Here is a 72,089-nt window from a genome sequence, read left to right as displayed (position 1 = left end):
TCCTCCTCCTCCTGGGCCACCTCCTCTTCCATCATCGCCCTTAGTGTTTTCTCAAGGAGACATAGAAGTGGTATTGTAACGCTGATAACGGCGTCATCGCCACTGGCCATGTTGGTGGAGTACTCGAAACAGCGCAATAGGGCACACAGGTCTCGCATGGAGGCCCAGTCATTGGTGGTGAAGTGGTGCTGTTCCGCAATGCGACTGACCCGTGCGTGCTGCAGCTGAAACTCCACTATGGCCTGCTGCTGCTCGCACAGTCTGTCCAGCATGTGCAAGGTGGAGTTCCACCTGGTGGGTACGTCGCATATGAGGCGGTGAGCGGGAAGGCCGAAGTTACGCTGTAGCGCAGACAGGCGAGCAGCAGCAGGATGTGAACGCCGGAAGCGCGAACAGACGGCCCGCACTTTATGCAGCAGCTCTGACATGTCGGGGAAGTTGTGAATGAACTTCTGCACCACCAAATTCAGCACATGCGCCAGGCAAGGGATGTGCGTCAAACCGGCTAGTGCCAGAGCTGCAACGAGATTTCGCCTATTATCACACACCACCAGGCCGGGCTTGAGGCTCACTGGCAGCAACCACTCGTCGGTCTGTTGTTCTATACCCCGCCACAACTCCTGTGCGGTGTGGGGCCTGTCCCCCAAACATATGAGTTTCAGAATGGCCTGCTGACGTTTACCCCGGGCTGTGCTGAAGTTGGTGGTGAAGGTGTGTGGCTGACTGGATGAGCAGGTGGAAGAAGAGGAGGAGGAAGCCGAGAAGGAGGAGGTGGCAACAGGAGGCAAAGAATGTTGCCCTGCGATCCTTGGCAGCGGAAGGACATGCGCCAAACAGCTCTCCGCCTGGGGCCCAGCTGTCACTACATTTACCCAGTGTGCAGTTAGGGAGATATAGCGTCCCTGGCCGTGCTTACTGGTCCACGTATCTGTGGTTAAGTGGACCTTGTCACAGATGGCGTTGCGCAGTGCACACTTGATTTTATCGGATACTTGGTTGTGCAGGGAAGGCACGGCTCTCTTGGAGAAGTAGTGCCGGCTGGGAACAACATACTGTGGGACAGCAAGCGACATGAGCTGTTTGAAGCTGTCTGTGTCCACCAGCCTAAATGACAGCATTTCATAGGCCAGTAGTTTAGAAATGCTGGCATTCAGGGCCAGGGATCGAGGGTGGCTAGGTGGGAATTTACGCTTTCTCTCAAATGTTTGTGAGATGGAGAGCTGAACGCTGCCGTGTGACATGGTTGAGATGCTTGGTGACGGAGGTGGTGGTGGTGTTGGTGGTACATCCCCTGTTTGCTGGGCGGCAGGTGCCAACGTTCCTCCAGAGGCAGAGGAAGAGGCCGAGGCGGCAGCAGCAGAAGAGGCCGAGGCGGCGGAAGCAGCAGAAGAGGCCGAGGCGGCAGCAGCAGAAGAGGTAGCAGGGGGAGCCTGAGCGACTTCCTTGTTTTTAAGGTGTTTACTCCACTGCAGTTCATGCTTTGCATGCAGGTGCCTGGTCATGCAGGTTGTGCTAAAGTTCAGAACGTTAATGCCTCGCTTCAGGCTCTGATGGCACAGCGTGCAAACCACTCGGGTCTTGTCGTCAGCACATTGTTTGAAGAAGTGCCATGCCAGGGAACTCCTTGAAGCTGCCTTTGGGGTGCTCGGTCCCAGATGGCGGCGGTCAGTAGCAGGCGGAGTCTCTTGGCGGCGGGTGTTCTGCTTTTGCCCACTGCTCCCTCTTTTGCTACGCTGTTGGCTCGGTCTCACCACTGCCTCTTCCTCCGAACTGTGAAAGTCAGTGGCACGACCTTCATTCCATGTGGGGTCTAGGACCTCATCGTCCCCTGCATCGTCTTCCACCCAATCTTGATCCCTGACCTCCTGTTCAGTCTGCACACTGCAGAAAGACGCAGCAGTTGGCACCTGTGTTTCGTCATCATCAGAGACGTGCTGAGGTGGTATTCCCATGTCCTCATCATCAGGAAACATAAGTGGTTGTGCGTCAGTGCATTCTATGTCTTTCACCGCTGGGGAAGGACTGGGTGGATGCCCTTGGGAAACCCTGCCAGCGGAGTCTTCAAACAGCATAAGAGACTGCTGCATAACTTGAGGCTCAGACAGTTTCCCTGGTATGCATGGGGGTGATGTGACAGACTGATGGGCTTGGTTTTCAGGCGCCATCTGTGCGCTTTCTGCAGAAGACTGGGTGGGAGATAATGTGAACGTGCTGGATCCACTGTCGGCCACCCAATTGACTAATGCCTGTACCTGCTCAGGCCTTACCATCCTTAGAACGGCATTGGGCCCCACCAAATTTCGCTGTAAATTATGGCGGCTACTGGGACCTGAGGTAGTTGGTACACTAGGACGTGTGGCTGTGGCAGAACGGCCACGTCCTCTCCCAGCACCAGAGGGTCCACTAACACCACCACGACCATGTCCGCGTCCTTTACTAGATGTTTTCCTCATTGTTATCGTTCACCACAACAACAAAAATATTATTTGACCCAATGTATTGAATTCTAATTCAGGCCTTTTTTTAAAGACACCTAACACTATCTGGCTATCTATTTAGGTACCGTATTACACTAATACAGGCACAGCAGTAACCACAGATTTAGCTGACTATAAATTTGAGGCCTATTATTTAGGCGCTGGGTGACAGGTATAGGTTTACTGACAGAATTAGACTTGGAAATGCACAGTAGCGTGTGTGTGAAGTTATTCAGAATGACCCTATGTGCACCTTGAATCTGATATACCCTTTTAGGGATGTATTTAAAGTAGGCCTGATACAGCAGAAACCACTAAATTATGAAATTGCTAAATTGGGAAATGTATTTCAACCCAGAACAAAAACTGTGCTTTGACGGACACTAAATAACTTGACCAGCCACAACAGTACAGCAGTAACGACAGATTTAGCGGGATATAAATTTGAGGCCTAGTATTTAGGCGCTGGGTGACAGGTATACGTTTACTGACAAAATTAGACTGGGATATGGGCAAAAAATGACCACACTATTGCTGGTTAAATGCATTTGGTGTGACAGCTTGACCAACCACACTACTGAGGGTTAAATGCACTTGGTGACAGGCGCAGCTTGCCCCTGATGTAGTATATGGCCAAAAAATAACCACACTATTGATGGTTAAATGCACTTGGTGTGGCAGCTTCACCCTGATGTAGGATTTAGCCAAAAACAACCACACCATTGAGGGTTAAATGCACTTGGTGACAGGCGCAGCTTGCCCCTGATGTAGTATATGGCCAAAAAATAACCACACTATTGATGGTTAAATGCACTTGGTGTGACAGCTTCACCCTGATGAAAGATTTAGCCAAAAACAACCACACCATTGAGGGTTAAATGCACTTGGTCGCAGCTTGTGCTGGCGCAACACAAGACACAAAATGGCCGCCGATCACCCCAGAAAAAAGTGACTGAAAAACGCTCTGGGCAGCCTAAAAACAGTGAGCAATTGAATAGCAGCAGTTCAATCATCCACAGCTGCAGATCGATCAATGGATGGAGTCTTTTGGAGGAGTTAATCCGCCTAATCTCACCCTACTGTCGCAGCTGCATCCTCTCCCTACACTGATCAGAGCAGAGTGACGGGCGGCGCTATGTGACTCCAGCTTAAATAGAGGCTGGTTCACATGGTGCTCTGGCCAATCACAGCCATGCCAATAGTAGGCATGGCTGTGACGGCCTCTTGGGGCAAGTAGTATGACGCTTGTTGATTGGCTGCTTTGCAGCCTTTCAAAAAGCGCCAAGAAAGCGACGAACACCGAACCCTAACCCGGACTTTTACGAAAATGTCCGGGTTCAGGTCCGTGTCACGGACACCCCAAAATTCGGTACGAACCCGAACTATACAGTTCGGGTTCGCTCATCCCTACTCACGAATTGACATTTTTTCACACAAGCTTTAACCCTCCGAGATATTACTTCATGCACAATAGGCAATACAACATGGTTGGATCACGCTCCAGTGACATTAACAATAAAAAAAAAACTCTATCCAACCAATTCCTACATTTGGAGAAACAACACCTTCGTGATGTCCCACTCTGAGATCAATAAAAAAATTAAAGGCTTAATCCAAGAATTTTTTAGCATAAACTCCACTTCGGTAGACAACCCATTAACAACCTGGACAGCAGCAAAAGCTTACATCAGAGGCATATTAATTTAGCAGACAGCGAAATACAACAAACAAAACAACCTATGCCTAAAACAAAGTCTAGATAACATAAAGAAATTGGAAAAACAGCATAAGAGTAACACCTCTCTCACAATACAAATGACTCTGAGAGAAGAAAAAATGAAACTTCACAAGCTTTTAGTAGACCAATTTATCAAACTAACTAACAAAACAAAAATAAACTACTATTCAGACTTTAACAAACCCACCAGATTAATGTCCATAAAAGCGAAGGGTACAAGAATAAAAAATAGAATTCACAACCTAAAAACGAATCCACTTGGCACTATCACCTCTAACCCAATAGAAATCGTCAAGGAAATTGCTGAGTACTACAAGTCCTTATACAATCTACAATCGGACAAATCAGTCAAACACCCACCTCTGGAAGAGATAAATATCTAGACAACTGTCACTTCAGCTTTCAACAAAGCATTCATGACAGGAATCTTCCCAAAAGAAATGTCAGTTGCAAGCATTATAACCCTCCCTAAACCTGGGAAGAACCCAGACTGTCCAGGTAATCTTCGCCCCATATCCTTACTTAACGAGGATATAAAAATTTACGCTAAAATATTAGCAGAAAGACTGAAAAGCTCTATGCCAAAATTGATAAATCAAGACCAAATTGGGTTTACACCCGGGAGGCAAGCACAAGACGGGACTAGGAAAGTTTTGAACTTAATGATTAAAGCCAAACAAAACAAAAAACTAGAAATGGGATGACAAATCCACAAATCCCTCAAATCTTGCTGGATTCGAAGGATTCGTGGACTCGAATCCCGACCTCATTTTCAAAATTCGAATCCGACGAATCCCGGGCATAGTCATCTGTATTGCCGTCCTCTGGACAGCAATACAGATGCCTTGCCTGTGCTGCTGCAGGAGAGAGAGATGGGCATCTGCTGGGACTCAAACCCACGACCTTCTGTATCAGAGGCAACACACTTACCCACACAGCCATTAGAGCTGTATGGCTAGTGACTGAAAAAATATGAGACTTAGACTCTGTTAGCTGTTCTAGCCAGTGTATATCTATACACATATCAGCTGCCCCAACACACCCAGCTCTGCTATATCTCTATATGACAGCTGCCCCAACACACCCAGCTCTGCTATATCTCTATATGACAGCTGCCCCAACACACCCAGCACTGCTATATCTCTATATGACAGCTGCCCCAGCACACTCAGCTCTGCTATATCTCTATATATGTGACAGCTGCAGCACACTCAGCTCTGCTACATCTATATACATGACAGCTGCCCCGACACACTCAGCTCGGCTATCTCTCTCTCTCTATATAGATATATATATATATATATATATATATATATGACAGGTGCCCCAGCACACTCAGCTCTGCTACATCTATACACATGACAGCTTCCCCTGACAGCTCTGCTATATCTCTATATATATGACAGCAGCAGCACACTCAGCTCTACTACATCTATACACATGACAGCTGCCCCAACACACTCAGCTCTGCTATATCTCTCTCTCTATATATATATATATATATATAACAGCTGCCCCAGCACACTCAGCTCTGCTACATCTATACACATGACAGCTGCCCCGACACACTCAGCTCTGCTATATCTATATATCTGTAAGTATTACTATACAGTAGATAGATATATAGAGATATAGCAGAGCTGAGTGTGCTGGGGCAGCTGTCATGTGTATAGATGTAGCAGAGCTGGGTGTGCTGGGGTAGCAGTGTATAGATGTAACAGAGTTGGGTGTGCTGTGGCAGCTGTTATGTGTATAGATGTAGCAGAGCTGGGTGTGCTGGGGTAGCTGTTATGTGTATAGATGTAGCAGAGCTGGGTGTGCTGGGGCAGCTATCATATATATAGCGATATAGAAGTGCTGAGTGTGCTGGGGCAGCTGTCATGTGTATAGATGTAGCAGTACTGGGTGTGCTGGGGTATCTGTTATGTGTATAGATGTAGCAGTGCTGAGTGTGCTGGGGCAGGTGTCATGTGTATGTATGGATGTACACTGGCTATTAAAGCTATAACAGAGTCTACAGTAGAAGTCTCATATTTTTTCAGGCAGAGTCTATGCAGCTCTGGTAGGTGTGTGGGTAAGTGTCTTGCCTCTAATGTGGAAGGTCGAGGGTTCGTGAGTCCCAGCAGAAACTTTTCTGAAATAAATAAATACACAAGCACTCACTCCATATATGGACATACTGCGCGGGATACAGGCTGGAAGAGGCTGCATCGCATCGCTGACATGGAGGTAGGTAAGTATAAGTGTTTATTTATTTTTTTAATACCAGACTGTTACTGCCACATGGGGGAAGCGGGAGGCACTTGATACTGGCACATGGGGGGGGGAATTGGCACCTGATACTGGCACATGTGGGTGATTTGCACCTGATACTGGCTGCACATGGGGGGGGGGTGGCACTTAAAACTGGCACATGGGGGGGTGGGAAGGAGAGAGGCACTTGATACTGGCACATAGGGGGGGAGATGGCACTATGATACTGGCACATAGGGGGGGGAGAGAGGCACTTGATACTGGCACATGGGGGGAGATGGCACTATGATACTGGCACATGGGGGGGGATGGAACTATGATACTGGCACATGGTGCGGAAGGAGAGTGGCACTTAATACTGGCACATTGGGGGGAGATGGCATTATGATACTGGCACATGGGGAGGTGGGTGGGAAGGAGAGAGGCACTTGATACTGGCACATTGGGGGGATGGCACTATGATACTAGCACATGGGGGGGAAGGAGAGAGGCACTTAATACTGGCACATTGGGGGGGAGTTGGCACTATGATACTATAGTAGTAAGAAGATTGCAGCACACAGTTTTTCTTGTTGCTATTAAGTTTTGATTTTACATTTTTTCATCACATAATTAGAGTTCCAGTGCAATTTTCACAGCTATATGCATAGAAGAGATACTGGCACATAGGGGGGAGGAGAGAGGCACTTAATACTGGCACATGGGGGGGAGATGGCATTATGATACTGGCATATGGGGAGGTGGGTGAAAAGGAGAGAGGCACTTGATACTGGCACATTGGGGGGGGAGATGGCACTATGATACTGGCACATGGGGGGAGGAGAGAGGCAATCGATACTGGCACATTGGGGGGGGATGAAACTATGATACTGGCACATGGGGGGGAAGGAGAGTGGCACTTAATACTGGCACATTGGGGGGGAGATGGCATTATGATACTGGCACATGGGGAGGTGGGTGGGAAGGAGAGAGGCACTTAATACTGGCACATTGGGGGGGAGATGGCATTATGATACTGGCACATGGGGGGGAAGGAGAGAGGCACTTGATACTGGCACATTGGGGGGAGTTGGCACTAGGATACTGGCACATAGGGGGGAGGACAGAGGCACTTAATACTGGCACATGGGGAGGTGGGTGATAAGGAGAGAGGCATTTGATACTGGCACATTGGGGGGGAGATGGCACTATGATACTGGCACCAGGGGGGGGAAGGAAAGAGGCACTTAATACTGGCACATTGGGGGGGAGATGGCACTATGATACTGGGACATGGGGGGAGGAGAGAGGCAGTTGGTACTGGCACATGGGGGGTTGGCACTTGATACTGGCACATGATAGGGGGGCATCTATGGGGACACCTACTGGCACATTATTGGGGGCATTATGGGGGTCCATTTTTACTGGCACATTATTGGGGGGAACTATGGGGGCATCTACTGAGGCAACAAAGAAGGGGTATTATATATGGGGGGGCTCTGTGTGGTACTACTATTATCAGGGTGTTTATCTGTTTCTGCAGTATAATATTGGGGAGCACAGCGGCACAGTATTGGGGGTGGTAGTATGATTTGTCCAAAAGATGCGAGAATGATGGAAAAGTAGTAAACTAAGATTACTATTTTTTTTGTCAAACTGCAGAGACGGAAAATGGCTGAAACTGGTGGTCTGTTCTGAAGGTCTGAAAGGAGAAGATGAGGAAAGAGAACGTCTACATCAAAGGAGACATCACTGGATGTAAGAGGTACAGTATGTGCGCTATATTACCCTGTATTTACAATTATCAAATCCAAATCCGAATACTTTGTTAAAAAAGTAAGGACTTTTTACTTTTTCATATTAAAAGACTATTGAGTTTGGATAGCTTTGTTTCTTACACCGTTCACACAATTCTTATGTACAGGATTCGTAGGATTCGAGATATTCGAGAACCTTTTCGGATTCGAAAAAAATTGGATTCGTCCCACCTCTACAAAAAACCCTCTTTGCTGTTATCTTTAGACGCAGAGAAGGCTTTTGACCGGGTAAACTGGGTATATATGAAAGAGGTACTAAAGAAATTTGATCTGCCTGACCCATACATCAAAGCAGTTATGTCTATGTACTCAGCTCCCTCAGCCAGGGTTTTACGCAACGATGTACTTTCAGACTATTTTGACATTACAAATGGCACCAGACAAGGGTGCCCATTGTCACCCCTTCTCTTTGTGCTCACCATAGAACCACTAGCAGAACAAATAAGGAAAATTTAAGACATCGCTGGCATAACCTCTGCAGGATTTGAAAATAAAATAAACCTATTCGCAGATGACGTATTAATGACACTAACCAAACCTGAGACTTCCCTAGCCAACCTTCAGATAGAACTATAAAAATACAGTAAAATATCATACCACAAAATAAATCCATCAAAATCACACATTTACGGAATAAACATCCCCTCGCAAGATAGAGAAAGATTAACACAAAAAATTTCCATATACCTGGAATGACAAATCAATAACTTACTTAGGGGTAAAATTAGCACAGGACACCAAAACCATCATATCATAAAACATCCCAAAAATCTTAGAAAACACAAAGAACTTGATAACTATCTGAAATCGAATTGGAGCTGGTTCGGCAGACTAACATTATACAAAATGTTTATTCTCCCAAAACTGTCCTACCTACTTAGAGTACTACCAATCTCCATACCCAAACAGTACTTATTAAAGTTCCAATCACAAATGACCAGTTTTATATGGAATAAAAAAAGGCCTAGAATCGCCACATATACACTTAAAAAAAAATGGTTAATGGAGGTATCTCACTCCCAAACATCTTAGCGTACTATAAGGCAAACCTGCTAAAACAGTCAGCAGAATGGTTTAAGCCTACAGATGACCAAAAGCAATGGGTTAAAATTGAAGCAGAAATAAACAATGTGGAAAACTGGTACCATATAGTCATAAACAATGACAGGACAAGAAGTAAATCCCAACCCTTAACTCCAACTGTTAAAGCAACACTTGAGACATGGAAATCTAAAGAATTTTCTCACATCGATCAAAGACAAATGATAGCCCACAAAATCCCCCTTACATCACTACAATCATACCCTGGATTAAACTTCCTTTCAGACTGGTCAAAAAAGGGTATATCATTCATACACAATTTTATGGATAACGGGAAAATAAAAAGTTTTGAATCCCTAAAAGACCAATATAACTTAGATTCGAAAGAAATTAAAACCTACCAAAGACTTACAAACCATCTTACCAAATTCCCACTCAAGAGACCTGGTTCCCTAGTAGCTGTCATGGAACCATGAACCAGACGTACAACAAGAGATAAGTGGAAATAAGAAGGCTTTATTGAAAATCAAGCTGTAGCAAAAGTCCAAACGGATGGCTAAACCGAAGCAGGGTCTTGCGTAGACAGAGGTCAGGAACCAGGAGGGTAGTCAGACGAAGCCTGGATCAGGAACCAGCAGGGTAGTCAGACGAAGCCAGGATCAGGAACCAACGGGGTAGTCAGACGAGGCCAGGATCAGGAACCAGAAGCAGCAGCAGTCTTAGAAGCATGTGAACACAGGAGGACCAAGCAAGGAACTGAAGCCACAGACCTTCTATATATGTGAGCTAGGCATCCAGCTCCTCCCAGTGGGAAGGAGAAGCCGCAGGGTGGGAGGCTACAAGAAACCCAGAAACCAAGATGGCCGCCAGCACATGTCAAACGAAGGAGAACAGTAAGAAGGTAAGACCATGACAGTACCTCCCCCTCAAGGGCCCCTCCTCCGCGGAGTAAGGAACGGTTTCTGAGGGAAGCGTGCGTGGAAGGCTCGGAGCAAAGCAGGAGCATGGACATCTGCGGAGGGAACCCAGGAACGCTCCTCTGGACCATAACCACGCCAATGGACCAAAAACTGCAACCGACCGCGAACCAGGCGTGAGTCCAGGATATTGCTCACCTCATATTCCTCACGATTGCCCACTTGGACCGGACGGGGCCGAGGAACCGAGGAAGTGAAACGATTACACACCAATGGCTTCAACAGGGAGACATGAAACACGTTGGAGATCCGCATGCCAGGAGGAAGCGCAAGGGCATAGGCTACCGGGTTTACCCTGCGAAGCACTCGGAAGGGACCAACAAAGCGAGGCGCCAGCTTGGGAGTGGGCACTCGAAGGTTGAGGTTGCGGGTGGACAACCATACACGGTCTCCGACCTGGTAGGAAGGAGCGGGCGCTCGTCTGCGATCAGCCTGGAGTCTCTGGCGCTGCGCAGAGACCTCAAGGGACCTCTGGATCTGTACCCAAGAAGCACGTAGGACGGAAAGGTGATCCTCCACAGCCGGAGTATCCTGGGGAGAGAATACCTCCGGTAACACGGCAGGTTGGAACCCATAATTGGCCATGAAGGGAGACGTCCCAGAGGAAGAGTTCACCGCCGTGTTCTTGGCAAACTCAGCCCAAGGCAGGAGGTCAACCCAATTGTCTTGGTGATCGGAGACATAGCAACGAAGGAATTGCTCCAAGGCCTGATTGGATCGTTCTGCGGCCCCATTGGACTGAGGGTGGTAGGCCGAGGAGAAAGAGAGATGAATCCCCAACTGGGAGCAAAAGGCGCGCCAGAACCTGGACACAAACTGACTCCCCGATCCGACACAATCTCCTTGGGCAAACCGTGCAACCGGAAGACCTCCCTGGCGAAAATCGTGGCCAACTCTTGTGCAGAGGGTAACTTCTTGAGAGGAACACAGTGGCACATTTTGGAAAACCGATCCACAATCATGAGAATGACCGTATGGCCTCGGGATGCAGGGAGGTCCACAATGAAATCCATCCCCAGGTGTGACCATGGGCGCTCCCCGGTGGCTATGGGTTGCAAAAGGCCCAACGGAAGGTGCCGAGGGGACTTACTCTGGGCACAAACGGAGCATGCCGCTACATATGCGGCGATGTCGGAACGTAGAGAAGGCCACCAGAACAGACGTGAAACAGCCCAGGACAGCTGATTCTTTCCAGGATGCCCCGCGGCCTTGGAGTTATGGTAGGTTCGCAACAACCGAGTGCGCAACTCCTCAGGCACAAAACACCTGCCGTTGGGTCTCCCAGAGGGAGCACCAGATTGAGCCGCCAAAATCTGCTCACCTAGGGGAGAGGTCAGGCTGGTGCGAATGGCGGCCAGGATCTGATTCGGAGGTATGACCGAAGTCGGAATCGACTCCTCCCCGGACAGCTCGGAGTACTGCCGTGATAAGGCATCCGCTCTGATGTTCTTGGAACCGGGTAGGTAGGAGACCACGTAATTAAAACATGACAAGAACAGAGCCCATCTGGCCTGACGTGGTGTCAATCTCTTGGCCTCAGAAAGGTAGGTCAGATTCTTGTGGTCCGTCAGGATGAGAACCGGAACCACCGATCCCTCGAGCAAGTGCCTCCATTCTTTAAGGGCCTGCACGATGGCCAATAACTCCCTGTCACCAATCTGATAGTTGCACTCCGCGGAAGACAGTTTCCGGGAGTAAAACCCACAAGGAAGCAGAGGACCCTCTGGTGTTCTACGCTGAGACAGAAGGGCGCCTACTCCCGTCTCAGACGCGTCCACCTCGAGGACAAAGGGCAACCCAGGGTTGGGATGCGACAGAATCGGAGCCGACACAAAGGCGGACTTTAGAGCCTCAAAAGCTCGGATGGCCTCGAGCGGCCAGACCTGGAAATTAATGCCCTTCCTGGTCAGATCCGTCAGAGGCTTGGCTAGCATAGAAAAGTCCCTGATGAACTTCCGATAATAATTGGCGAAGCCCAAAAAGCGCTGCAGGGCACGGAGACCACTGGGCTGGGGCCACTGTAAGACAGCCGAAACCTTCTCAGGATCCATGGAGAACCCCTCAGCGGAAATGATGTAGCCTAAGAAGGTTACCTGGGATCGGTGAAATTCGCATTTCTCAAGCTTACCGAACAGCCTGTTCTCTCGTAACCGTTGCAACACTCGTCTGACATCCATAATGTGGGCCTCCATGGATTCAGAATATACCAAGATGTCATCCAAATAGACCACCACACACTGCTGCAACAGGTCACGGAAAACATCGTTGATGAATTCCTGGAAGACTGCGGGCGCATTGCACAACCCAAAGGGCATAACCAAGGATTCATAATGACCGGTCCTGGTGTTAAACGCGGTCTTCCACTCATCGCCCGCCTTGATCCTTACCAGGTTATATGCCGCCCTCAGGTCGAGTTTGGTAAAGACCGTGGCCCCTTTGAGGCGATCGAACAGCTCGGAAATCAAGGGTATCGGGTAAGCGTTCTTGATCGTGATGCGATTGAGACCCCTGTAATCGATGCAAGGCCTCAACTCACCGCCCTTCTTTTTCACAAAGAAAAATCCAGCCCCTGCCGGGGATGAGGATTTGCGAATGTGTCCGCGTGAAAGCGCCTCCCTCACGTACTCCTCCATGGCCTCATTCTTCGCTACCGACAGTGGATAGACTTTGCCACGAGGAGGAACGGCACCAGATTGTAACTCTATGGCACAATCGTATGGGCGATGCGGAGGTAGGGCAACCGCGCGCACTTTATCGAATACATCCCGGTACTCTTCGTATTCAGGAGGCAACAGAGAGTCCGAGGAAGTACACAGCAACTTGACAGGCCCATGGATGCAACTAGCCCCACACTGCGGTGACCACGAGAGGATCTCGGCCGATCTCCAATCGAAAGTCGGATTATGCTTCTGGAGCCAGGGGTACCCCAAGACCACCGAGTAGTGTGGAGACGAAATCACCTGGAGACAGACCGACTCTCTGTGAACGGCACCAATGGCTATCCCCACTGGAAGGGTCTCATGAGTCACGTGTGGCGGCAGAAGGGGTCTGCCGTCTATCGCCTCAAGAGCCAGTGGGGAACCTCGAGGCTGCAGAGGAATGGAATTGGCGGCAGCGAACACACTATCAATGAACAAACCACCAGCACCAGAGTCCACCAACGCCTGGGTCGTCACCGAGCCCCCGACCCAGGAGAGGACAACAGTGATCAGTGGTTTGTCAACACGGGAAACCGGGGACGAGGAGACTCCACCCAAGATCTGCCCCCGACAGGATCTCAGGTGCGAGCGTTTCCCGGACGGTTCGGACATGCCAACCGAAAATGACCACCCAGACCACAGTACATGCATCGGCCCTCGCGTCTCCGGAGTACCCTCTCCCCCTCGGACAGGCGAGCAAACCCCAGCTGCATGGGTTCACCCCCAGACAAGTCATCCCCAGGAGGCGTGGGAGGAGAGGGAGGCACGGGTGGGACAGCAAACGTAGGCGCCAATCTGTTAGAAGACCTCCGCAGGCTCTCCTTAAAGGAAGGTCTCTCCCTGAGTCTGGTGTCAATCAAAATCAGGAAAGAAATAAGAGACTCGAGCTCCACTGGTAGGTCCTTAGCTGCAACCTCATCCTTCAAGGCATCCGAGAGACCATGAGAGAAAGCAGCGACCAGAGCCTCATTATTCCAGCCCACCTCTGCTGCCAGGGTACGAAACTCAATGGCGTATTCAGCTACGGATCATGAACCCTGTCTGATGGACATAAGGAGCTTCGCAGCAGAGGCAGCACGAGCCGGCACATCGAATACCTTCCGAAGAGAAGCAACAAAACCGGAAAACTCGGCAACCACCGGATTGTTGTTCTCCCATAAAGGGCTGGCCCAGGCCAAGGCCTTGTCCGAGAGCTGCGAGATCAAGAAGCCCACCTTTGATCTCTCAGTGGGAAAGGCATGTGGCAGCAACTCGAAATAAATGCCCACCTGGTTAAGGAAACCTCGGCACTGAGTTGGCTCTCCCCCAAAGCGCTGTGGAAGGGGGGCAGAACCGGTCATACCCCGAGACACCGCAGGCGCAGCAACAGGTGTCGGGGTAGACTCTGGCGCAACAACCGGAGCGGCAGTAGGAGCGGGCCCAGGAGCGACAACCGACCCATCGGCAACGGAAGCGAAATGAGCCGTGCGTTCAAGCAGGGTTTGCAACGCCACAGCGAACCGACCCAACAGGTGATCCTGCTGATCAAGTCTGGCAACCAGCGTAGGTAGCGAGGATGGCCCTGTACCGTCAGAATTCATGGCTTGGTCCTAATGTCATGGAACCATGAACCAGACGTACAACAAGAGATAAGTGGAAATAAGAAGGCTTTATTGAAAATCAAGCTGTAGCAAAAGTCCAAACGGATAGCTAAACCAAAGCAGGGTCTTGCGTAGACAGAGGTCAGGAACCAGGAGGGTAGTCAGACGAAGCCTGGATCAGGAACCAGCAGGGTAGTCAGACGAAGCCAGGATCAGGAACCAACGGGGTAGTCAGACGAGGCCAGGATCAGGAACCAGAAGCAGCAGCAGTCTTAGAAGCATGTGAACACAGGAGGACCAAGCAAGGAACTGAAGCCACAGACCTTCTATATATGTGAGCTAGGCATCCAGCTCCTCCCAGTGGGAAGGAGAAGCCGCAGGGTGGGAGGCTACAAGAAACCCAGAAACCAAGATGGCCGCCAGCACATGTCAAACGAAGGAGAACAGTAAGAAGGTAAGACCATGACAGTAGCATCTCGGATCTAATTACAAATACTAGACAAAACAAAAAAGAAACTACTAAAGAACTATACAACATATTCAATAAAGACTCACAATTTATCATGTTACACCCCCATAACAAATTGGAAACTGAACTTGGAAAAAACTTTCACCCTAAAGAGTGGGAAGCAGCTTGCAACAATATTCGCAAAGCAACTACCTGTATCTCACATAGAGAGCAGTTCTACAAACTGCACTCCAGATGGTACTTTACACAAAAAAAAACTCCATGACATCTACCCAGACCATTCTGATCAGTGCTGGAGAGACTGCGGTGGAGTAGGTACAATTAAACATATATTTTGGTCTTGCCCCAAACTAAAAAAACTGGGAAAAGATCTGGAAAGTCTCCTGTTTTTAATTACAGGGAAAAAGAACAGCCTCACTCCAGAGATGTTTCTACTGAACATTGGTCTGGAAAACCTTCCAGCAGACTGGAGACTTCCGATATGCCACATAGCAATAGCTACAAGACTCCTCATAGCCAAATTCTTGGAAACAACATACACTCCAGAGATAAATGACGTTATTTCTACAGTGTTAAACAACTATACTGCAGAAGAAGAAGCAACGGAGCGGGGCGCAGCCGTAGTGAAGTGCGGCTTGACTTGGGGGGAAGACAAAAGGGCATGAAAGGGTTAAGTATTCGGTGTGTTTGGGGAGGTCAGGTTCAGGGCAGGGGGCGTGTGTCTGGGGCATTTTCCCGGGCAGTATAAGATGCAGGGTTTTAGGGGGAGGTCCATCTGACCAGTCAGTAGCCTGAGGGAAGTTGGCAGTTGTGGTTTGTGGACGCTGGATTGTGCGGTTATGGCCTCCCTGGAGGATATGCTGGCCGCGGTTCGTGCTGCTGCTGAACATCGGGGCATGGAGTGGCTGCAGCAGAATCTTATGGGATCGTTGGGGGTCCCTGCCGGCAGCCCGGAGGATCCCCCTGCGCGGCTTCGGGCTCGCAGGTCTGCCCCACCTGAACGTTGGAGCCCTGATGTTACCCCCAGGGCTCGTCGGCGCCTAAGGAGCCCCTCCGGGGACCCTCCGCTGCGGTCGGCGGTGCAGGCGCTGCCTGCCTCACCCCGCCGCAGCGGGAGGAATCTTGCACGGCGCGGCGGGCCTGCGGGAGAAGGCGGGTCCCAAGCCCGGCCTGTTTCCCGGCATCGGCGAGGGGGTGCTTCTGTTGGTGCGGCGTCCTCCCCCCGAGATGTCCCGCGGGGTGAGCGAGCCCGGCGCGTCCTACCTGTCCGCGATGTGGAGCCAGAGGAGTCGGTGGGGCGTCCGGCTGCAGGTGCGTGCGGTGCGGGCCTTCTTCCTGTGGCTGTTGGAGCGGCGGCGGTGCGGCCGCGGCCTGGTGGTACAGGCCGGCGGCTCCAGGATCGCGATGTCCGGCGTGTGGAGGAGCGGCGCAGGGTTGCTGGTGCAGCTGATGGACGATCCGGGCGGCGGGCGGCTGTGGCTGTGCAGAGCAGTGTCTGCGCTGGCTCCGGGCCTGGTGTGTCCTCCTGCGCCCCTGCTGGTGAGATTCGGTACTGCACTCCGGCTGGAGCTGGGAGTTCTTCTCTTTCCTCTGGCCTGGTGGTACAGGAGCAGTGCCACCAGGTGGCGCACTCGTCCTGTGTGTTGCCCAGGACTGCTGATGAGGTGCCTTTGGAGCTGGCCCTGGAGGAGGGTGAAGTGGATCCGGGTTCTGGTCTGGAGGATGACGGGTGCCCGCGGCCGGCGGTGGAGCCGGCTTCATCTTCGGCTGGATCGTCGAGGGCGGCTTCCGGTGGATCCGCGGCTGCTGGGCGGACCGCCCAGGGACGGCCAGGTATGGAGACGACTGGGGCTTTATGTGTTCCGGGGGTGGGGGGTGGGGTTTGTTTGCCGGGTGTGGGGTCTGAGAATTTTGCTAGGGAAATGCTGGCGAGTATGTTGTCCTTATTGGCGGGGGCGGGTTCTGGGACTGGGGCGTCCCCGGCGGCGGTCTGGTCGCCCTCGGTTTCTGCGCCTTGTTCGCCGCAGGCGGCGGGGGGATTGGGTTTGCCGGGTGTGGCGGTAGCAGTGCCCACAGGGGCGGTTGGTGGTGGCGCAGCGGGCGTTGATAAGGGGGCGGTTGGTGAGGATGTGAGGCTGGCGGATTCGGCGAGAGGGGAGATTTATGTCTGTTTTGAGGGGCCTTTGGGGGCCCATTTGAAAATGGAGGTGAGGGAGAAAATCTGGCGGGGCGAGTATGTGGAGATTTTTTCCTTGCTGCCTTTGGAGAAGTTTAATCTGGATAGGGGAAGAGTGGATGAGAGCAAGAAGGAGGACGAGGAGAAGCGGCGATACAGGTTGATTCCTCGTACTTTTATGAACTGGTTGCAGGCGTTTGCAATTTTGGCGGGTGTTGTTGGGGAGAAGGCGCCGGAGCATTGTTCGGCCCTGTTTTGCTACATGGACGCGATTGGGGAGGCGTACAGGGTTTATGGCGGGTCTGCGTGGCTCCGCTATGATGAGCAATTTAGGCAGAGGAAGGCGGTCCGGCCTAACATTCGGTGGGATCACAAGGACATTAGTCTGTGGATGCGGCTGATGTCGGCGCCAAAGGTGGGGCAGCAGCCCTTTCGGGGAGCGGCCGGGGGCTCCTCGGCCTCGGACTCCCAGGGTGGCAGTAGGAGGGGTTGTTGCTGGCAATATAATGAGGGACACTGCAAGTTCTTTACGGACTGCCGGTATAAGCACGAGTGCTCGGGCTGCGGCGGCGCCCACAGTTTGTCGCGGTGTTTTAAACGTGGTAGAGGAAAGAGTTCTGAGACTGGGCAGAAGAGGGGTGACGCCGGTGAAGGTGGGCGAGATGGCCCCCTTTCTAAGTGAGTACCCGGATAGGGAGGCGGCGGCCTTGCTGTTCTCCGGTTTTACTGATGGGTTCAGGATCCCATGCACTGCGGTGGGGCCTGTGGTGGCATCCCGTAATTTGAGGTCGGCCTTGCGATGTCCGGCTGTGGTTAGTGAGAAGATCGCTAAGGAGGTGGCGGCGGGCCGTGTTGTTGGGCCTTTTGTTGAGTGTCCTTTGCCGGGTTTATGGGTGTCTCCTTTGGGGCTTGTTCCTAAAAAGGAGCCCAATAAATTCAGGCTTATTCATCACCTTTCTTATCCGCATGGGGGGTCGGTGAATGACGGCATTGATGAGGGCTTATGTTCGGTTTCTTATACTTCTTTTGATGCGGCAGTTCGGTGGGTGCGTTTGATGGGGCATGGGGCTTTGATGGCCAAGACGGATATCGAAGCGGCTTTCCGTTTGCTTCCCATTCACCCGGACAGTTTTCATTTGCTTGGTTTTAAGTGGGAAGATCGTTTTTATGTTGATTGTTGTTTGCCAATGGGTTGCTCCATTTCTTGTTCGTTGTTTGAGACGTTTAGCACCTTTTTGGAATGGGTGGTGAAGCAGGAGGCGGGGTGGAATTCGGTGTTGCACTACCTGGACGATTTTTTGTTTTTGGGTCCAGGGGGGTCGCGGGTTTGTTCGGTTTTGTTACGGACTATGGAGCGGGTTGCGGCTCGGTTTGGGGTTCCCTTGGCCCCTGAGAAGACGGAGGGCCCTTCCACGTTGATTCGTTTTTTGGGCATTGAAATTGATAGCATGGCGATGGAGTGTCGGCTTCCTGCTGACAAGGTGGAGGATTTGCGTACTGAGGTGGCTTTGTTGGGGCAGTTGAAGAAGGTGCAGCTTCAGCGTGTGCAATCTGTTTTGGGCAAGTTGAATTTTGCCTGCCGCATATTGCCCATGGGGCGGGTTTTTTGTCGGCGTCTGGCTATGGCGACGGCGGGTGTCACGGTTCCGACTCACTATGTTCGTTTGACGGCTGAAGTCCGTGCGGACTTGGCTGTTTGGAGGGGTTTTCTTACTGGTTTTAACGGTAAATCGGTGTGGATGGAGGAACCGGTTACCAGTGTGGATTTGGAGCTTTGGTCGGATGCGTCGGGTTCCTGCGGTTATGGGGTCTTTTGTCAGGGGCAGTGGAGTGCTGGGTCTTGGCCGGAGGAGTGGGGGTCGGCCGGCTGGTTGGGTAACTTGGTATTGTTGGAATTGTTCCCTATTGTTTTGGCGACTGAGTTGTGGGGTGATGTGTTGCGTAATAAGCGGGTGAGGTTTTATTGCGATAACTTGGGTGTGGTTCAGGTGATCAACAAACAGACGGCCAGTTCTCCCCCAGTTTTGCGCTTGCTGCGGCATTTTGTGCTTAGGGGTTTGGAGTTGAATGCTTGTTTTGTGGCGGTTCATGTGCCGGGGGTGGATAATTCAATTGCGGACTCCCTTTCTCGTTTCCAGTGGGATCGTTTTCGGCAGCTGGTTCCGGGAGCGGAGGTTCGTGGGTTGCCTTGTCCCCAGTGGCTCTGGCGCGTGGCCTTGGGTTGTCCTCGGGATTGATCCAGCGGTCTGTGAGTGCCAGCACGTGGTCTGCTTATTCAGCTGTATGGGTCTTGTGGGAGCGGTTGCTGGATCAGGTTGGTGGGAGTGATTTGTGTGGTGATTTTCAGACATTGTTGGTTTATTGGTTGGGTGAGTCTTTTTCTTCCCAGGTGTCTTTCTCGGTAGTGTCCAAACGTGTGGCGGCTGTGGGGTTTTGGTTGCGACTCCGGGGGTTGCCGGATGTGTCCAGGAGTTTCTTGGTGCGGCAGGCGTTGAAGGGTTATCGCCGCGGGGCTGTGCGGCGTGATACGCGGCGCCCGGTTTCATTTCAGGTACTGCGGAAGTTGTGGGATGGGGCTGCGTTGGTGTGTTGTTCTGTTTTTGAGGTCTGCTTGTTCCGTGCTGCCTTTTCGCTGGCGTTTTTTGGGGCCTTTCGGATCTCCGAATTGGTGGCTCGCAGCAAGGCTTCGGGCGGAGGTTTGCTGCGGGAGGATGTGTGCGTGAGTGAGGATGGTTTGTGTTGTTTGATACGCCGGTCTAAGACTGATCAACTGGGTAAGGGTGTTCGTGTGTGGTTGCGCCCGTTGGTGGGGTCGGTGCTTTGCCCTGTGCGTTGTTTGGAGGAGTTTTTGCAGTTGCGGCCGGAGGTCGGGGGATCTCTGTTGGTTCACCAGGATGGGTCGGTGCTGTCGAGGTTTCAGTTTGTGGCGGTTTTTAGGAGGTGCTTGACGGCGGTGGGTTTGCCGGCTCTGGATTATGCGGCCCATTCGTTTCGCATTGGCGCTGCGACAGAGGCTGCCAGGTGGGGTTTGGGTGAGGATGCTATTAAGCGGATTGGTCGCTGGGAGTCGTCTTGCTTCCGGTCCTATATCCGTCCTCATCTTGTGTAAGTTGTTATTGTGGCATGGGGTCTTAGTGGGTCTGTTAATGTGTTTTTTCTTTTGTTCTGTTTTCTTATAGGGTCTGACGGTTGTCTGGCTTGGATATTCGGTCATTCATACGTATATTGGGGGGCTTGTCGGGCGGATGTGCGGCGGAATGGAAGACAGTTGGGTTTTGATCCGGCCGTGTTGCAGGTTAGGTGGATTGGTTTGCGGGGTCTGATGTGGGGGCGGGTTTTGCCCGAGTTGCGGGCTAATGTGGCGTTGGATAGACCTCCTGACATTTTGGTGCTGCATGTTGGTGGCAACGACTTAGGGGTTCGGTGTTCGCGAGATGTAATTCGCGATATTAAATTGGACCTGTTGCGGTTATTGTCTGATTTCCCGGGTTTGTGGCTGGTGTGGTCCGATGTGGTGGCCAGACGGAGTTGGCGGCTTGCGAGGTCTGTGGATAGGGTGAATAAGGCCCGCGCTAAGCTAAATAAGGAGGTGGGGCGTTTTGTGAAGCGCTTGGGTGGTTTTGTGGTGCGTCATCGAGATCTGGAGGCGGCTTCGCCTCAGTTCCTGCGGTCTGATGGTGTTCACCTCAATGATGTGGGGGCTGATTTGTGGGCATTGGGTGTTCAGGAGGGTTTGGAGACAGCCCTGAGAGTGTGGCGAGACGCCCATAGGTGAGGTGTCACCTCTGGTCATCTGTGGCAGGCAGGGGGAAGGATCCTGGAAGGTAATTCAAGGGTGAAAATGGTGCACTGCATGTGAAAATGTGCAACGCATGTGTTTTTAAGCTGTACGCTGGGGCCCCTGTTTGGCAAACTGGGCCTACAGGGTTATTTACTGGAACTAAGAAATGGTGCCCTTGGGTCGGTGAGCGCGGCCAGGGGTAATGTGGTGATACCAGTAAAAGTGATGAGTAAGAGTACAGCTTGATTGGTTGCCTTCCGGGGTCCTTCTACAATGCAAGGGGTTGCAGTGTCGGGTTGGTTGGCCGTGGTCATGTTATGTTGGGTAGATATATATATGTTATATATATGTTATTATGGAAATGCATAATTGTTTGATTAAAAGAAACATGTGAACATGTTGGGTTAATAAAGTCAGGCCACGGCCCGTTTTACCACAGAAGGTCTCCGTGTCATTTGTGGGTCTGGGGGTTTAGGGACAGGTTTTAGTGACGGTTAGCCCGTAATAGTTCTTACATCCCTTTAAGTCACAAGCTTTTGCCTGGCAACTTGGAAATGGCCACAAATGAAAAATGGGTTGGAAAATCTGGTTATTACATTTCCCAAATAAAACTTAAAGGGGTTCTGCACTTTCATTTAACTGATGATCTATCCTCTGGATAGATCATCAGCTTCTGATCCGCGGGGGTCCGACACCCGGGACCCCCGCCGATCAGCTGTTTGAGAAGGCAGCGGCGCTCCAGCAGCGCCGCTGCCTTCTCACTGTTTACCGCCGGGCCGCCCGCCCACTGACGTCACGACTAGTATCAACTAGAGTGGGCGCGGCTAAGCTCTGTTCACTTGAATGGAGCTTAGCCGCGCCCTCTCTAGTTGATACAAGTCGTGACGTCAGTGGGTGGCGGCCCGGCGGTAAACAGTGAGATGGCAGCGGCGCTGCTGGAGCGCCGCTGCTTTCTCAAACAGCTGATCGGCGGGGGTTCCAGGTGTCGGACCCCGGCCGATCAGAAGCTGATGATCTATCCAGAGGATAGATCATCAGTTAAATGAAAGTGAAGAACCCCTTTAAACACCTAACTGAGACCCGTTCTTCCACTTTTACTAAACAAAAACCGTCTATCCATCCAAGACTCTCCCTGAAGCCGAGGAGAAAAACTCTAAAACTCCAAAGTTTAATATTAAGATTGAGTTTGTATTAATACCTTTAAACGAGCCACTGACTTAAAGAGGACCTTTCACCAGAATTAAACTTCTAAAGTAACTATACAGGCATGTAGAGCGGCACCCAGGGATCCCCCTGCACTTACTGTTATACCTGGGCGCCACTCCGTTCTCCCGTAATTGCCTCCGGTATCTTTACAGTTAGGCTCCACCCAGGGGAACCTGCCGGCGCCTCCTTCTCCCATGCTGCAACGCTGGCCAATCGCAGCACTCAGCTCATAGCCTGAGAGGCTTTTTTCTCTCTCAGGCTATGAGCTGAGCGCTGTGATTGGCCAGCGCTACAGCCTGGGAGAAGGAGACGCCGGCAGGTTCCCCTGGGTGGAGCCTAACTGTAAAGATACCGGAGGCAATAACGGGAGAACGGAGCGGCGCCCAGGTATAACAGCGAGTGCAGGGAGATCCCTGGGTGCCGCTCTACATGCCTGTATAGTTACTTTAGAAGTTTAATTCTGGTGAAAGGTCCTCTTTAATGCTAATAAACAACAACCTAAGGCTCAATGTAGAATTCTACCTTGTTATACGGTAATTGATTATTGTTTGTTCATCCCTTTCTTATTTTGTTAACAAACTGTAACAAAACTGTAACAAATTATATGAAACCATAATTACGACCAACTATATTACCAATATTGTATTGTAACAACACAACAAGTAAATATTTATTTATGTCTGTAATAACATAAATCTTCCTTTATGTTTTAAGTGTACTATAAACTAAGAAAATCTTATTAAAAATGATATTTGAAAGAAAGGACCGTGAGGAAGAAGCTCAACATAACACACAACACAACCCCCTGCTTTCGTGCAACCCCCACTCCTGTGGCTTGTCAAGATATAGCTTTCAGATGAGGACGGCAACAATTCGGTCCATTTTCTACAGTGTCACTGTATTTAATGTCTTTGTATAATACTATTGAGGGGACCCTAACATTAAAATCTTCTAGTCCTCATCCTGGGTGGGCCCCTTCTGAGTTTGGGCCCCAAGGCAGCCGCTTCCCCTGCTTCCCCTATAGCTACGCCCCCTTTTAGAATCCATAGCCATATAACCATGCAATGCTGGTCTAGATAAAAATGGCTCTGAAATGCATGCTCTACATATTGGAGAAGAATATTCTAACTATGGCCATGGGAGACCAAACTAATGGTCACATTTTTATCCAGATCGACTGGCATTGGAGCGATTCACATTGCGATGGGAAGAACGCTGCAACCACTGGATATACTGCCATAAGGTATGTAAACCCTCAGGCTGGATGGATAGAGTGAAGAAGAAAAAAGTCCGGATGCGCTTTCCATAAATCAGATACAATTTAAAAACAGTGCGTCTTTATGGACAAACACATGCATACATCGTTATAACAGTTCAAAGACAATGTGAACCTGAAGCACACAGTCTTTGAGACACTGTGTAAAGGATGTATGCAATTATTAGTCAATAAAGAGGCATCTCCCAGAGAAATAAAACCATCTTGCTGTCATCACCTTCTGGAAGTGGCTCCTTATGAGTCAACGTCTGACTTTTAAACCAAATATCCATCTGCAGACAACTGTTTTGGGGTGTTTGTCTTAGGGATCGACCGATATAGATTTTTTAGGTCCGATACCGATACCGATAATTTGTGAACTTTTAGGCCGATAGCCGATAATTTATACCGATATTATGTGAATTTTCATTTTTAAAAAAAAATAAAAATCCTGCTAAAAATGAATGTTTATTGTTAATGTGTATTAAATTTTTTTTTGTAATCTTTCTTTTTCATTTATACTTAATATTTTGGTGTTTTTTTTTTTTTACTAACGTTTAGCCCCCTTAGGGACTAGAACCCTTGTCCTATTCACCCTGATAGAGCTCTATCAGGGTGAATAGGACTTCACACTGTCCCTGCTGCTCTGTGCTTTGTGCACACAGCAGCATGGAGCTTACTATGGCAGCCAGGGCTTCAGTAGCGTCCTGGCTGCCATGGTAACTGATCGGAGCCGCAGCATTACACTGCTGGGACTCCGATCGGAGGAGGAGGGGATCCTGTGGCCACTGCCACCAATGATTAATACTGCGGGGGGGAGGGGCTTGGGGGGGGCGTACTGCGCCACCAATGTTGTTAGTTAATACTGGGGTGGGGGGGCCGCGGGCGCACTGCGCCACCAATGTTGTTAATACTGGGGTGGGGGTGGGGGGCCGCGGGCGCACTGCGCCACCAATGTTGTTAATACTGGGGTGGGGGTGGGGGGCCGTGGGCGCACTGCGCCACCAATGTTGTTAATACTGGGGTGGGGGTGGGGGTGGGGGGCCGCGGGCACACTGCGCTACCAATGAAAATAAATCTCATTCATTCATATACAGGAGGCGGAGGAGCTGCAGAATCACATAGCCGGCTCCCGACCTCTATGAGCGGTAGCTGCGATCCGCGGCACCTGAGGGGTTAACTACCGTAGATCGCATTTACCGCTCATAGAGGTCGGGAGCCGGCTATGTGATTCTGCAGCTCCCGCCTCCTGTATATGAATGAATGAGAGACTTATCTTCATTGGTGCGCAGTGGCCATAGCTCCTCCCCTCCTCTTGTTCCCTGTCCTCCCATTGGCTACAGCGGCAGCAGCAGCACAGGGGGAGGGAGACACTACTTCCTTCTCCCCTGTGCTGCAGAGGGAACACGGAGAGCGCTGTCAGCAGCGCGATCTGTGTTCCCGATTTGTTATCGGAATATCGGCAAAATAAATGCCGATACCGATAACTGTTAAAATCCTCAATATCGGCCGATAATATCGGTAAAACCGATAATCGGTCGATCCCTAGTTTGTCTCTTATTAAAAGAGGGAGAGGTGACGTCCCTCCGAGTACTGGGTAATGAGCACATAATGGCCCATTAAGAGGTGGTGATCTCAGAAGGAAATTACTAAATTGGGAGACCTTCTAGATATTCTCTCTGGCTCGTTGCATTGTGAAGGGTCTTAATTGCAAGTATGACCTTATTTTGCATTATTGAGATTAGAGGTATCCATATAAGTAGGCAGCTACGATGGTGAAACAGACTCTCCTTTCTGTACATATATGTGGATGTATTTTCATATATGTTCTGAAATATACACACGTTTTTATTTTTTATATGGCAGGGTTCCAGTTTTTTCTTGTTTCTTAAAGTTTGATAGGGTTTAAACCTGCATCTAAACAGCCAGAAACACGTTCATTGTGTGTCCATGCATTAGTATCTGATAGGTGGGGTCCGACACCAGCTGGTTGAGAAGGCATCGGTGCTTGCAGTAGTGTCGTAGTCTTCTCTCAGCTCACCAAGCACCATGCCGTACATTGTATAGCGGCTTTGCTTTGTATCTCAGGTAAGCTGCATTCACTTCAATGGGGCTAAGCTGTGCCTAGGCCAGGGGTGCACAACCCATTGCCTGTGGGCTGCGGACAGCTTGCAGAGCCACGGTTTGCGGCTCTCAAACTGTGAACAGAAAAACAGCTGTGTTTCTTCCCGGAGCGTGGCGCGGTGCTGGATTACAGCTCCTGCTCTTGCAGTCTAGCAGGGGCAGGTCGAGTCAGACAATGTTCCAACAATGAAGATCAGAGGAACCTTAAAGGTCATTTTAATCTATTGGATGCTACCTTAAAAAAACACACATTATTTGTACATTTAATACATTTTAATATGTAACAGTCACTAATCAAAAAACAGTAGACACATAAGTAAGACCTCACACTGGTACATTACGATAAAAACAAAAATGTTTTGACCACCAAAATGCTTAGATGCAAAAGCCCAAAAATATTTTGGACCTTTAAATAAACGTCTACCCTTGAAAAATATTTTGTGTACTTTTTTCTGTGCTAGTTAATTTAGTTAATATATCATTATCGTGATCAGAGTTTCAAATCCCCTGCATGGACATAGAGTTAAAGGCGTTTTCCAGGAGTAAAATACTGATTACCCATCTATAGGATATGTCAATCAAATCAGCGATGGTCTGACTCCTGGCACCCCCACACAGTCTTCCTAGGCCAATTACATCACGTTCATTAGTCACAGGGCTATGTGCAGCTCAGTCCCATTCAAGTGAAGCAAGGATACGATGAATGTCCGGTGCTGTGCTTGGTTTGATACGAGGATGCCGCATCGCTCACCAGAGAAGCTGGAGTTGGACCCCCACTAATCTGATGTTTATGACCTATCTTGAGAATATGTACTCCTGGTAACCCCCTTTAAAATATAACATGGTTTTGGACTGTGACCACCACTAGAGGGAGCTCACAGCATACTGTGTATACATAGAACTTGTTACCAAGACAACTTACAATGTGCTTCCATGATCCTTCTAGTGATGGATGCCGGTAGACAGCATGCTCCAGAAAAATACAGCTCTGACTGCTATGAAGATATACTACTAAATTATTTAGCACAGAATTTTGGCCCTAAATAAAACCATCACGTGTCACGGGCAATGGGGAAGGGGAAAACACCAGATACACACAAAAGAAAGACAACAGTCTGGGCCTCAAAAGCTAAGGAAGGGGGATGTTGACCTCCTAGTAATCCCTAGGCCTTTCCCTAACTCCTGCCAGTATGAGCAGATCCTGATGGTGGAAATGCTCATACACCGTATACCTAGCCCCTGCTGAAACTGACGAGCCCTAGGATAGGTAGCAGGAGACAAGACAGCTGGTTCTTTCCCAGAAGAAGAAACCCACGTCTCCCTAAAGCCTAGAACAAAACACATCAGAGAACAACAAACAGAAAAGGCAACAAACACTTAGCTTTGGGATGTCTGAAGAAGCAGAAGATCCAAAACAAACAAGCTCTAGCAACTCCAACAGGAAATATTAACCGCATGGTTAGCAGTGTGAGGCGGACCTAAATAGAGCCTCGTCACTGATAACGAGCATAACCTGAGGAGAGGTGAGATCCTGCCAAACAACAACATGCTAAAAGGAAAACAGAGAGACCTGTCAGATAGCCTCACGTGCAGCAAGTCTATCTGAACTCACCTCTGTCACGGGAGGGACCGTGACATCATGATGATTGAAGACAGAAATTCACTTTAAAGGAAATCTGTCACTACAAACCTTAAAATAAATCCAGCAGGCTTTGAAGATGTGCCCTGGTGAGCTGAATCTAATCCCATTTGTTCCATGTTGATTGGTGGTCTCAGTCCAGATATATAAGTGATTTTATGTTATACAAATTATCCCCTTAGTGCAACAAGGAAATTGCCATTGCACCTTGTTGTACCTGGAGCTCCAGGAAGTTTCTCTGCTGGACATAACTCCCCTCTCTTAGTGACAGGTCCAGGCACTATAGAGGTAAGTGTGCCTGGCCATTTAATCTCATGGCTGCCTCTCTTATTTGCGCATGCGCTGTACAGTTCTGGAGCTTGCCGGGCAGATGGATGCATGCACAGTACAGGTTCCATCCATACAGCACGCAGCAGTGAGATTTCAGGCCAGACGCAATTACCTCTACACTGCTTGGACTTGTCAATCAGAGTGGGGGACGCGGCTAGCACAAAAACTGACTGGAGCTCCAAGTGCAATGAGGTGCAATGGCAAGGCCCTCATTGCACCAAGTGCCTACTTTGCATAATATAGAATCGCTCATATCTCTGGATTGAGACCACCATTCAACTTGGGACAAATTGCAGCTGGATTTATTTCAAGGTATGGGGTGACATAGGCATAATACATTACAATAATTAACTAAAATAATGAGGCTTGGAGTCAAAAAAATTGGTCTTTAGGAGTTAAAAATAGCTTCATGGAGACTGGAAGAGAAGTGAAGGGCTGATTGTTGACTCCCAACCCGCTAGAAGACATTGTCTTGAGTTGATATTATGGTCACAGTCAGTGTGGGAATGGAGAGGTCCAGCAATGATCCTTGTATATCATCCAACCTTCAGGCCAAATAATTAAATTTTCTTCCTTTCTTGGCCTACATCCCAACACGAGTCATGATTCCTCAGCAACTTCATTACTGTTGTCAGCTTATGTGTCCGAAGCTATAATAAAAATGTGCAAAAAGTTATTGTTTATGCAGTATATTCTGTATACACTACTCACAAAAAGTTAGGGGTATTTGGCTTTTTGGTGAAATGCATGGAAAATTTAAAAATTCACGCTACAGTGATATTATATCATGAAAGTAGGACATTTAAGTAGAAGCAGCAATGGTGATTTCCTCATCCCAAAGAATTTATTGAAACAAAAGCCAACAACTATTTATGATCCTCTACACATTGACTCAGCTGATCCCATAGGTTTTCAATGAGATTAAGGTCTGGAGAAAGTGCAGGCCACTGCATTTGAGGTCCCCCAGTCTCCAGCAGCTGTTCTCTAATGATGTGACCTCGATGAGCTGGCAATTGCCCTCCATGAAGATGAAATTAGTCCTGTGTTGTTCATCAAAAAAGTGTGAAACAACTGAAAATATGTCATATATGTGTGTAACTGAGCGCCTGTGTATATATGCATGTAAACTGTGAAATTATATGTGACAATGTATGCATATATGTGTTGTGTGTGTGTGTGTGTGTGTATATATACTGTATATATACACACTCACCTAAAGAATTATTAGGAGCACCATACTAATACGGTGTTGGACCCCCTTTTGCCTTCAGAACTGCCTTAATTCTACGTGGCATTGATTCCACAAGGTGCTGATAGCATTCTTTAGAAATGTTGGCCCATATTGATAGGATAGCATCTTGCAGTTGATGGAGATTTGAGGGATGCACATACAGGGCACGAAGCTCCCGTTCCACCACATCCCAAAGATGCTCTATTGGGTTGAGATCTGGTGACTGTGGGGCCATTTTAGTACAGTGAACTCATTGTCATGTTCAAGAAACCAATTTGAAATGATTCGAGCTTTGTGACATGGTGCATTATCCTGCTGGAAGTAGCCATCAGAGGATGGGTACATGGTGGTCATGAAGGGATGGACATGGTCAGAAACAATGCTCAGGTAGCCCGTGGCATGTAAACGATGGCCAATTGGCACTAAGGGGCCTAAAGTGTGCCCAGAAAACATCCCCCACACCATTACACCACCACCACCAGCCTGCACAGTGGTAACAAGGCATGATGGATACATGTTCTCATTCTGTTTACGCCAAATTCGGACTCTACCATTTGAATGTCTCAACAGAAATCGAGACTCATCAGACCAGGCAACATTTTTCCAGTCTTCAACAGTCCAATTTTGGTGAGCTCGTGCAAATTGTAGCCTCTTTTTCCTATTTGTAGTGGAGATGAGTGGTACCCGGTGGGGTCTTCTGCTGTTGTAGCCCATCCACCTCAAGGTTGTGCGTGTTGTGGCTTCACAAATGCTTTGCTGCAGACCTCGGTTGTAACGAGTGGTTATTTCAGTCAACGTTGCTCTTCTATCAGCTTGAATCAGTCGCCCATTCTCCTCAGACCTCTAGCATCAACAAGGCATTTTCGCCCACAGGACTGCCGCATACTGGATGTTTTTCCCTTTTCACACCATTCTTTGTAAACCCTAGAAATGGTTGTGCGTGAAAATCCCAGTAACTGAGCAGATTGTGAAATACTCAGACCGGCCCGTCTGGCACCAACAACCATGCCACGCTCAAAATTGCTTAAATCACCTTTCTTTCCCATTCTGACATTCAGTTTGGAGTTCAGGAGATTGTCTTGACCAGGACCACAACCCTACATGCACTGAAGCAACTGCCATGTGATTGGTTGACTAGATAATCGCATTAATGAGAAATAGAACAGGTGTTCCTAATAATTCTTTAGGTGAGTGTATATATATATATATATATATATATATATATATAAGCCCCCTCACACACTGTACTCACACAGAGCAGAGCTAGAGAGCAAATACTTACTGCTGGCCGCTCTGTAATTGTTCCGATCTGAAATATCAAAAGGAGATAGAATTATGTACAGAAAACTGAAGAGTAAATATATGCTAGACATTTCCTATAGATTCTGGCAGTTGTCAGGGGATGGAATATAATATGGCAACAAGAGAACAGTAAGTTCTTAAAGTTGATGTGTTGGAAACAAGAAAAATGGGCAGTCGGCAAGTGTAAGAATATGAGCGACTGTGTCCAGGGCCAAATGATGTTGTCTAGATGATTGGTTCAGATTATCTCCAAAATGTCAGGTCTTTTGGCGTGTCCCCACTATACAGTGGTTAGCACCTACAAAAATTGGTCCAAGGAAGGACAAGTAGTGAACCAACAAAAGGGTCATAAGTGTCCAAGGCCCATTGATGCATGTGGGAAGTGAAGGTTAGCTGGTCTGGTCTGATCTCACAGAAGAACTACTATAGAGTAAATTACTGACAATGTCCCTACTGGCTATGACACAAAGATGTCAGGACACACAGGGCCTCACAGAATGCTGTCCATGGTGTGGTGTATCCGCAGACCATTTATAGTGCTCCTGGTGACTCCTGTCCACTACCAAGGATACCAACAATGGGCTCATGAGGATCAGATATCAAAAGCATCTGCTGCCAGATACCACGGGACACCGCAGTTTTGTGAAGTCCATACTTGACCAGCTTTTTTAAAGTATCTAACCATGGAGTGCAGCCCAATATAGAATGAGCATTTGTGGTAGTATCTGCAATTACTGAGCTACTTGCATCGCAATGCTGAAACTTACTTCTGTATATAAGGATTCCAGTAATAACGATGATCACAATAATGACCGCACTGATGACCGCACAGATGACTATAGTCCAAAAGGTGTTCTGTTTTGGTTCTTAAAGGTAAAAGGAGGAAATTAGATGATAATAACACAGTGGTGTAACTACTAGGGTAACAGACAGATTGCTATGCGGCCCAGCAATTAAAGGGGTTGTCTCACTTCAGTAAGTTGCATTTATCATGTAGAGAAAGTTAATACAAGAAACTTACTAATGTATTGTTATTATCCATATTGCTTCCTTTGCTGGCTGGATTCATTTTTCCATCACATTATACACTGCTCGTTTCCATGGTTATGACCAACCTGCAATACATCAGTGGTGGTCGTGCTTGCACATTACAGGAAAAAGCATCAGCCTTTCTGGTGGCCAGGACCATGGGAGCTCACATAGGCCGGTGATTTTTCCTATATTTACTATATTAACTTTCTCTACCTGATAAATGCAACTTACTAAAGTGAAAAAACCTCTTTAAGGGAAGTCAAGCCAACTTCTCATTTTTCCAGGGGCAATATTTTTTCTGGTTAAAAATAAAAAAAATTAAACACCAATCGACTGTTGCTGCCATTTTGATGCTGCTTTAGTCCTCACTGCTCTCCACTTACTGGCCCTAACTAAACACACAGGAAATAATTAGAAATACCCACTCACTGGCTGAAGTCGGTCATCACTGTGATTAGCGACTGGCTGAGAAGTCATCTCCTGGCATTTCAATTGTGACAAGACGGGACCGGGAAGTGGGGAGCAGCAGGGACCAGAGCACCAGTGGAATGGTAGCAACGGGGATTCATGGGTAGAGTAATAGTTATAGCTTATTTTTGACCCATTCTGGCAACTTTCAAAAATACAAAAAAAATCTCCCTTGAAAACCTCTTAAAAGGAGCCCGAAAGGTGAGCGAGGGACCGAGAGTCCACAAGGCAAATGAGGGTATGCAAAAGAAAAAAAAAAAGTGAGACTACCCCTTTACGCAGTCCATGGATATTAAACTTTGATAGGGGACAGAGAAAACACAGTCTGTAATTTGTCTCACACTTTTGCTTCTCCAGAGTTAACTGGGGACAGTGTTTTTTGTCAGCGACTCATCTTCTGGTCGTTAGACATGTTATGGTCAAGCCTAGGTAGCTGGTATAACAGCAAAGGACATAAATGAGACATGTGCTCAACATCAATTTAGAAATAATGACCATTTCCCTTCCGCTAGTTATACCTCCCCCCGCCTAGTGTGGATCACACTCACCCCATTTTACAAGGAGTGGTTCCTCCAGGCTGCTGTGATCCACATAACAGGAGTAACTCTCGCCCTCTTTAGGGATCACCTCCACACTGACCCTGATCTGATAGGTGCCATCAGGATTGGGAAGGACATGTGTGGTCTCATATGAGGGAATGTCATCCACCCCGTTCATCATCCACTTCACGTACACAGCTCTGGGGTGAAATCCGTACACGTGACAGTTAAGCTTTGTGACTTTAGTAGATTCTTGACCTTGGACCTTCACCCCTGGCTGAACTGGAAGGGGAAAAAGACATATTAAGTATGACTGTGAAATATGTCCATATGCTAGGTTGTGGGTTTGATGCAAGAAGAATGTAGATGAATGCTGGACTTTTTCTCACTGAGGGACAAACAGATAACACAGCGAGGCACAGTTGTTAGCAATTATTCTCCGCATGAGTCTAAAGTGAATACTGGTTTTGCAAGGCAGTTTTTCAGCACCTGGATAACCTGTGGCACCTGAACATGATGTTGCCTCTAAGCCTGTCCGCTCAAGCCTGTGGTTCAGGGGAGCATTAGTTTACCTCTCAGGGTTTATTTAACTTTAACCACTTAAACAGCGCAGCACTCAGATCTCAGTTTCTAGTGGTGGTAAGCCAACTGGTTCAGAATCTACAGTGTTCATTGGGTACCTCCTTGTGATCCTCCTGTGCCATGCATCACCAGCCTTTCTTTGGCAGATTGCATCCTGGCCTGTTAATGACTCACCACTCCAACCGGACTACTTAGTATGGACGCTGAGCATTTTACAGCAGCCTCCTCTCTCACACCATGTGGCTTCAGCTACATAATACTGCTTGTTCCCTGATGATACACAATGTGTGACAGTGACACCTAGTGTCAGGGGTGAACACTACAAAACACATTAAGTTACATGTAATCTATGTCACCAAAAGGAGGTCACCAACAGTGTGCCTTTAGCGGTCATGTACAACTCCCAAATAAACATCCTAAAGAAAATTGCGGTGGACCTCCAACCCATATTCAATAAAGACAAAAGCCTAAAATAAATATTTCTGGAGTTACCTGTTCTGCATACAAACAACCATCAAACTTGAGGAATCTCCTTGTCAGGAGTGTCCTCTCATCACCATCACAGATGGCACTTTTCCATGCAACCACAAAGAATGTAAGACCTGCACACATGTCTTATCCACGCATACAGTCCAACAGACCTATAAGATCGCGGACACCTTCTCATGTGAATCCTCCAATGTGGTGTATAAGATACTCTGTACAAGGTGTCCTAATGGAGGGATTTATATTGGGGAGACTGTACAGAAACTGTAATCCAGAATGAACTTTCACAGATTCAAGGTAAACCACATGGCTGATACAACTGTGGGAATCCATTGCTCTGGACCAGGACACTCCATGGATGACTTAAAGATTTTAATTCTGAAAGGGGATTTTAAGAATGATAGAGACAGGAAAATTTGGGAATTTAAAGTGACAACTACATTCCAGTCATTAAGTGATGGACTGAATCTAACCCCTGGTTTTATGACCCACTATTTAGACAAAATCCACACCTCCCTCAGCTCGACTCCCAATCCCTAATCTGCATTGTCTCCTCTCACCGTGTCCTTTCGTTGCTCGACCTTATCTTAATTATGAGCCCCCCATGTACATGTTTTGCTGTAACATGGCTTTCATTTGTAATCTTGCCTGAAGAAGGAGCCTTTGTGCTCTGAAAGCTTGCAATATGTTTTTGTTTTCTAGATATCACTCCCTTAATACTTTTGTATTCATTAAAGCAAAAGCTAACACGGTACTATGTAATGCTTGCCACACACTATCACTCGCATCTTTCCCTTAAAGAAACAGTGCTCTGAAGACAAAGGAAAATACCAACATGCACAACAAATACAGTAAGAAGCAGCAATATAAGCAACACCTACAGATAAAAGTCTCACAAACAAGGTAAGTATTTAGGGAATCAATAACATAACTGGTTACTGTACAGAATACTTACCTGGTGTTCTCCTTTCCATTTTTTCAGCTTCAGATCGGCCAATTCCCAACCTCCTCCTCTGCCATCCAAGACTATCTGATGGATATTGTGCATTTGGTAGTCCAAGACACTTTCTGCTGCCCTTGACCTGCCCAGCACTGTGCACTTGAGCAGTGCTGGCCATTCTAAGGGCAGGGCTGAACAAGCAGGAAGTGTCTTCAACTAGCAAATGAACGGTATGCATCAGGTGGTCCGAAGCAGTGTGGCCGTGGATGGCAAAAGAGGAGGCTGGGAATTGGTGGATCTGCAGCTGAGAAGATGAAAAGGTCACCATGTTAGTGTTCTGTTTACTCCAGAGTCAATATGAAACTTTTTCTTGGGTCGCTTTAAAGATTTTTTTTATGTTATTTGGAGGATCATGTAATCATTCTATATCTCCCATGCCGAGTATGGTATTTGTTCCTTTAATTGGTTTTATTTAAAGTCTGTGTAAATATGTGTCACGGAATGTGTACAGGAAACAAGGCAAAGCAACATGTATAAATGACTCGCTGGATCCAAAAGCTAAGGAACCAAGGGAGACCCCTGCAGAAGACCTGGCACTTTCCCTGGCTGCTCAGCCTATGCAAAGATCCTAATGGTGGAGGTTTGCATATCCACGAACCTTGACTATAAAGCCCTGAGCACCCTACAATAGTGAGGGGACACGACCACCGGCTCCCTACACAAGATACGGAGGGAGTCAGGGTCACCTGGGATCCAGCAAACAGAAAATAACAGATAAAGGTACAATACTTAGCTTTGAAGCAAACAGGAGAACAAAGTCAGCATGCACACACACTCCAGGAAGTAGTATAAGCCACCCAGAAAAGCATTCTGGGGAGGAATTTAAAGGGAAGCAATTAGTCCAACACATGACAGCTGAGAGAGGCTAACGAGAGGAGGAGCTGAATACCACAACACAGAAACTCAAGGAGGAGGTTCTGAAAGGCCTCTGTCAGAGCTTCTCAGCTGTCTGGTTGTGACAATATGCTGTATTTACTGAGACACATTTTTGTAATGAAGTCTTTTTTTATAACTATAAATGGGCAGTCTATTTTTTTATATTTTTGAATTCTCAGTGAGGTACAGTAGCAAAATTATAGATATGTGGTAGTCTGAAGTCACCTCTCCGCTCCAGATCTTCTCTTCCAAACTCTAGGTATTTTTTCAACCTTTCGATGCATTTACTTTCCAGAAAATTCTTTTCCCTCTCCCCCTTTCTTATATCCGGACTGTTCCATCTCTGTGTGATGATCTGAGCTTCAGCCATGGTGGGGATATATAGTGCTGTTTTCATATCCAAGTACATGTACTCTTCCCCGTCATATCTATACTCCTGATGCCCTATGGTGCTTCCATCATCTCTCATCTCACAGTTATGCATCACCTGCACGAAATGAGATCCTGCAGAAAAGACAAGAGCAGGTCATGCAAAGTATACATATATATATATATATATATATAGTATTTTTGCGAACATGTTTTGCACTTAAGCTATGCAAGGTCTGTGTATGAAATAACACAAAAATGAAGTTTCACTTTGCATTTATGGTTTTCTTTCCTGAGTCATAATCTGGTCTGGCATCATGGATTTACAAGTGTTGCTTGTTCAATAAAGCCAGGATTTAGAGTAACATGGTGGTTAGGAGGTTTGTAGACCATCAAGGTATGGCTACACAGAGTTTTGTGGACAAGGTTTTGAGGCAGATCTTCCTGCAGGATTTTCAGCCAAAGGCAGAAGTGAGTAGACCAGGACAGAAAAGTATAAATTCTTCCTTTTTATTTCCAATGCCTTTCGCTTTCACTTCTGACTTTGGCAAAAAAAAAACGTACATGGTGATCTGCCTCAGAACCTCGTCCAAAAAACTCTGTGTGGTTGTACCTTAACAGAAGTAGTTTGGTATGGCTTAAAGAATTAGAAAGGGCTTGTTTAGCATTCCTTTCGAACTGATGGAATCCATCTTAATGGAATCATGATAGATGGGGGTTCTGACAGGACTGAAGGAGCACTGGCAGTGTGGAGGGATCACTTATCACCATGGAGAGAGTGAAAAGACCTTTGAGGGAAAACCAGGAAAGAGTTATCAGGATTATTCATTTAACTGGGAAAATCGGAGGCTTTAGTGATCTGGGAATTACCCAGTTGAAGGGCTGTTTTGTGTTGGGCAGGCTCACTAGAGATTAGAAGAGCATTGTATTGCTGCCCGTGGACAGGTATTCACAGCTCTGGGCAGTGTTACAGACAAAAACTAACATAGAGAAGAATAGAGCGGGGTCGGAGCTCTGTGTAGGGATATTTAATGTTCCTTAAAGGAAATGTGCCATGAAAAACTTTATCTGCCAGTCAAAACCAGATAGTAACACATCTCCTTTTTTCTAATCTGTTTTTTATTTTTTGATTACAGATGTATTTTTTCTATTTCCTGAGCATGATTACGGGGGCGGTCATCTTGTCTGAGCTGTTCTTAACAGCATTTAGAAAGCATTGCTTTATGGCGTCTTACATTGTAAGACACTGACAGTTTAATACAGTAGAGTACAGCATGTATTGTACTGAATTGAAACAGGAATCAAACCCTGAAAAGTTGAAGTCCCCCAGTGGGACAAATAGAAAAAGTTTAAAAAAAGTGAAAAAAAAATATTTTTTAATAATAAAAAAATAAAGTTTCTAGTAAAGAAAAATAAAAGCGCCTTCACCATAAAATTGTGTAAAACAAAAAAAATAGACATATTGAGTATCGCCACGTCCGTAACAACCTGCTCTATAAAAATATCACATGACCTACCTACTAAGGTGAATTACATAAAAAAAATATATAAAAACTGTTCCAAAACAACCAACTTTTTGGTCACTTTGCCCCATAAAGTGTAATATTGAGTGATCGAAAAATCATATGTACCTAAAAATAGTACCTATAAATATGTCATCTCTTCCTGCAAAAAATGAGCCCTGACACAAGACAATCTGCAGAAAAATTAAAAAAAATATAGCCTTCAGAGAATGGTGACACAAAAAATAAGATTTTTTTCACAAATGATTTAATTGTATAAAACTGAAATAAAAATTAAAGAAGTAGACAAATTAGGTATTGCTATGTCCGTAATTAGTTGCTCTATAAAAATATCACATGATCTACCCCCTCAGGTGAATGCTTTTAAAAAATGTGCCAAAATAGCCAATTTTTGGACACCTTTCCCCCCAAAAAATGTCATATTGATGTACCCAAAAATAGTACCAATAAAAATATCAGCTCTTACTGCAAAAAAAGAGCCCCTGCACAAGACGATTAGCAGAAAAATAAAAGAAATGTAGCTTTCAGAAAATGAAGATAAAAACATTTTTGTTTTAAAAATGCTTTATTGTGTAAAACTGAAACAAAAATTTTTTAAATACACATGTTTGGTGTTGTCGCGCCTGTATCAACCTGCTCTATAAAAATAACATATGATCTATCCTGTCAGGAGAACTCCGTAAAAAATAAAAACTGTGCTACAACAGCCATTTTTTGGTTACCTTGCCTCACAAAAAGCATAATAATGGAGAAATAAAAAAATCATATGTACCCCAAATTAGTACCAATAAGGGCAGGTTCGCACATGTGTTACGGTATTCCATTATAGGTTCCATTTATAACGGAATATAATGAAATTCCCAGATGGAATGCAAAACAGAAGCCTTTAAGAGGCATTCCATTTTGATTTGTCATAATATAAGTCTATGACCAGCATAACGGATCCGTCAGGTTTCCGTTATGCAGGACGGAAAACAAAGTCTTGTCTACAGAACAATTTTTTTTTCGTCATGTATAACGGAACCAAACTGAACCGTTATGTGTCCCCATAGACATGTATTAGGATGAAACAAAACGGAATGCCTCTTAAAGGCTTCGTTTTGCATTCCGTCCACGAATTCCACGAACCTATAACGAAATACCCTAATGCAAGTGCGAACCCGACCTAAAACTGTCACCTCATCCTGTAGTTTACAAAATGGGGTCACTTTTTGGGAGTTTCTACTGCAGGGGTGCATCTTCAAATGCAACATGGCAACTCTCCAAAATCTATATGGCACTCCTTTCCTTCTGCTCCCTGCTGTGCGCCCATACAGCAGATTATGACCACATATGAGGTGTTTCTGTAAGTTGCAGAACTAGGGTAATACATATTGAGTTTTGTTTGGCTGTTAACCATTAATGTATTACAGCAAAAAATAGATAAAAATGTAAAATCTGCAAATAAAGTGAAATGTTGAAATTTCACCTTCATTTTCCTTTAATTCTTACAGAACACCTAAAGGGTTAACAAAGTTTGTAAATCCGTTTTAAATAATTTGAGGGGAGTAGGTTAAAAAATGGAGTCATTAATGGGTGATTTCTACTACGTTAGCCCCACAAAGTGACTTAATAGCTGAATTAGTACTTAAAAAGTGGGTTTTTGATTTTTTTTTTTTTTTACTTCAAAATTGCTCTAAAATTCAAAGCCTTCTAAGGCCTCTTTCACACTTGCGTTGTCCGGATCCGGCGTGTACTCCACTTGCCGGAATTACACGCCGGATCCGGAAAAACGCAAGTGTACTGAAAGCATTTGAAGACGGATCCGTCTTCAAAATGCTTTCAGTGTTACTATGGCACCCAGGACGCTATTAAAGTCCTGGGTGCCATAGTAGTAGCGGGGAGCGGGGGAGCAGCATACTTACCATCCGTGCGGCTCCCGGGGCGCTCCAGAATGACGTCAGAGCGCCCCATGCGCATGGATCATGTGATCCATGCGATCACGTCATCCATGCGCCTGGGGCGCCCTGACGTCACTCTGGAGCGCCCCGGGAGCCGCACGGATGGTAAGTATGCTGCTCCCCGCTCCCCACTACAGTTTACCATGGCTGCCAGGACTTTAGCGTCCCGGCAGCCATGGTAACCATTGAGAAAAAGCTAAACGTCGCATCCGGCAATGCGCCGAAACGACGTTTAGCTTAAGGCCGGATCCGGATCAATGCCTTTCAATGGGCATTCATTCCGGATCCGGCCTTGCGGCAAGTGTTCCGGATTTTTGGCCGGAGCAAAAAGCGCAGCATGCTGCACTATTTGCTGCGGCCAAAAAACGTTCCGTTCCGGAACGGAAGACATCCTGATGCATCCTGAAGGACGGACTGTCCATTCAGAATGCATTAGGAAAATCCTGATCAGTATTCTTCCGGCATAGAGCCCCGACGACGGAACTCTATGCCGGAAGACTATAACGCAGGTGTGAAAGGGCCCTAACATCCTACAAAAATATAATGACATTTACAAAATGATGCCAACATAAAGTAGACATATCGGGAATGTTACATAATAACTATAGTATAAAGTATCACTATCCATCTTAAAAGCAAAGAAATGTAAATTTAGAAAATAGTGAATTTTTCAAAATTTTCCATAAATTTAGTATTTTTTATAAATAAAGATAAAACATATAATTAAAAGCATTCCAGAGTTATTACCACATAAAGTTAAACATGTCAGATTTGGAAAATGTGGCTTGGTCCATATGGTGAAAAATGACTTAGTCCTGAAGGGGTATTGTATGTCTCACCTCCAGTGTGGTTGAATCTCTTCACAGCTGCCTTCACTTCATATTTGTATAAAGCCTCATATTCTTTACTAATCCGTGTCCTTCTCTCCCAGTGTTCAAGACCAACATTCCTGCTCAACCACGGAGCCACAGGAACACTTCTGCCAATATCACCACTATATAGTTCAATCTGCTGATCATCCACATATCCAACTATGGAGAACTCAGGAAGACCCGATCCTGGAGCTGAGACCCCGATGGAATAATAGCGCAGAGAGTGACTGTCTATGAGAGACAAACATACTGTTACATAAAATACTGCTCATATGATCATCAGAAACAAGGGCGTACACATATATGTGTGGACTGCCTGGTTATTAATCATGAGCACAACCTGTGATGGAGTGGCCCACCAGAGAAGGGAGGGATCCTCTGGTGGACCTGCCCTCTAATGAAAAAACTTCCACCCATATGCAGAGAAGGAAGCAGGAATAGAGGCGCCTCACAATTAGGGATGAGCGAATTTCACATTTTGAAGTTCGTTTTCGGTTCATGGTGTGGTATTTACTGAATTGCGTTATGGATTTCGTTACCACGGAATACCATAACGTTATTCATTCCGTCATAATAGAAGTATATGGCCAGTATAACGGATCGGTGCGGTTTTCATTATGCTGGAGTCCTCTCCTGCATTCCGTCATGGAATTGCGTTACAGTCCGTGGTAACGGAATCCATAACACAATTCAGTAAATACCACAACACGAACCGAAAACAAATTTAAAAATATTGTAAGGGATCGTTTTACTTCAGGGGGTCACACTCACAGATTTCTTTACCAGACACCAAGTTTAAGGTCCAAACTTGTGATTTATTCAGGACACTTCAGCCAATACAGGTAATGAAGTCACAGCTTCACCTAAACACGTGTGACATCCACACAAAATATTAAACACTTGCCCGGCTAGGCTCTAACTAATATATATAACGTGTCTCCCTGACTCACCTACATAGCACAGTTCACACACTGTCTCAGGCGCGGCTTTCTCAGCCAATCGTCCAGCAGCCTCCAGGCTGTCACTACACCACGCACAGTTCCCCACAGGGAAGAGATTCAGCTACACAGCCTTGTGGCCCCTCAGTCCTCCTGAGACCACACACAGAGCCTCAGCAGGTCTCTGTATCCCAAGTTCACTCTCTCCCCCAGATGACATACTGGGAGGTGCTTTATGCCAGCCTGATTACAGCAGGCCTCACCTGCGATCACCTCAGGTAGAAACATAGAAACACAGAATGCGTCGGCAGATAAGAACCATTTGGCCCATCTAGTCTGCACAATATACTAAGTACTATGGATAGCCCCTGGCCCTATCTTATATGAAGGATGGCCTAATGCCTATCCCATGCATGCTTAAACTCCTTCACTGTATTTGCAGCTACCACTTCTGCAGGAAGGCTATTCCATGCATCCACTACTCTCTCAGTAAAGTAATACTTCCTGATATTACTTTTAAACCTTTGCCCCTCTAATTTAAAACGATGTCCTCTTGTAGCAGTTTTTCTTCTTTTAAATATTCTCTCCTCTTTTACCTTGTTGATGCCCTTTATGTATTTAGCAGTTTCTCTCATCTCCCCTCTGTCTCCTCTTTCTTCCAAGCTATACATGTTAAGGTCCTTTCATCTTTCCTGTTAAGTTTTATCCTGCAATCCATGTACCAGTTTAGTAGCTCTTCTCTGAACTCTCTCCAAAGTATCAATATCCTTCTGGAGATATGGTCTCCAGTACTGCGCACAATACTCCAGATGAGGTCTCACTAGTGCTCTGTAGAGCGGCATGAGCGCCTCCCTCTGTCTACTGGTAATGCCTCTCCCTATACACCCAAGCATTCTGCTAGCATTTCCTGCTGCTCTATGACATTGTCTGCCTACCTTTAAGTCTTCTGAAATAATGACCCCTAAATCCCTTTCCTCAGACACTGAGGTTAGGACTGTATCACTGATTTTATATTCTGCTCTTGGGTTTTTACGCCCCAGGTGCATTATATTGCACTTATCAACATTAAATTTTACTTGCCATAATTTTGACTATTCCTCTAGTTTTCCTAAATCTTTTCCATTTGGTGTATCCCTCCAGGAACATCAACCCTGTTACAAATCTTTGTGTCCTCAGCAAAAAGACACACCTTACCATCGAGGCCTTCTGCAATTTCGCTGATAAAGATATTAAACAATATGGGTCCCAGAACAGATCCCTGAGGTACCCCACTGGTAACAAGACCATGGTCTGAATATACTCCATTGACTACAACCCTCAGCCACTGCCTAATCCATTCAACAATATGGGAGTCCACGCACAAAGACTGCAATTTATTGATAAGTAGAGTTGAGCGAACACCTGGATGTTCGGGTTCGAGAAGTTCGGCCGAACATCCCGGAAATGTTCGGGTTCGGGATCCGAACCCGATCCGAACTTCGTCCCGAACCCGAACCCCATTGAAGTCAATGGGGACCCGAACTTTTCGGCACTAAAAAGGCTGTAAAACAGCCCAGGAAAGAGCTAGAGGGCTGCAAAAGGCAGCAACATGTAGGTAAATCCCCTGCAAACAAATGTGGATAGGGAAATGAATTAAAATAAAAATTAAATAAATAAAAATTAACCAAAATCAATTGGAGAGAGGTTCCATAGCAGAGAATCTGGCTTCCCGTCACCCACCACTGGAACAGTCCATTCTCAGATATTTAGGCCCCGGCACCCAGGCAGAGGAGAGAGGTCCCGTAACAGAGAATCTGTCTTCATGTCAGCAGAGAATTAGTCTGCATGTCATAGCAGAGAATGAGGCTTCACGTCAGCCACCACTGCAACAGTCCATTGGCATATATTTAGGCCCAGCACCCAGGCAGAGGAGGGAGGTCCCGTAACAGAGAATCTGTCTTCATGTCAGCAGAGAATTAGTCTGCATGTCATAGCAGAGAATGAGGCTTCACGTCAGCCACCACTGCAACAGTCCATTGGCATATATTTAGGCCCAGCACACACACAGGCAGAGGAGAGAGGTCCCGTAACAGAGAATCTGGCTTCATGTCAGCAGAGAATCAGTCTGCATGTCATAGCAGAGAATGAGGCTTCACGTCAGCCACCACTGCAACAGTCCATTGGCATATATTTAGGCCCAGCACACACACAGGCAGAGGAGAGAGGTCCCGTAACAGAGAATCTGTCTTCATGTCAGCAGAGAATTAGTCTGCATGTCATAGCAGAGAATGAGGCTTCACGTCAGCCACCACTGCAACAGTCCATTGGCATATATTTAGGCCCAGCACCCAGGCAGAGGAGGGAGGTCCCGTAACAGAGAATCTGTCTTCATGTCAGCAGAGAATTAGTCTGCATGTCATAGCAGAGAATGAGGCTTCACGTCAGCCACCACTGCAACAGTCCATTGGCATATATTTAGGCCCAGCACCCAGGCAGAGGAGAGAGGTCCCGTAACAGACAATCTGGCTTCATGTCAGCAGAGAATTAGTCTGCATGTCATAGCAGAGAATGAGGCTTCACGTCAGCCACCACTGCAACAGTCCATTGGCATATATTTAGGCCTAGCACACAGGCAGAGGAGAGAGGTCCCGTAACAGACAATCTGGCTTCATGTCAGCAGAGAATCAGTCTGCATGTCATAGCAGAGAATGAGGCTTCACGTCACCCACCACTGCAACAGTCCATTGGCATATATTTAGGCCTAGCACACAGGCAGAGCAGAGAGGTCCCGTAACAGACAATCTGGCTTCATGACAGCAGAGAATCAGTCTGCATGTCATAGCAGAGAATCAGGCTTCACGTCAGCCACCACTGCAACAGTCCATTGTCATAAATTTAGGCCCAGCACCCAGGCAGAGGAGAGAGGTCCCGTAACAGAGGATCTGGCTTCATGTCAGCAGAGAATCAGTCTGCATGTCATAGCAGAGAATCAGGCTTCACGTCAGCCACCACTGCAACAGTCCATTGTCATAAATTTAGGCCCAGCACCCAGGCAGAGGAGAGAGGTCCCGTAACAGACAATCTGGCTTCATGTCAGCAGAGAATTAGTCTGCATGTCATAGCAGAGAATGAGGCTTCACGTCAGCCACCACTGCAACAGTCCATTGGCATATATTTAGGCCTAGCACACAGGCAGAGGAGAGAGGTCCCGTAACAGACAATCTGGCTTCATGTCAGCAGAGAATCAGTCTGCATGTCATAGCAGAGAATGAGGCTTCACGTCACCCACCACTGCAACAGTCCATTGGCATATATTTAGGCCTAGCACACAGGCAGAGCAGAGAGGTCCCGTAACAGACAATCTGGCTTCATGTCAGCAGAGAATCAGTCTGCATGTCATAGCAGAGAATCAGGCTTCACGTCAGCCACCACTGCAACAGTCCATTGTCATAAATTTAGGCCCAGCACCCAGGCAGAGGAGAGAGGTCCCGTAACAGACAATCTGGCTTCATGTCAGCAGAGAATTAGTCTGCATGTCATAGCAGAGAATCAGGCTTCATGTCAGCCACCACTGCAACAGTCCATTGGCATATATTTAGGCCTAGCACACAGGCAGAGGAGAGGTTCATTCAACTTTGGGTAGCCTCGCAATATAATGGTAAAATGAAAATAAAAATAGGATTGAATGAGGAAGTGCCCTGGAGTCCAATAATATATGGTTATGGGGAGGTAGTTAATGTCTAATCTGGACAAGGGACGGACAGGTCCTGTGGGATCCATGCCTGGTTCATTTTTATGAACGTCAGCTTGTCCACATTGGCTGTAGACAGGCGGCTGCGTTTGTCTGTAATGACGCCCCCTGCCGTGCTGAATACACGTTCAGACAAAACGCTGGCTGCCGGGCAGGCCAGCACCTCCAAGGCATAAAAGGCTAGCTCTGGCCACGTGGACAATTTAGAGACCCAGAAGTTGAATGGGGCCGAACCATCAGTCAGTACGTGGAGGGGTGTGCACACGTACTGTTCCACCATGTTAGTGAAATGTTGCCTCCTGCTAACACGTTGCGTATCAGGTGGTGGTGCAGTTAGCTGTGGCGTGTTGACAAAACTTTTCCACATCTCTGCCATGCTAACCCTGCCCTCAGAGGAGCTGGCCGTGACACAGCTGCCTTGGCGACCTCTTGCTCCTCCTCTGCCTTGGCCTTGGGCTTCCACTTGTTCCCCTGTGACATTTGGGAATGCTCTCAGTAGCGCGTCTACCAACGTGCGCTTGTACTCGCGCATCTTCCTATCACGCTCCAGTGCAGGAAGTAAGGTGGGCACATTGTCTTTGTAGCGTGGATCCAGCAGGGTGGCAACCCAGTAGTCCGCACAGGTTAAAATGTGGGCAACTCTGCTGTCGTTGCGCAGGCACTGCAGCATGTAGTCGCTCATGTGTGCCAGGCTGCCCAGGGGTAAGGACAAGCTGTCCTCTGTGGGAGGCGTATCGTCATCGTCCTGCCTTTCCCCCCAGCCACGCACCAGTGATGGACCCGAGCTGCGTTGGGTGCCACCCCGCTGTGACCATGCTTCATCCTCATCCTCCTCCACCTCCTCCTCATCCTCGTCCTCCTCGTCCTCCAGTAGTGGGCCCTGGCTGGCCACATTTGTACCTGGCCTCTGCTGTTGCCAAAAACCTCCCTCTGAGTCACTTCGAAGAGACTGGCCTGAAAGTGCTAAAAATGACCCCTCTTCCTCCTCCTCCTCCTCCTCCTCCTGGGCCACCTCCTCTTCCATCATCGCCCTAAGTGTTTTCTCAAGGAGACATAGAAGTGGTATTGTAACGCTGATAACGGTGTCATCGCCACTGGCCATGTTGGTGGAGTACTCGAAACAGCGCAACAGGGCACACAGGTCTCGCATGGAGGCCCAGTCATTGGTGGTGAAGTGGTGCTGTTCTGTAGTGCGACTGACCCGTGCGTGCTGCAGCTGAAACTCCACTATGGCCTGCTGCTGCTCGCACAGTCTGTCCAGCATGTGCAAGGTGGAGTTCCACCTGGTGGGCACGTCGCATATGAGGCGGTGAGCGGGAAGGCCGAAGTTACGCTGTAGCGCAGACAGGCGAGCAGCAGCAGGATGTGAACGCCGGAAGCGCGAACAGACGGCCCGCACTTTATGCAGCAGCTCTGACATGTCGGGGTAGTTGTGAATGAACTTCTGCACCACCAAATTCAGCACATGCGCCAAGCAAGGGATGTGCGTCAAATTGGCTAGTCCCAGAGCTGCAACGAGATTTCGCCCATTATCACACACCACCAGGCCGGGCTTGAGGCTCACCGGCAGCAACCACTCGTCGGTCTGTTGTTCTATACCCCGCCACAACTCCTGTGCGGTGTGGGGCCTGTCCCCCAAACATATGAGTTTCAGAATGGCCTGCTGACGTTTACCCCGGGCTGTGCTGAAGTTGGTGGTGAAGGTGTGTGGCTGACTGGATGAGCAGGTGGAAGAAGAGGAGGAGGAAGCCGAGAAGGAGGAGGTGGCAACAGGAGGCAAAGAATGTTGCCCTGCGATCCTTGGCGGCGGAAGGACGTGCGCCAAACAGCTCTCCGCCTGGGGCCCAGCTGCCACTACTCTTACCCAGTGTGCAGTTAGGGAGATATAGCGTCCCTGGCCGTGCTTACTGGTCCACGTATCTGTGGTTAGGTGGACCTTGCTACAGATGGCGTTGCGCAGTGCACACTTGATTTTATCGGATACTTGGTTGTGCAGGGAAGGCACGGCTCTCTTGGAGAAGTAGTGCCGGCTGGGAACAACATACTGTGGGACAGCAAGCGACATGAGCTGTTTGAAGCTGTCTGTGTCCACCAGCCTAAATGACAGCATTTCATAGGCCAGTAGTTTAGAAATGCTGGCATTCAGGGCCAGGGATCGAGGGTGGCTAGGTGGGAATTTACGCTTTCTATCAAATGTTTGTGAGATGGAGAGCTGAACGCTGGCGTGTGACATGGTTGAGACGCTTGGTGACGGAGGTGGTGGTGTTGGTGGTACATCCCCTGTTTGCTGGGCGGCAGGTGCCAACGTTCCTCCAGAGGCGGAGGAAGAGGCCGAGGCGGCAGCAGCAGAATAGGCCGAGGCGGCAGCAGCAGAAGAGGTAGCAGGGGGAGCCTGAGTGACTTCCTTGGTTTTAAGGTGTTTACTCCACTGCAGTTCATGCTTTGCATGCAGGTGCCTGGTCATGCAGGTTGTGCTCAGGTTCAGAACGTTAATGCCTCGCTTCAGGCTCTGATGGCACAGCGTGCAAACCACTCGGGTCTTGTCGTCAGCACATTGTTTGAAGAAGTGCCATGCCAGGGAACTCCTTGAAGCTGCCTTTGGGGTGCTCGGTCCCAGATGGCGGTGGTCAGTAGCAGGCGGAGTCTCTTGGCGGCGGGTGTTCTGCTTTTGCCCACTGCTCCCTCTTTTGCTACGCTGTTGGCTCGGTCTCACCACTGCCTCTTCCTCCGAACTGTGAAAGTCAGTGGCACGACCTTCATTCCATGTGGGGTCTAGGACCTCATCGTCCCCTGCATCGTCTTCCACCCAGTCTTGATCCCTGACCTCCTGTTCAGTCTGCACACTGCAGAAAGACGCAGCAGTTGGCACCTGTGTTTCGTCATCATCAGAGACATGCTGAGGTGGTATTCCCATGTCCTCATCATCAGGAAACATAAGTGGTTGTGCGTCAGTGCATTCTATGTCTTTCACCGCTGGGGAAGGGCTAGGTGGATGCCCTTGGGAAACCCTGCCAGCGGAGTCTTCAAACAGCATAAGAGACTGCTGCATAACTTGAGGCTGAGACAGTTTCCCTGGTATGCATGGGGGTGATGTGACAGACTGATGGGGTTGGTTTTCAGGCGCCATCTGTGCGCTTTCTGCAGAAGACTGGGTGGGAGATAATGTGAACGTGCTGGATCCACTGTCGGCCACCCAATTGACTAATGCCTGTACCTGCTCAGGCCTTACCATCCTTAGAACGGCATTGGGCCCCACCATATATCGCTGTAAATTCTGGCGGCTACTGGGACCTGAGGTAGTTGGTACACTAGGACGTGTGGCTGTGGCAGAACGGCCACGTCCTCTCCCAGCACCAGAGGGTCCACTAACACCACCACGACCATGTCCACGTCCGCGTCCCTTACTAGATGTTTTCCTCATTGTTATGGTTCACCACAACAACAAATATATTATTTGGCCCAATGTATTGTATTCAAATTCAGCGGGATATAAATTTGAGGCCTAGTATTTAGGCGCTGGGTGACCGGTATGGATTTAGTGACAGAATTAGACTTAGAAATACACAGTAGCGGGTGTGTGTGAAGTTATTCTGAATGACCCAATGTGCACCTTGAATATTATATACCCTTTTAGGGATAGATTTCAAATAGCTCTGATATAGCAGAAACCACTAAATTATGAAATTGCTAAATTGGGAATTGTATTTCAACTCAGAACAAGAAATGTGCTTGAACGGACACTAAATAACTCGCCCAGCTACAGCACTAAGGACAGATTTAGCTGGATATAAATTTGAGGCCTAGTATTTAGGCGCTGGGTGACAGGTATGGGTTTAGTGACAGAATTAGACTTGGAAATGCACAGTAGCGGGTGTGTGTGAAGTTATTCTGAATGACCCAATGTGCACCTTGAATATTATATACCCTTTTAGGGATAGATTTCAAATAGCTCTGATATAGCAGAAACCACTAAATTATGAAATTGCTAAATTGGGAATTGTATTTCAACCCAGAACAAGAAATGTGCTTGAACGGACACTAAATAACTCGCCCAGCTACAGCACTAACGACAGATTTAGCGGGATATAAATTTGAGGCCTAGTATTTAGGCGCTGGGTGACAGGTATGGGTTTAGTGACAGAATTAGACTTAGAAATACACAGTAGCGGGTGTGTGTGAAGTTATTCTGAATGACCCAATGTGCACCTTGAATATTATATACCCTTTTAGGGATAGATTTCAAATAGCTCTGATACAGCAGAAACCACTAAATTTTTAAATTGCTAAATTGGGAATTGTATTTCAACCCAGAACAAAAAATGTGCTTTGACGGACACTAAATAACTTTCCCAGCCACAACAGGACAGCGGTAACGAGAGATTTAGCGGGATATAAATTTGAGGCCTAGTATTTAGGCGCTGGGTGACCGGTATGGATTTAGTGACAGAATTAGACTGGGATATGGCCAAAAAATAACCACACTAATGCTGGTTAAATGCACTTGGTGATGGGCGCAGCTTGCCCCTGATGTAGTATATGGCCAAAAAATGAACAGACTATTGCTGGTTAAATGCACTTGGTGTCACAGCTTGACCAACCACACTACTGAGGGTTAAATGCACTTGGTGACGGGCGCAGCTTGCCCCTGATGTAGTATATGGCCAAAAAATGAACAGACTATTGCTGGTTAAATGCACTTGGTGTCACAGCTTGACCAACCACACTACTGAGGGTTAAATGCACTTGGTGACGGGCGCAGCTTGCCCCTGATGTAGTATATGGCCAAAAAATGAACAGACTATTGCTGGTTAAATGCACTTGGTGACGGGCGCAGCTTGCCCCTGATTTAGTATATGGCCAAAAAATGAACAGACTATTGCTGGTTAAATGCACTTGGTGTGATAGCTTGACCAACCACACTACTGAGGGTTAAATGCACTTGGTGACGGGCGCAGCTTGCCCCTGATGTAGTATATGGCCAAAAAATAAACAGACTATTGCTGGTTAAATGCACTTGGTGTGACAGCTTCACCCTGATGTAGGCTTTAGCCAAAAAACAAACGCACCATTGAGGGTTAAATGCACTTGGTGACAGGCGCAGCTTGCCCCTGATGTAGTATATGGCCAAAAAATAAACAGACTATTGCTGGTTAAATGCACTTGGTGTGACAGCTTCACCCTGATGTAGGCTTTAGCCAAAAAACAACCACACCATTGAGGGTTAAATGCACTTGGTCGCAGCTTGTGCTGGCGCACCACAAGACACAAAATGGCCGCCGATCACCCCAGAAAAATGTGACTGACAAACGGTCTGGGCAGCCTAAAAACAGTGAGCAATTGAGGATCAGCAGCTCAATGATCCACAGCTGCAGATCGATCAGTTAATCAAGTCCTTTGGAGGAGTTAATCTGCCTAATCTCGCCCTACTGTCGCAGCCGCAACCTCTCCCTACGCTAATCAGAGCAGAGTGACGGGCGGCGCTATGTGACTCCAGCTTAAATAGAGGCTGGGTCACATGGTGCTCTGGCCAATCACAGCCATGCCAATAGTAGGCATGGCTGTGATGGCCTCTTGGGGCAAGTAGTATGACGCTTGTTGATTGGCTGCTTTGCAGCCTTTCAAAAAGCGCCAAGAAAGCGTCACAAAAGCGCGAAGAAAGCGACGAACACCGAACCCGAACCCGGACTTTTACGAAAATGTCCGGGTTCGGGTCCGTGTCACGGACACCCCAAAATTCGGTACGAACCCGAACTATACAGTTCGAGTTCGCTCATCCCTATTGATAAGCCTTCTATGTGGGACAGTATCAAAAGCCTTACTAAAGTCTAGATAAGCTATGTCTACTGCACCTCCGCCATCTATTATTTTAGTCACCCAATCAAAAAAAATCAATAAGATTAGTTTGACATGATCTCCCTGAAGTAAACCCATGTGGTTTTTCATCTTTCAATCCATGGGATTTTAGATGTTCCACAATCCTCTCCTTAAGTATGGTTTCCATTAATTTCCCCACTATTGATGTCAGGCTTACTGGCCTATAGTTGCCCGATTCCTCCCCACTACCTTTCATGTGAATGGGCACAAGATTTGCTAATTTCCAATCTTCTGGGACGACTCCTGTTCCCAATGATTGGTTAAATAAATCTGTTAATGGTTTTGCTAGTTCACCGCTGAGCTCTTTTAATAGTTTTGGGTGTATCCCATCAGGCCCCTGTGACTTAATTGTATTAATTTTAGAAAGCTGACTTAGAACCTCTTCCTCTGTAAAGACACATGCATCAAAAGATTCATTAGTCTTCCTTCCTAACGGAGGTCCTTTTCCTTAATTTTCCTTTGTAAAAACTGAACAGAAGTATTCATTGAGGCAGTCAGCTAGTTCTTTATCTTCTTCCATATACTTTCCTTTTTTAGTTTTTTATTTGGTAATTCCTTGTTTTAGTTTCCTTTTTTCATTTATGTATCTGAAGAATGTCTTAGAAGGTAATACCCGTGCCGGAAGGGTGTGGATTGGCAGATCCCACTATCAAACCTACCCACCAATCCAAATAAAATCCAGCCCAGAATTAATAAACAAAACTGTCTCAGCTATGATTTGCTAAGACTACTGCCGCTCTCTGGATTTTAGTTGTCTCACCCAGCTGAGGTACCTGAGTGTGCCTTCCAGCATTGTTCCCATTACCACAGTATGAAATTCTCCCATCCCTACTCCCAATATCCATGGCTGTTCTTCCAAGCATGCAGGCTTTATAGAGTATCCAACATTATCACTTCTCTTATCTGGCATGTAGGGCAGATCCAAATCCTGCCTTCCCTTCGCCCTTCTGCAGAAAGTTACAACAGCGTCTTGTTGCTGTAACATTACAATGTTCATCAGTCGGGACAACAGGATGGGAATGCTGCAGACCTAGACTTCATCTCTCTGCAAAAAGATAAGTGTAGATATGTGTGTAACTGAGCGCCTGTGTATATATGCATGCAACCTGTGAAATTATATGTGACAATGTATGCATATATGTGTTGTGTGTGTATATATATATATATATATATATATATATACTATATGGGTGTTGTAATGTTTGTGTAATGTGTATAGGTGTGTGAGTTTGTGTAAAAAGCTGGGGCATAATTGTATTCAAATTTAAATTACATGGGGGAGATAGTGCTATCTTGGGTCACAGGGTATAAGTTATTTTCAAGGTGCACTATGTATATATTTTTTAAGGAGGCACTATTTATACAATACGTTGATTTTTACGAGGCCCTATGTATGAATTGTTTCAGGAAGCACAGTGTATCATACACAGTAAAGTCACATTATTATGACCAGCAGCTAATATCCAGATTAACTGCTGCATACAGAATGGACAGCAACTAGACGGCCTAGGAGTAACTCACAGGTATCTGGAGCCACGCTGACTGCAGAACATCCCACAGCTGCTGAAGTGTGGTGGGGGGAAGATCCATAGCGCGAACACGGTGTTGGAATGGTCCCAAAGATGCTCAGTTGCTTTCAACTCAAGTCTGGGGAATCAGGGAATTAGTACTTGGAAGTCTTGGTCTTGCTCTTCCAACCAATGTCATACATTTCTAGCCGTGTAACATGTCACTTTGTCTTGCTGGAAGATCCTATCCACCCAGGAAAGTCAATCAGCATGAATCGGCAAGAATGGATTCATTCCTAAATCAGTTCAGAGTGCCTTTGACATGGATAAATGGCTCAAAGAATGCCAGGAAAACTTTCCCCAGACCATAAAGCTACCACCACCAGCTTGTGTTCTTCCATCAATGGTTGCAGGGTGTTTCTTCTCTGATGTTTCTCTCCATCCATTCAATAAAGCAGAAAACGTGACTCATCGGACAGTACAACCCTTTGCCCATCAGCAGAGGTCCAATTCTGATACTGCCATGTAAATAGAAGACTTTTCTGCTGATGCAACTTTGTCAGCAAAGATGCAGGGACCATCCGTCTACTATAGAGCCCCTTACTCAGTATGGTTCTCTGAATTGTTGTTTTAGACACACGTCTGGTAGCCCCCTGTTTCATTTTGGAGGTGAGCTGCTGAACTGTGATGTGTCGGTCCACCCTGACGCACCTTAGTAGCCGACGTTCACCTCCCGCATCAGTGGCACATGGTGCTCCACAGTTTCCATGTCATTTATTCGTAATGGTGCTATTTGTCCACTCATGATACACTTTCACCACGGGAGCATGAAAACAGTTCACAAACTGAGCAGTTTCAGAAATATCGCAACCCTTGTCTTGAAAGCCAATAATCATCATTTTTTACAACTCATATAAACTGTCCTTTTTACCCATAACAGAAACAAAGGATATGTGTTCAGACATCACGCAACTTATAGACCCATCAAGCCAGCTCACCACGTAGGACTTCCTCCATGAGCTACACGCTGCCGAAATCGATAGTAGGAAGTGGTCATAATAATGTGACTGGACTGTGTATTATTTCAAGGGACGCAGTGTATGATAATATTTGTTTCTGGTCAGACAGTCAATTGCATTTACAGTGGGGAAAATAATTATTTGATACACTGGAGATTTTGCAAGTTTTCCCACCTACAAAGAATGGAGAGTTCTGTAATTTTTATAGTAGGTCCACTTCAACTGTTAGAGACAGAATCTAAAACAAAATCCAGAAAATCACATTGTATGACAGCAAGAATTCTGGCTCTCAAAGACCTGTTAGTTTTTCTTTAAGAAGCCCTTCTACTCTGCACTCATTACCTGTGTAAATTGCAGCTGTTTGAACTCATTACCTGTATAAAAGACACCTGTCCACACACTCAATCAATCACACTCCAACCTCTCCACAATGGCCAGGACCAAAGAGCTGTCTAAGGACACCACAGACAAATTGTAGACCTGCACAAGCCTAGGATAGGCTACAGGACAATAGGCCAGCAGCTTGGTGAGAAGGCAACAACTGTTGGAGCAAATTATTAGAAAATGGAAGAAACACAAGATGACTGTCAATCTTCCTTGGTCTGGGGCTCCATGCAAGATCTTGCCTCGTGTGGTAAGGATGATTCTGAGAAAGGTCAGGAATCAGCCCAGAACTACATTGGAGGACCTGGTCAATGGCCTGAAGAGAGCTGGAACCACAGTCTCAAAGATTACAGTTATTAACACACTATGTTGTCATGGATTAAAATCCTGCAGGGCATGCAAGGTTCCCCTGCTCACACCAGCACATGTCCAGGCCCGTTCGCCAATGACCATCTGGATGATCCAGAGGAGGCATGGGAGAAAGGTAGGTGGTCAGATGAGACCAAAATATAACTTTTTGGTATCAACTCCACTCGCCGTGTTTGAAGGAAGAAGAAGGATGAGTACACGCCCAAGAACATCATTCCAACTGTGAAGCATGGAGGTAGAAACATCATACTTTGGGGGTTATTTTCTCCTAAGGGGACAGAATGACTGTACCGTATTTAAGGGAGGATGGATGGGGCCATGTATTTCAAGATTTTGGCCAACAACCTCCTTCCCTCAGTAAGAGCATTGAAGATGGGTCGTGGCTGGGTCTTCCAGCATGGCAATGACACAAAACACACAGCCAGGGCAACTAAGGAGTGTCTCCGTAAGAATCATTTCAAGGTCCTAGAGTGGCCTAGCCAGTCTCCAGACCTGAACCCAATCAAAAATCTTTGGAGGGAGCTGAAACTCAATGTTGCCCAGCAACAGTCCCAAAACCTGAAAGTTCTGGAGAAGATCTGTATGGAGGAGTGGGCCAAAATGCCTGCTGCAGTGTATGCAAAGTTGGTCAAGAACTGCAGGAAACATCAGACCTCTGTAACTGCAAACAAAGGTTTCTCTACCAAATATTAAGTTCTGCTTTTCTATACAATACAAATTTTATGCAAAAAAAATGCTAAATAATTATTTAAAAATCATACAATGTTTTTTTTTTGTTTTTTTTTAGATTCTGTCTCTCACAGTTGAAATGTACCTACAATAAAAATTACAGACCTCTCCATTCTTTGTAGGGGGAAAAACTTGTAAAAACACCAGTGTATCAAATACTTATTTTCCCCACTGTATTTCAGGAGGCATATTTATCTCATCCATTTGAGTGCGAAGAGGCCACCGCTACCATCTTGCTTGAAGGCCCCAAGCAAAATCTTGTGCATGGTGATGTATGATGTCATCATGCCAGCCGACGGACGTGATGATATCATCACGCACTGCGTGAGATTTCCGGCTGGATCTTCAAGAAAACCACTAAAATGCTTTAATATGGATCTCAGATGGCTCAATCAGCGATTAACGCGGCATCTGAGGGGTTCAATGGTGGGGGGGGGGGGTAGTGCAATCACCTTTCCCTGTCATTGCACCTGCTATTTACAAAGAAACTTGCTTCATGACGAAGTAATTCATCACAATGTGAATTTTATTGTAAAATTCATTGAAGCAGCCGAATCGAATTTTTGAGAACTTTGCTCATCTCTAGTCACTTGTAAGGTTTACAGAGAGATGCTGAGTGGTACTGTTCCTGTGTGTAAAGCAATATCTCCCAGAGGACCATCCCCATTGTTCAGGTCAAACCAGGAGCTGTAGTTGCACAATAGCCTGACTTTGCAATTTGTTTATGATTACTAGAGGAAGAATCATTTCCTCAGAGCACCAGACCACAGGCATCCCGTACACCAATTAAGGAAACTGTTGTTAAGAATTTAAATACCACCCCTGTGGTGGGGCCTTGGAATAAATTCAACTGCTGGGCCCTGTGTCTGAAAATAGTCATTATATGCTTGATGGACTGCTGCCATTTATGCTGGGCTACACAGCAGTCTTGGCCGTCTCACCTATCAAACTACCCAATATTGCTTTGTACCAGTGCAGCCATTGAACTGAACAGGGTTGCAGTGTGACTCACAAATTGCTGGGACCATGACTCCCAAATCACAAAAAATCTAGAGCACAAGCCAGAGGATGATGTGACCCATTCATCGGAGGAATGAGGCTAGGTAAGTATTGATTTTTATTTCCTCAAACCTACAGGGGCTTCAGTATTGTGATGGGGCAATAAGGGAGCAGAAGTATTGTAGGGGATGCTCTAAAGGAGCAGCACTACTGTGAGTGAAGCACTAAGGGGTTATTCTTACAGTGAGGGGGACACAGGCAGTATACCTAATGTGAGGGGGCACTAAGGAGGCATAACTACTGTGTGGGGGCACTAAGTGAGCATACCTACTGTGAAGGGGGCACTAAAGAAGCATAACTACTGTTTTGGGGTACAAAATGAGCATAATGACTGTGCGGAGGGGACCAAGGGGGCATAACTACTGTGTGGGGGCACTGAGGATGCATAACTACTGTGTGGAGGTATAAAATGAGCATAATCACTGTGCGGAGGGGACTAAGGGGGCATAACTATTATGAGGGGGTGCTAAACAGGCATAACTACTGTGTGTGGGCACTAAAGAAGCATAACTACTGTTTGGGGGTACAAAATGAGCATAACGATTGTGCAGATGGGACTAAGAGGCATAACTACTATGAGAGGGTGCTAAAGAGGCATAACTACTGCGTGGGGGTGCTAAAGAGGAATAACTACTGCGTGGGGGTGCTAAAGAGGAATAACTACTGCGTGGGGGTACTAAGGGAGCATAACTACTGTGAAGAGGGCGCTAAAGAAGCATAACTACTGTGTGGGGGTACTAAGGGAGCATAACTACTGTGAAGAGGGCGCTAAAGAAGCATAACTACTGTGTGGGGGTACTAAGGGAGCATAACTACCATGTGGGGCACTAAATGACACGATCAGAGCTGAGATGACTTCTAGGTATAGAGGAAAGCCACCAGTGTCCTCTTCTCTCCAGGACCGACCTTCTCAGAGTTCCTGCAGGGACCCCCATATTCAATCACCTGGTAGCATCTTGCTGCTGTGTGAGCAGGTAATATGTGAATGTATCTGTACGGTGGGCCCCCAAAATACATTTTACTGGTGGGCCCTAGGCACCCCAGTCCGACACTGCTGGTACCATCGGGATATTTCTATGCAATTGAAAACACTTGTGTCTGCATATAGTATTTGGCTGATTTCCACTCACCTGAATACGCTCCAGACAAGCTCAGAAGTATCAGGGTGAGAGAGCACATGTTCTCCATCCTGTGACATAACGTTACCAGGAAGGAACATAAAGCTGTAACAGTGTAAAACACAATAGATCAGCTCTCATTGGGGGATTCTTAAATGTTCTCCAACAGCAAAATGAATCTGTGGGTGATAAGCAGTTAACAGGCAGAGTGAAGGCTTAGGGACTGCAAGAAAGTGAAAGTGAAAGTTGGACATGATTCAGCAGAATTAAATAAAAATACGTAGGGCCTTTTGTAATGCACAAAATATAACAAAGAATAAGGATTATTAGACCTTTTTTGGTAAAGGGGAAATATTATATTTAGAAGCTTTCAGAGCAGGGAGGCCCTTAGTCAGACTGACTTACAAATGAATGACAAGCACAACATTTAAGAGATGTTACACAAAGACACTGAGGGAGATTTATCAAGACTGATGTTTTCTACACCAGTCTTGATCCCCTATGCCCTGGAGTCATATGCACCTAATTTACTAAGAGACATGCCCATTAATAAATTAGGCATATCACTGGCATTCTGCACGCCAGAGAGTAAATTTTACAGCAGCTAAGAGCTGGAGCATATAATTGTGCTATAATTGCCAGTTTCTGATGTAAAGTAGAACCCCTCCTCGCACTAAGCCCAGCCTACTGTATTTTTCACTCCATAAGATGCACTTTTTACCCAAAAAAGTGGTCTGGAAATGGCAGTGCTTCCAATATAAAAGCGCTCACTAGTGAATGGTAGGACTGGGAGTGGTGAATGCAGCGAATCTGCTGCTGGTTGTACTCACCGCTCCCTGTTCTTCTCCGGGTGCCATGCTGCACTGTCCTGACTGGGTACAGCATCAGGACGTACTTTGCACACTATGACCTGATACTGTGAGACGTGAGGTTAAAGTGCAGCATGGGTACAGAGAGGACCAGGAAGCGGTGAGTGCAGGAAATGCAGCTTGATCTGCAGAGTGGTGGCGTGGTCCAGAGCCGGAGAGGTAAGTTCATTTATTTATTTTACTTTCTGATGGAGGTCTGATCTGAATCTAATAAGAAATGAGGTTCTGATCTGAGGTCTGATGAGGATTAAGAGTCTGATCTGAGGTCTGATGAGGATTAGGAGTCTGATCTGAGGTCTGATGAGGATTAGGAGTCTGATCTGAGGTCTCATGAGGATTAGGAGTCTGATCTGAGGTCTGATGAGGATTAGGAGTCTGATCTGAGGTCTGATGAGGATTAGGAGTCTGATCTGAGGTCTGATGAGGATTAGGAGTCTGATCTGAAGTCTGATGAGGATTCAGGGTTTGATATGAGGTCTCATGAGGATTAGGAGTCTGATATGAGGTCTCATGAGGATTAGGAGTCTGATCTGAGGTCTGATGAGGATTAGGAGTCTGATCTGAGGTCTGATGAGGATTAGGAGTCTGATCTGAGGTCTGATAAGGATTAGGAGTCTGATCTGAGGTCTGATGAGGATTAGGAGTCTGATCTGAGGTCTGATGAGGATTAGGAGTCTGATCTGAGGTCTGATGAGGATTAGGAGTCTGATCTGAGGTCTGATGAGGATTAGGAGTCTGATCTGAAGTCTGATGAGGATTCAGGGTTTGATATGAGGAGTCTAGTGAAGACTGGGTGTCTGATCTGAAGTCTGAAAAAAATATATTTTTCTTATTTTCTCTAAATCCTAGGTGCATTATATAGTCCGGTGCTTCTTACTGGACAAAAAATACAGTCTTTTTTTAGAAAGGGTGGTGAGCGACAGAAAACAGCCAAAAGTCGCACATTTTTGCTCAAATGATGCATGTGCCAAATTTGAACATTGTAAGGAAAGATGTCTGGCATAAACACAATGATAAATTGCTCCCAGCCGTATGAAGCGAAGCCACACTCAGTGTGCGCGTGCCATCTACCTCCCTTTCTTCCTGCTCGCTGCTGCTATTTCCTCACGGAAAATAATACAATAACACAAACATAACATATGGACTAAGCCCTCACTCTGATAGGATAAAATCTGAGACTCTCAGCCAATATATTTTGATCAAAACACATGTGTACCTGCCTACCTATGCCAAGGTGGTCTCAGTCAGGCAGGTCTCAGCTAAACCTATCTATGCCGTATTGGCATCTATATTCAGGAGGGCAGACCCTGCACATATAGTGTGCTGCACTTAGTCACCTCTATGTGCATCAGCAACCAATGAGAGGAGGAGCACGCACATATGTACCACCTAATCAAAGTCACATGTGGGATAGGTGGGGCAAAAGTGCATTATCGTTTGTACATACACAAAAATCGTTGTTTGCTATAAGCAGATCGTGCTGTGTTTGCAGATCGGCAAACAATGAGTCAGTATGAGGCATTAGCAATCCCTCCTCCCCATACATGTACATGCAGTGGTCTCCTCCACCAGCAAGCAGAAGATTGTCGGGAAGGAATGCTTCCTTCCCAATAACCTGCTGCTCTGTCCTCCCATGTAGAGGGACCTTTACTTAGGCCTGTAGAATCTTAGATGAAGCTTTAGGGTTTTTTGCAATTTCTTTAACCTTGGTTGCATTTGCAGGGACGTCATTTCCTTATTGTCACCTGTCTTGAGGGTTTTCCACTCTTGAATAATCTATCTCACTGTAAAATGATGGACTTCAAATTGTTTGTAAATTGCCTTATCAGCCTTCCTAAATTTATGGGCAGTACAGAACAAGAATACGAACTTGGCACATTGTATTTTTGGTTCCAGATCTCTTATACTGCTCTATAAATTAGCGCGGCACCCGCCAACTTTTCTTCTAGTACAGAACAAGAGAACAGGGACTTTACTTCAGCTCTACTTTCAAGATGCAGTCAGAGAACAGTACAGATGCAAAAGGTGCTTATTAGTTTATTTGCAGCATGATTCAGGTCCAAAATGGCAACACGTTTCAGCCTGACGAAGGGTCAGTTTTGGACGCTAAACGCATTGCAAATTAACTAATAAAAGCACTTTTTGCATCTGCAGTGTACCCTGACTGCAACTTGAAGGTAGCACCACCAATTTCTTCTGAACTCTGGCACTATTATTCCTGAAGGTCCAAATGCTCAGATTGCCTTTTTGATTGCCTCTTGATGCAGTAAAATGCTAGTTTATAAGACTGTTGGCAAATAGGGACTAACCCGACTAGGGGGAGGGCCACCCGGTCAGGCCTTTACCAAACCCATTACCTGAAATAAGAGGCTGACAACAATTCTCCTTTTAATGCTGGGTGATGATCGGCCACAGCTTTCTTTATTTAACGATAACACCATAACTGTAAATGGCGCAGTATGCCAGCCGCTGGCTCCCAGCGGGCAAGTCTGCCTTGTGCCACAACCAAATTCCATCCTGAATCATATATTGTCACCCTCTAGCTGCCTATGGCGAACAACCACTGACCCTTTTGACCGCACAAACCGGGAGATCCGCGCGTTTACAGTACGCCTGCCTTTTTCCAAACACTCACCATCCCGGGCACCGTGCCACACCACCCTGGGGACAATTTCTGACCAAACTAGAACCATCTCTCTAAAAAATGACGGAAAACGCTCCACATCCGAACGCATAAGCGTCAACAATTCCGCCACCCGTAAATGACATAGGTCGTTACCACCAGCATGGATCACCAAGATTACCGGACCCACCGAACGTATACCAATCTCGACCACCTCCGTGAGCAATTGAGACCACCGTAGGCCCTGAACACCTCTCCACATGACGTCCACATTCCGGAATCCGAGATTGCGCCCGCCAGGCCGACCTTCAGCCCGCTGTGCAGCCCAAAATACGTAGGAGTGTCCAACAATCCATACTGCTGGACGCTCGGCACCTGAAAAGATAAGAATATTAGAAAAGGAACAACCGGACAACCACCACGACCTGCAGATGGAAAAGAACCATTGACATACAACAAATCGAATACATACATTTGCATCATATCACGAATACCATGGCACCCTCTTATCCTTTTTTTTTTTTTTTTTTTTACTCATAGCAGCAACTCCGGCCGCACATACCGCGCAAAACAAGAAGAACGCCAGCGACCAATACGCATAATCTCCGACTTCGGCAAACCCGCTCTGGCTGCCTCGGTAGCCGCGCCAATGCAGAACGAATGAGTCCCAAATTCCTTCGGATCAACCCCCACCTCCGAAAGACACCGTCTAAAAACAGCCGTAAGCTGAAATTTAGTCACCGGAGTCCCATCCTCATGCGAAAAGAAATTAGAACCCTCGCGTCGCCTGTCCATAAAGTCCCCAACCAAAACCACCGGGCAGGAAGAACCCTGGACAGGGAGGAGAGGGATCCACACCCCGTGACCATATGGATCCGTCTTAGAACGTCGGACCCTAATACACAGGGATCCATTGGCTAAAACCACATCCTCCACCAACAATCCCCCCGGTCTCCTAAGCGAAGGAGCCACCAATTCACCAACCCGCAACGCCGCGAAGAAAGCAACGCTGAAACTGGCAGCAAAAAGCGATCCCTCATAAGCAGATTTACAAACGCTAGCGCAACCCCCAATCAGCCTACTTAGCAAAGAAAAGGACAACGGGCGACGCGAATCCCGCGCCACATATCCCTTACGCCAGCCCCGCATGGCCTGCCGAATGGCGAAGTGTTTAGACACATCCGTCCAACCACACAACTTAAAAAAGAAAGCCACACCCGACAGCCGCCGAAGGGCAACAAAAGAAGACACACCTGAACTGTGCAAACGAAGCAACCATTCCACCGTGACCTCCAATCGGACATCGTCCCGCGAAGACACATCCCTAGACCCCACCATCGCCAACCACTCAGCCCAGGCCTTACCATGAGATTGCCACGTAGCCGGCGAAACAGAGGAGGTAATAAGCGACATCAGCTGTCCACCAGGCGCCACAGGAACGGAGGACACTCCTGGCCACATTCGTCCTCCTCCGGATGAAGTTCCCGGAAGACCTGCCAATGAAAACGGGAGAGGGCATCAGCGACTTTATTATCTACCCCCGGCACATGACGGGCCCGAAAGTAAATGTTATGATCCAGGCACCGCAAAAGCAGATGACGAACTAACGCCAACACCGGAAGGGAAGAGGAAGACAAACGATTAATCACCTGCACAACTCCCAAATTATCAGACCAAAAACACACATGCTTATTGGCCAACCGCTCCCCCCAAATCTCCACAGCCACCACGATAGGGAACAATTCCAAAAGCGTCAAATTCTTGCAAAAGCCAGACTCCCTCCACGCCCCTGGCCACGGGGCAGCACACCATGCACAGCCCAATATGGTACCAAAGCCACAGGACCCAGCCGCATCAGACCACAATGCCAACTCCGAACTCACAAGCTCCTTAGAAATATAACAAGTATGGCCATTATAACCAGCTAAAAAGGAACGCCAAACGCCCAAGTCCGCCTTAAGGGACTTGGTCAACCGGATATGATGCCCCGGAGAGGACACCCCCCTCGTGGCCAACGACAACCGGCGGGAAAAAACGCGACCCATAGGCATCACCCGACACGCAAAACACAACAACCCCAAAAGAGACTGAAGCTGCTTGAGCGTCACCTTCCTAACAGCCAGAAATCCGTCAATCAACTCCAACAACCTACCTAACTTGTCCCCCGGCAACCGAAAAACCATAGCAACCGTATCAATTTCGATACCCAAAAAGGACAAGCACGTGACCGGACCCTCCGTCTTCTCCGCCGAGATAGGGACCCCAAATTGTCCCATCAGGGACAAAAACAACGCCAACAAGTACCTGCAACCCCCCCAAACACTGGGGGAAACAAACAGGAAATCATCCAGATAATGTATCACAGACGACATACCGGACTCAAATCTCACCACCCACTCCAAGTAGGAACTAAACAGCTCAAAATAGTGACACGATATGGAGCACCCCATCGGCAAACAAGTGTCATAATAAAATTGCCCCTCCCAACAACCACCCAACAAATGGAAACAATCAGGGTGAACAGGAAGAAGCCGAAATGCCGACTCAATATCAGATTTTGCCAACAGGGCACCTTCGCCTGCGTCCCTAACTAAAGAAACTGCCCTGTCAAAGGAAACATACGAAACTGATGCCTCCTCCTGAAGAATCGCATCATTCACCGAGGAGCCCTTAGGATGAGACAAATGATGAATCAAACGAAACTTCCCCACTTCCTTCTTCGGGACCACCCCCCACGGGGACACCCTCAAATTAGGAAACGGAAGCGACGAGAACGGGCCCTCAATCCTCCCCAACTCAACCTCCTTAGCCAATTTATCCGTCAACACCTCAGGATGATCCCGGGCTGACCTCAAGTTATCACTAAAAACAGGGGACCGGTTAAGAACAAATGGAATAAAGAAACCTGACGAAAACCCAGCACGAATCTGAGAAGCCGCCTGCTTATCGGGGTACCTGTCTAGCCACGGGGACATCGCGTCCACGCTCACCGGGGTCCTTACTCTCACCCTGGGCGGGCAACTTGGCAAGTCTGGCTGACTGACCCGAACACCTATTTCCCGCATGGGAACCACCGCACACTGAGCATTCATGCCTGAACCTGCATAAACCTGCGTACTTACAACTCCCCTCATTGAACGACCAGCACACTCCTGGGCGTCTAATGGCCACCGATGCATGGACCTGGGCAGTGCCCGCACCGGCGGCCCCACTCTGAAAGGGATGCTGTCTCTGTGACAACATGAGCCGCAGCCACACATCCGTAGCCTTAACTCCCCAACCCACGCCAGGCTGCAGAGCAAGGCGCCTCCTAAACTCCTCATCATACCGCCACCAGGCGCTGCCCCCATGGGACCTATAAGCACTATATATCGTATCAACGTAGACAAAAAGCTCCGAACACCGCTCCGGGTGCCGCTGCCCCATGATACACCCCAAAACCGAAAACGCCTGGAGCCAGTTCCCAATAGTTTTCGCAACCTTCGGCCTACGCTCGTACGGCTTATCCAAAGCTCTGCGCTCCCTATCCACAGTATGCTGATCCACAGTAATAAGAGACCATACGTCCACATACTGATTAGCCCAAATCGCTTCCTTAACCGCCTCCTCAACATGCGAACCCAACGGGCTAACCCCGCAGAAAAAGGACTCCTTGTGAATCCCCGCAGCAACAGCGGAAGGGGCCGGGCGAGCAACTGGGGCTGGAGCATCCTGCAATTTGTCTAACAAAGCCCGCATCAGCGATTCCATCCCAGCCACAGACCCACTCTCCCCCCAGGCCCCCGCAAATTGAAACTCACCAACCGGAGCACTAGAAACAGCCGGAGAAGGCATCTCCACCGGAACCGCTTGACTCTGGACCACCGGATGCACCAGGCTCAGAGCCCTGGACGTACAGCCTGGAACCGGCCTCACTCTTCTAGACCGCGAAACCCTACCAGACTCCTCAGATGCGCCCGAGGACAGCTCCGAAGATGAGGGGGAACGCCACCTGGAGGATCTGTAGCGCCTACGACTCCCCCGAGCCCTGGAATGGCGACGGGATGGACGCCTGCGGTAAGAACGCTCACCCCTGCCATCTTCTAATGAAGAGGAGGGAGAGACAGAAACCTCCCTCCGTCTCCTCTGCCTGGGGGCTGCATCCACTGGTAGCACTTGGGAGGGGGGGGGGGCGGTGGGGTGGACATAACCCCAGGGGCTGACAGCATAACACCCTGCGACCCCCTGCCTGGATCCCCAGACAGAGGTACCGCCGCCAGTGTGGAGAGCTCCTGCCCTTCGGCAACCGGGGGGGGCAATAATGCAGCTGAGGGGGGTGTAGGGGGGGAATAATCCCCATGCGTGCTCTCCCGGGCTCCCATACTGATCCCCGTACACAGCGCGCCGCCGGCCAAAAGCACACCTCCGGTAGGCAGAGGAAGGGGAGGAGCTACAGCCCTGCGCCGAGCCCGCCCACCAACCGCCCGCCCGCCGGAGCGGCCCGACCCGTCACGGCGCCTGGAGGGACCAGGTAAGCGCTCCTCAGACCCGGGAGAGCCCCGGGGACCGCCGCAACGGGAAACAGTGGGAGCGGGGGGGCTGTGCCCAAGCCGCGCCGGGGGGCGGGAACGCTGAGCGGACTGCCGATCCCCCGCACGATAGGCAGAGCTGGCGGCAGGAACCGCCAGCTCAGATTCAGCAGCAGGCAGAGGGGCCGGAGTAGGGGAAGGCAAAGGGGAATGCAGGCTCCCAAGGAACGCCCGCAGCCAACCCTCTCCTTCCTCCTGAAAACGCGCCAGGAGTTAGTCCCTCAGGGCCAAATCTCCTGCGGACATGACAGCGGCAAGGGGTACCTCAAACCAAGCACATCCACCGTCAAGAGGAAGTGGCCAGCCAGAATATATAGCCTCCCAGCACCGCCCCTTCCCCCCCATGAATCATGGGAAGGCTCCTAAAGTTAACTCCTTACAGCACTCCCTTCACTGCTCCATAAACCCTAAACAAGGCCATGACCCCCTTACAACTCGGGGCAGAGGGATAAGGAAGGCCCCCAGTCTCTTATCGCCCTCCATAGGCCGTCGGGCGCTCACCAAGAGCACTGGCACATATTGTGGTTCTGCCGCGTTTTTGGTGTGGCAAACAAATGCAACGATATACCTGCAACGATTGTGCGTTTTCTTCCAGTAAACACAGCAGACCTAAACCATTAGTGTGACTCTAGTTTTAATGAATGTAATTCAGTTTTGCTGTGTGTTTTCCTTTTGCTGGACGAAAAAAAGAAAGCACCATAAATGCTGGTATAATTGTTGCAAAAACTGCATGTGCGGTTGCTGAAGATGGACGCAGAGCCATTCAACTTGAATGGGTCTGTGATTCGTCCGTATCTCAAAAAAAATGTTTGAACATGTTCTATTTTTTTGCGATGCGGAGGCACAGAGAGAAACCCCATGGAAGCACTCCATAGTCCTTCCGTGGGGCTCCGTTCCGCATGACGCCTTCCGGACCGTGGACCCATTCCCGCGAATGGGTCTGCAACCGTGACGCAGTGTACAAACAGCTGGTGCCTGTATATTGCGGACCCCCAGTTTGCGGACCGCCATATGGGCCCAGCCGACACATGGTCATGTGCATGAGCCCTAATACAACATAACAGCAGCAGTGAGTGCTAAAGATGCAAAAACACCCAGAACTGCGTGCACAGCTTTACTGCCAACGTACAGGCAATCCAATGGAGTCCTCTGTTACTCCAGGGGTCCCGGTGTGTATGGTGGAACTGACAATTATTTACCACCTGGCAGACAACCTACTGACACAAGTGTAATGTCATGTTTATGCAGGACATTATCTTGTTCAACTACAGACAATTGATTTACAGGTCCTTCGAAGGGATGGTGGCCAGTGCCCTCTACCCCCCAACAACCCTTCCCCACCCATAGAGATAACATGAATTAAATAAACATCGAATAAACATCTTCTAAACTAAACTACACACAGTCAGACTCAGCTCTCAGCAGGGGGTCAGGAGAGGCAGCTTACTTCTTCCATGCTGCTAGCTCTGTCTACAGCAGGCATGTCCAAACTGCGGCCCTCCAGCTGTTGCAAAACTACAACTCCCAGCATGCCCTAATAGCTGTAAGCTATCCAGGCATGCTGGGAGTTGTAGTTTTGCAACAGCTGGAGGGCCACAGTTTGGACATGCCTGGTCTACAGGGAAGACGGCCACAGCTAGTCCATCAATCGGCATCTGCTCTGTTGGGCACTGGAGTGAAGAGGGAGGAGTACTGCTGAGCTCCTGCGCTCTCCCTCTCTCTGCCGTTCAGCCTGTGAAGGCCATTTAAGCTCCACAGTATTCCCATTGGTGGATCGGCTGCTTCAGTATATTCCACTGACAGCAGGACCTGCGATGTGAGCTACAGCCTGCCATACACGCCGTAGGGTGCTGGCCCTGCGTATGATAATATCCGCACAGCACACAGTGCCAGCAGTCCCCTGCATAGAAAAAGGCAATCGGCCCACTGGAAATCTTCCCGGTGGGATACATTGCCCATCTGTCCCTTTTTGGGCAGCAACATTTGCTCTTTTAAGATCATTGCTGATGTGTCTCCTATTTTGCATTGTGTTACCACCTGAATGTGCCAGACCAGCAAACTTCCAAAACTTCAGCAAACGGCATTTATCATGTAGACAAAGTTAACCCCTAAGATCACCCATACGTGTTTTTACTGACGTAAACAAAGGGGGTTTTAGCTAAACGGCTGGCTTTAATCAATCATTACATGTACTTAAAATTGTGCATTAAAAACTATAACTTGTCCTGCAAAAAATAAGACCTCATACAAGTACATTTATGAAAAAACAAAAAAGTTCTAGCTTTTGGAATGCAATTTTTTAAAAATGTGCTTGGTCACTAAGGGGTTAAAGGGCTTCTGTCACCCCACTAAACCTTTTTTTTTTTTGCTTACTTATAATCCCTACACTGCGATTTATGGCTACATAATCTAATTAATCATTTTGGTCCAGTAGATTTTGTTTAAAACATGCTTTTAAAATATGCAAATTACCTTGCTACCAGCATGTAGGGCGGCTACTTGCTGGTAGCAGCCGCATCCTCCGATCCTAAAGACGCCCCCTCCGCATTGTGATTGACAGGGCCAGGGAACGGGATCGTTCTCTGCTGGCCCTACCTGTTTTCATTCAAAATCTGGCGCCTGCGCCGCGGCCGTACCTGTCTTCAATCGGCGCAGGCGCACTGAGAGGCGGCCGCTCCATCCTCAATGCGCCTGCGCCGATGACGTCACATCTACACCCGGCGCAGGCGCATTGAGGATGGTGCGGCCGAGATTTTGAATGCAAACAGGCAGGGCCAGCAGAGAACGATCCCGTTCCCTGGCCCTGTCAATCCATGGTCATAACCATGGAAACAAAAACTATATAATGGGATAGAAAATGAAATGAAGTCAGCAAAAAAAAACTCTTAATTCCTTGGAAGCAGCTTCTGCATTTCAGCCTAGTTTTTGATAAATAAATAATGTAGTTTGGCATGTGGTATTGTTCACATGAGATTCTTTTATGTCATTTCAAGACCTTCTAAGGATCAGATGTTATTATTTGCTGATATGAAACAATAGAATTCAAAGAGGGTATACTTTGTTTTTCTCATGACTGTATGTATATTTGTGTTAGGTATGTGTTATTTGTAAATATATACAGTACAGACCAAAAGTTTGGACACACCTTCTCATTTAAGTGTCCATTCACACGTCAGTATTTTTACCTTTCCAGATAAACGTTCCTTTTTTTTTGCGGATCCGTTTTTCAGTACAACCTTCAGTTTTTTTTACTAAAGTGCTTCCGAATCTGTTCCGTGTTTCCGTGATTCCGGTTTTTTTTTCCAAAAGAAAAAAGAGGAGGAGGAATAGATGTTGCTAGGGTACCCCAAAAAAATAAATGCTGAAAACAGAGGACATCTTCTAGAACAGGTGCCATTCTATTGTGCTTTGGGTGTAGTAGGAGCTGTGTAAGAAATCTCTGCCTTGCTAGCTAAGGGCTCTTTCACACCTGCGTTGTTCTTTTCTTCCGGCATAGAGTTCCGTCGTCGGGGCTCTATGCCGGAAGAATCCTGATCAGTTTTATCCTAATGCATTCTGAATGGAGAGAAATCCGTTCAGGATGCATCAGGATGTCTTCAGTTCCGGACCGGAACGTTTTTTGGCCGGAGAAAATACTGCAGCATGCTGCGCTTTTTGCTCCGGCCAAAAATCCTGAAGACTTGCCGCAAGGCCCGATCCGGAATGAATGCCCATTGAAAGGCATTGATCCGGATCCGGCCTTAAGCTAAACGTCGTTTCGGCGCATTGCCGGATCCGACGTTTAGCTTTTTCTGAATGGTTACCATGGCTGCCAGGACGCTAAAGTCCTGGCAGCCATGGTAAAGTGTAGTCGGGAGTGGAGGAGCAGTATACTTACCGTCCGTGCGGCTCCCGGGGCGCTCCAGAGTGACGTCAGGGCGCCCCAAGCGCATGGATGACGTGATCGCATGGACACGTCATCCATGCACATGGGGCGCTCTGACGTCACTCTGGAGCGCCCCGGGATCCGGACAACGCAAGTGTGAAAGAGGACTTAGTTTTCTACAGTTATCTCACCGATCGTCATGTCTGAAGACTTGTACCTGGATCATAGTGATCAATCGGTCCACTTCATATGCCATTTTGCAGGAGAGCAGAAGATGACCTGAACTTCTGTCACCACAGGCACTGAGGGCTGGACTTAATTATTTTTTTTTGTTTCCTGTCAACTGATCAGTTAAAAAACTGATGACATTCAGATGGTTTTGTGCATGTCATCAGTTTTTATGCGGATCCATTGACTTGAATGGACAACGGACAAGAAAAACTGACAGAAAGTAGGACAAGCTTCATTTTTTTTCAGGATCCGCATACTCAAAAATAGGAAAACGGAACGGATTCAGTGATTCGGACAGCACTATGAATGGTGTCCGCATTTTTGCTGAGGCAATTGAAATGAATGGATCCGAAAAAACGTTCCGATTTAAAACGGAACGGAAACAGAGTGTTATAACGGACGTGTGAATGGAGCCAAAGAGTTTTTTTTATTTTCATGACTATGAAAATAGTAGATTCACACTGAAGGCATCAAAACTACGAATTAACACATGTGGAATTATATACATAACAAAAAAGTGTGAAACAACAGAAAATATGTCATATTCTAGGTTCTTCAAAGTAGCCACCTTTTGCTTTGATTACTACTTTGCGCACACTTGGCATTCTCTTGATGAGCTTCAAGAGGTAGTCTTCTCCTGCTACAGAGTGAAGCGGGTGCCATAGCCACCAGGCAGGGGCGTAACTACCATAGCGGCAGACCATGCGATTTCTATGGGACCCAGGGCAAGAGGGGCCAAGTCTTAGTTGGGATTATCTCCTTTTCTACTGGAGGTGAAAACTTGGTCAGGTCTCTACCCTCTAAATGAACAACTTTTAGAAAACGAGGCAGTGGAAAAATGGCCCAAGGATCATTGAAAAGGGTTTAGGCAGAAACCCTTCTGTCCTGTGTGGGGGGCCTAGTTTGATCCTTGCTATGGAGCCCTTACTTCTCTATGTACACCACTGCCACCAGGTGTGCTGTCCCAGCATTTATTTCTTTAATTTAGATAAATGGCTGTTTGTGTTATTACCGTATTTTTTGCCCTATAAGACGCACCTGGATTTTTGAGGAGGAAAATAAGAAAAAAAAAATTTGAACCAAAAGGTGTGCTTTTGGTGGGTTTTGAACTACCGTAATAGTGGTCTGTGGATGACACTATTATGGGGGCATCTGTGGATGGCACTGTAATGGGGGCATATGTGGATGGCACTGTTATGGGGGATCATTGTAGGGGCATCTGTGGATGGCACTGTTATGGGGGCATCTGTGGATGACACATATAGAGATGTCCCGAACTATTCGCCGATGAACAGTTCTGCCAGTTCCACCAGTGCCACTCATATCTGGTGTCACTGTAGCTTGCATTTAAAAAAAACAACAATTTTGACTGCAATATAATAGCAGTTAGTTGTCTGCAAGCGTGTGTGTCAGGCCTACAGCGTCTACTCTGCCAACTTCTGCCAGTGCCACCAGTGCCACTCATATCTGGTGTCACAGTAGCTTGCATTTAAAAAAATAATAATTTGACTGTAATATAATAGCAGTTAGTTGTCTGCAAGCGTGTGTGTCAGGCCTACAGCATCTACTCTGCCAACTTCTGCCAGTGCCACCAGTGCCACTCATATCTGGTGTCACAGTAGCTTGCATTTAAAAAAAAATTAACAATTTTGACTGTAATATAATAGCAGTTAGTTGTCTGCAAGCGTGTGTGTTAGGCCTACAACGTCTACTCTGCCAACTTCTGCCAGTGCCACCAGTGCCACTCATATCTGGTGTCACAGTAGCTTGCACGCATAGTACAACTAAACTAATCTAAGTCGTGGTCGTGGTGCTGTGATTCCCTTTGGCCCTAGAATAATGCCCAGTGTTCAGAAGCCACGTACCCTGAACTCGAAAAGTTTGGGTGTCCTAACACAGGACCCCCAATCTTCTACAGCTTCCGCTCGGAACCTTGACGCACCATCCTCCTCCAGCTCTGCTTCGGGCACCTCTCAAGTTACCACTCTCCCGCCTGCCGCCACCACCAACACTAGCACCACAGCTGCTTCACTTGATCTGTCAGAGGAGTTTTTTACACATCAGTTGGAAGAAATGAGTGATGCACAACCATTATTGCCAGAGGATGTAGATAACAGGGATATGTCTCAGTCAGGCAGCATTACACACATGGACGTACAGTGTGATGATGATGATGATGTTGTACCCGCTGCTGCTTCCTTTGCTGCGTTGTCAGATACAAGTGAAGCGGTTGATGATGACGATGTGTCTGTGGATGTCACGTGGGTGCCCGCTAGAAGAGAAGAAGAACAGGGGGAAAGTTCAGATGGGGAGACGAGTTGTAAGCAGGGGGAGGTAATTGCAAGGAGCTAGTGGCACAGTCAGACAGCAGGTATCGGCACCCGGGGTCAGCCAGACAGCACGCCAATCAACGCATGCTGTTGCCACCACCAGAATGCCATCATTGCAACGCTCAGCAGTGTGGCATTTTTTTTTGTGTGTCTGCCTCTGATAACAGCGATGCCATTTGCAACCTGTGCCAAAAGAAACTGAGTCGTGGGAAGTCCAACACCCACCTAGGTACAACTGCTTTGCGAAGGCACATGATCTCACATCACAAACGCCTATGGGATCAACACATGATGACGAATACAAGCAGCACACAAACTCAAAGCCACCATCCTCCTCCTGGTCCAGCATCTTCAGCCACGTCAACCACTGCTGTCCTCCTTGCCCCCTCTCAACCACCCGCTACTCCGCCTCTCACCTTCAGCAGTTCCTGCTCATCTGCCCACAGTCAGGTGTCTGTCAAGGACATGTATGAGCGTAAGAAGCCAATGTCACAGAGTCACCCCCTTGCCCGGCATCTGACAGCTGGCTTGACGGAACTCTTAGCCCGCCAGCTTTTACCATACCAGCTGGTGGAGTCTGAGGCCTTCAAAAATTGTTTAGCTATTGGGACACCACAGTGGAAGGTACCCGGCCGAAATTTCTTTTCACAAAAGGCAATCCCCAACCTGTACTCTATTGTGGAAAAGGAAGTCATGGCATGTCTGGCACACAGTGTTGGGGCAAGGGTCCATCTGACCACTGATACCTGGTCTTCAAAGCACGGTCAGGGCAGGTATATCACCTACACTGCGCATTAGGTAAACCCGCTGACGGCTGCCAAGCATGGAATGCGTGGCTCTGCAGTGGAGTTGGTGACACCGCCACGACTTGCAGGCAGGCCTGCTGCCACCTCCTCTACTCCTCCTACTCCATCCTCTTTGCTAACCTCCTCGGCTGAGTCCTCTTCTGCTGCTGCGTCTTGCTCCACATCAACTGCACCCCCCCAGCTCCCCAGGGGCTATTCCACATCCCGGATACGACAGTGTCACGCCGTCTTGGGGTTGACTTGCCTGAAAGCAGAGAGTCACACCGGACCAGCACTCCTGTCCGCCCTGAACGCACAGGTGGATCAGT

The 72,089-nt window shown here is 47.6% G+C and overlaps 1 protein-coding gene across 1 annotated transcript; it reads right to left on the bottom strand.

Annotated features, from left to right (window-relative positions):
• Positions 1 to 25,273: 25,273 nt before the first annotated feature.
• On the bottom strand, positions 25,274 to 56,703 carry LOC122946020 (major histocompatibility complex class I-related gene protein-like). Its single transcript, XM_044305304.1, has 7 exons — positions 56,502 to 56,703; positions 39,729 to 39,992; positions 35,283 to 35,561; positions 32,123 to 32,395; positions 30,842 to 30,940; positions 30,055 to 30,081; positions 25,274 to 28,191 (listed from the first exon to the last, which is right to left on the bottom strand). The coding sequence occupies exons 1-7, from the start codon at positions 56,557 to 56,559 to the stop codon at positions 28,178 to 28,180; spliced, it is 1,014 nt and encodes a 337-aa protein (XP_044161239.1). The 5' UTR covers positions 56,560 to 56,703; the 3' UTR covers positions 25,274 to 28,177.
• Between the last annotated feature and the right edge of the window lie 15,386 nt (positions 56,704 to 72,089).

Source organism: Bufo gargarizans, chromosome 9, assembly GCF_014858855.1.
Source record: "Bufo gargarizans isolate SCDJY-AF-19 chromosome 9, ASM1485885v1, whole genome shotgun sequence".
NCBI classification, from domain to species: Eukaryota; Metazoa; Chordata; class Amphibia; order Anura; family Bufonidae; genus Bufo; species Bufo gargarizans.
This window is presented reverse-complemented; position numbering and strand designations above follow the sequence as displayed.

Bases quoted from the DNA above. Each gene is read 5' to 3' on its own strand.
- LOC122946020 (XM_044305304.1), bottom strand. From the start codon at position 56,559: ATGGAGAACATGTGCTCTCTCACCCTGATACTTCTGAGCTTGTCTGGA. The intron at 35,562-39,728 runs GTGAGACATACA...TCTTTTCTGCAG, and splicing joins GAGATTCAACCACACTGGAG to GATCTCATTTCGTGCAGGTG. The intron at 32,396-35,282 runs GTGACTTCAGAC...TTCCCCTTCCAG, and splicing joins AGAAGATCTGGAGCGGAGAG to TTCAGCCAGGGGTGAAGGTC.